At 39.1% G+C, this 72,089-nt stretch overlaps 1 long non-coding RNA gene and 1 pseudogene across 2 annotated transcripts; both read left to right on the plus strand.

The window, feature by feature from the left end:
- Positions 1-22,091: 22,091 nt before the first annotated feature.
- Positions 22,092-27,496, plus strand: LOC147449807 (uncharacterized). Its single transcript, XR_015189478.1, has 2 exons — positions 22,092-22,309; positions 27,216-27,496. It is a non-coding gene; the product is annotated as an uncharacterized LOC147449807 (long non-coding RNA).
- LOC147449808 (uncharacterized) lies at positions 22,316-27,209 on the plus strand (annotated as a pseudogene). Its single transcript, XR_015189477.1, has 2 exons — positions 22,316-22,864; positions 22,990-27,209. The product of XR_015189477.1 is annotated as an uncharacterized LOC147449808 (transcript).
- Positions 27,497-72,089: the final 44,593 nt, after the last annotated feature.

Here is a 72,089-nt window from a genome sequence, read left to right on the forward strand (position 1 = left end):
GTATACAAATCCATATGTACCTAGAATATCATGTTTATGATAACTTAGCACTAGACATTCCCTATATATCTCACAAGATAATATACATTAGACAAATATAATTATGCAAGCTATATTTTAGTTGCACAGTGTGATGTAGAACATGTTTCTGATATACACTAGATATATATAGGATGCATTTTAGAGATCTAAGAGGATAGTGCATGATAATGATTATGATACCGCATGTAATTATTACGACGATCCCAATGAACGATTGATATTAAATTTAGATGTATAGCAACGGGTATGAACATAAAACCTTGATAGGATATAAATTTATTAGAGATATACTCGAGCAATAATAACATGTGATAATAATTATGATAAGATGTTTATAATCCATGCAATTACCTACGTCAAATATAGTGCATGATAATAATGGTAAAATTGCATGTATGGTATAGTTGGATAGTGAGATAGGATATAAACAATAACCTACAATCACAGTATGTTACACCCCTTATATAAATTGATATTGTCCCTACATGTACACATTTATAGATGGATAGTTCCCCTGCATGTAAATAATTTGACATATTATCTCTACACATGTATGTACATAATATTCACAATGTCCATCCATGTAAAATGGACCTTTTGATACTATGTCCATGTCAAGATATAGACAATTAATATATGGATGCCGTACATCTTTTAGAAAAACTATATATTAAATGAAGATGTATATCAAAAGGTATCAACATAACAAAGATAAAATAACCTCACATATTATCTCCACGTAGGTATACATATTATTCAAAATGGTGATTCGTGTAAAATGGACCTTTTGATATTATGTCCATGTCAAGATATAGACTATTAATATGGATGTCCTACATATTTTTGGAAAACTATATATTAAATGAAGATGTGTATCAAGGGGTTTCAACATAACACCTTGATAGGATATAAATTAATTAGAGACATACTCGAGTGATAATAGCGTGCGATAATAATTATGATAAGATTTTTACAATCCATGCAATTACTTATAACTTCAAATATAGTGCGTGATAATAATAACAAAATTGCATGTATGGTATAGTTAGATAGTGAGATAGGATATAAACAATAACGTACAATCATAGTATGATACCTTGTGTATAGATGAACAATGTCAATGTATATATACAACTCAATATATACACATAGAATATACAAGTTCTATATAACATATTTGCTAGAGTTTGCATATATTTTATATAAAACTAAAAGAATATATAGATCAATAGGAATTGGTTATATATTTTCAATATATGCGACCTACGATATAAACAATGCAAGATAATAATTACGATGCGGCCTCTAGTCTACTTCATGAGAGCTTAGATTAGGTTATGATGATGATTGAGAGTTCAAATAGGAGGCTCAAATAGTGGAATTATGAAAAATTAAAACAATCCACACTACCACATTATTATCAATGTCTAAGAGAATGTGCATGTACGTACACGTGTCTCGAGCTACCGAGCACTCGATATATATGTATATATGTGTGGAGATATTAATGTGGGGAGCTGTAGTAAGTTAGGATATACAATATATTTAACCTTGATAACAACCATTATAATACCTCTTCTATAGATGGATAGTGTCCATGCATGTATACAACTCTATATGTAACTAGAATATCATGTTTATGATAACTTAGCACTAGACTTGCCTTATATATCTCACAAGATAATATACATTAGACAAATATAATTATGCAAGCTCTATTTTAGTTGCATGGTGTGATGTAGAACATGTTTCTGATATCCACTAGATAGGGTGTATTTTAGAGATCTAAGAGAATAGTGCATGATAATGATTATGATACCGCATGTAATTATTACGACGATCCCAATAAACAATTGATATTAAATGTAGATGTATATCAAGGGGTATGAACATAACACCTTGATAGGATATAAATTTATTAGAGATATACTCGAGCAATAATAATGTGCGATAATAATTATGATAAGATGTTTATAATCCATGCAATTACCTACGTCAAATATAGTGCATGATAATAATGGTAAAATTGCATGTATGGTATAGTTGGTGAGATAGAATATAAATAATAACCTACAATCACAGTATGTTACCTCGTGTATAGATGAACAATTTCCATGTATATATACAACTCGGTATATACGTCACATAGAATAACAAGTTATATAGAATTATCTGGTGGATTTTGCATATATTTTATATATAACTAAACGAATATATAGATCAATAGGAATTTGCTAGAAATGGACAAATTATATGTATATCAAGAGGTATTTGCTACATAATAATTACAATATATGTGAGCTACGATATAGTCTAGTTGGATAGTGGATAGTAAAGTCATTATTGCACTCAAACTTTTGTCTACTTATATCAACATAGCCTGGCATAATGCTCACACGTCTCCTCATTGCTTCCCTAGCCCGCCCAATCTGGTCAAGATCCAATATGATTTTGTGTAAACATGTAGGATAATCATTACACCCCTTATATAAATTGATAGTGTCCCTACATGTATACATTTAAGATGGATAGTGCGCCTCCTTCATGTAAATAATTTGACATATTATCTCTACACATGTATGTACATAATATTCACAATGGCCATCAAAAGGTATCAACATAACAAAGATAACATAATCTCACAAGGTATCAACATAACAAAGATAAAATAATCTCACATATTATCTCCACGTAGGTATACATATTATTCAAAATGGTGATTCGTGTAAAATGGACCTTTTGATATTATGTCCATGTCAAGATATAGACTATTAATATGGATGTCCTACATATTTTTGGAAAACTATATATTAAATGAAGATGTATATCAAGGGGTATCAACATAACACCTTGATAGGATATAAATTAATTAGAGACATACTCGAGTGATAATAATGTGCAATAATAATTATGATAAGATGTTTACAATCCATGCAATTACTTATAACTTTGAATATAGTGCGTGATAATAATAACAAAATTGCATGTATGGTATAGTTAGATAGTGAGACAGGATATAAACAATAACCTACAATCACAGTATGATACCTTGTGTATAGATGAACAATGTCAATGTATATATACAACTCAATATATACACATAGAATAACAATTTCTATAAACATATTTGCTAGAGTTTGCATATATTTTATATAAAACTAAATGAATATATAGATCAATAGGAATTTTGTTATATATTTTCAATGTATGCGACCTACGATATAAACAATGCAAGTTAATAATTTCGATGCGGCCTCTAGTCTACTTCATGATAGCCTAGATTAGGTTATGATGATGATTGAGAGTTCAAATAGGATGCTCAAATAGTGAAGTTATGAAAAATTAAAACAATCCACACTACCACATTATTATCAATGTCTAAGATATTGTGTATGTACGTCACGTGTTTGGAGCTACCGAGCACTCGATATATATGTATATATGTGTGGAGATATTAATGTGGGGAGCTGTAGTGAGTTAGGATATACATATTTAACCTTGATAACAACCATTATAATACCCCTTCTATAGATGGATAGTGTCCATGCATGTATACAACTCCATATGTACCTAGAATATCATGTTTATGATAACTTAGCACTAGACATTCCCTATATATCTCACAAGATAATATACATTTAGACAAATATAATTATGCAAGCTCTATTTTAGTTGCATGGTGTGATGTAGAACATGATTTTGATATCCACTAGATAGGGTGTATTTTAGAGATCTAAGAGGATAGTGCATGATAATGATTATGATACCGCATGTAATTATTACGACGAGCCCAATGAAAAATTGATATTAAATGTAGATGTTGACGAAGGAAATTTGGAATGGCGGCCTCTACACCAAAACAAACTCCATTGCGCCACAAGGGAAATGAGATGAGGGCACCACCTAGTCTTGGAAGCGTGGACTAGGACCGCTACGCAAAAAGAGAGAGAGAGAGAGAGAGAGAGAGAGAGAGAGAGAGAGAGAGAGAGAGAGCTATCACTATGAATGAAGCATTAACCTCAATGTGTGTACAAGGAATGGATAACTTCAAGCACTCCCAACACAAATAGCATGTAGATTACTAAACAACAACTCAAGATTTAGCCAAAATCACATCAAGCACTCTCACACACACATAAAAGATCTCTCTTAATTAACATAAGTAAGAGGAGGGGAGGTTACTAGCATAAAACAATTTGCACTCTAGAATGTGCAAAGAATAGAGTGAATGAATGAGCTTTATGGCTCATGATGAATGATACAAAGACTCAATGAGGCTGAGGGAGACTTGAAATTACAAAGGGGGGGACCTCTTTATATAGGCAAGAGAGTGATTATGAGTGAGTTTAAGATCCAAGTGCAATTTGTACAAATGAAGCTTGATTAGGGACATTCCACCAATGAAGAATCTCCTTCCAAGTGATTTGTTGACCAATTTGCAAACTAATTGGCTCCATCATCACTTGTGTTGTCTTATTCACTCCTTCCTCCATAGCTTGAGTCCAAGAGCTTCCTTATTTTAAAATGTAAAGAATCTACATAACATCAATGCATATCTAGTAATAATAGAAAGGGTTTGAATGAAAACTTATGAATTACAACAAGATCCCGGGGGATTCACCATGTAAAACTTACTGCACCACGTAAGTGCAGGGGAGGGGGGTTTTTTTACAAGTTACATAAGCGTATAAGTTAGGGGTAGGCCCCTAATAATTTATCTCCCAAGATCAAAAATAAGGGAGGGGATATCATATTTATGGGAGGGGGAAGGGGGGGGGAGGGGGGGGGGGGGGGGGAGTGAGAAAAGGAAAAAATGAGAGAGAGTATTTGTGTGTCAAAATCATGGATTCCCAAAAGAGTTTGCCCTCAACCTTGTGAGTCAATAGCTACAAAGATACATACAAGAACTAACACTGCTTTGTATCAATTGCTTATTTTGTGATTATAGTTCATTTGTTGAGGGATGAAAGCTATAAAGAGTTTGTATAGATGCAAATTTACATGGAGAACCTAACACAAGTTTATAACCATGTCTTTTGAGTAACTTAGATAGATCAGAATTGGACGAGTAGCTAGAGTATAGGCTGAATGGGCACATAGTTTGAAAGTAAAACTAAGACACTTGAAGGTACATCTAGTTATCAACAGAAGTGGTTTCTTAGTACATTGCCAATCACTATGCTACACGCTCTTTGAATAGTTTTACTCAGTTAGGCCCATGTCACATGAGGGCAGCGGACGCAGCCTCCATGGCTAGCAATGATCGGGTGCTTTTTGCATGATAAAACACCATGTCCATCAGAGAAGTCACATGAAGCGGTCGCCTTTTCAACAAAACTTGACAAGTTCTGTACGCATCTCCACTCTAATTTGTTGTTGTGTAGGATGGGAGAGGCTGGGCAGCATAGACCCCTCGGACACAAATCTTCGTAGCACGCCCATGAAATGGCTTCTAGCTCACCAGAGGGAAGCTTGTCCATCGCTCCGTGTGATAGACATTCGGGAAGGTGGAATGCAGGATTGGTCCAGCTCACTGCGGTACATGGCCGTCCGGATACGTCTGACAGAGGCCTTAGATCATGTGAGACCTAAATTTTATATGTAAGATAGGGGTATGATATTTTTTTGCATTGATTGTCGTATAAGCGTAGAAAGAGGGTCATATTTCCTAATATGAGTCGTATATAGGGGTTTTTCAAAGTTGTCCGCTCGCAGGTGGCGTCCCATTTTGTATATAGAGTGAATCCCCCGAGAACAAGATTAAGCATGATTTGAGAGGTGATTAGAAGAGGAATTTGTGATGGTTTTATGCGCTTGAGAGAGAGGAGGAAGGAAGGGAGGGTGAGGAGACTAATGGCTGATTTTTAGAGAAGGACTCAATGTGGAAAAGGAAGGGTGTGTGTGTAAAGGTAGAGGGGGTGGTCTCCACCACAGTTGAAAAAACTGGCGCTCACCATTTTAGCCATATCTTCTAGACCGTAGATGCAAAAATTATATAAAAAAAATATGATCAAAATCTCCAGCTCATAAGCTACAACTTTGATGAAGACAACTTTTCTTGGATCGGAGTGGACGTATTTTTAAAAAATTCAGCAAAATCATGTGTCTGTTTCCTTCCTTCTCCAAGTCTTCCACCTGGGTCCCATCTGTTTGAATCATCATATGGCTCCAAAGCCATGATGATATGAGCCCCTCATGACCCTTGAATCATGGGTGCATGGCTCCACAAACACATCATATCTTTTCTTTTCACATTTACATATTTTCCCTTCCCTTTACCATTAGGTTCTACCTTTCACCTCCTGTGAACTAGTCAAGGAAAAATTCCCATCAAATCATTTTTTGAATTTTTCCAAGAGGTTGTTCTCACTCTTTCTTTTATTGTAAACCTCTATAACCAAGGAAAACCAACAAAATATACAAAAAAATTGTGATAGGCTCGGATCAATGTATATCAAGGGGTATGAACATAACACCTTGATAGGATATAAATTTATTAGAGATATACTCGAGCAATAATAACGTGCGATAATAATTATGATAAGATGTTTATAATCCATGCAATTACCTACGTCAAATATAGTGCATGATAATAATGGTAAAATTGCATGTATGGTATAGTTGGATAGTGAGATAGGATATAAAACAATAACCTACAATCACAGTATGTTACCTCGTGTATAGATGAACAATGTCCATGTATATATACAACTCGGTATATACGTCACATATAATAACAAGCTATATAAAACTATCTGCTGGATTTTGCATATATTTTATATAGAAATAAAGCAATATATAGATCAATAGGAATTTGCTAGAAATGGACAAATTATATGTATATCAAGAGGTATTTGCTACATAATAATTACAATATATGTGAGCTACCATATAGTCTAGTTGGATAATGGATAGTAAAGTCATTATTGCACTCAAACTTTTGTCTACTTATATCAACATAGCCTGGCATAATGCTCACACGTCTCGTCATTGCTTCCCTAGCCCGCCCAATCTAGCCAAGATCCAATATGATTTCGTGTAAACGTGTAGGATAATTATTACACCCCTTATATAAATTGATAGTGTCCCTACATGTATACATTTATAGATGGATAGTGCCCCTGCATGTGAATAATTTGACATATTATCTCTACACATGTATGTACATAATATTCACAATGGCCATCCATGTAAAATGGACCTTTTGATACTATGTCCATGTCAAGATATAGAGAATTAATATATATGGATGTTGTACATCTTTTAGAAAAACTATATATTAAATGAAGATGTATATCAAAAGGTATCAACATAACAAAGATAAAATAATCTCACATATTATCTCCACGTAGGTATACATATTATTCAAAATGGTGATTCGTGTAAAATGGACCTTTTGATATTATGTCCATGTCAAGATATAGACTATTAATATGGATGTCCTACATATTTTTGGAAAACTATATATTAAATGAAGATGTATATCAAGGGGTATAAACATAACACCTTGATAGGATATAAATTAATTAGAGACATACTCGAGTGATAATAGCGTGCCATAATAATTATGATAAGATGTTTATAATCCATGCAATTACTTATAACTTCAAATATAGTGCGTGATAATAATAACAAAATTGCATGTATGTATAGTTAGATAGTGAGATAGGATATAAACAATAACCTACAATCACAGTATGATACCTTGTGTATAGATGAACAATGTCAGTGTATATATACAACTCGATATATGCACATACAATAACAAGTTCTATAAACATATTTGCTAGAGTTTGCATATATTTTATATAAAACTAAACGAATATATAGATCAATAGGAATTTGTTATATATTTTCAATATGTACGACCTACGATATAAAAAATGCAAGATAATAATTACGATGCAGCCTCTAGTCTACTTCATGATAGCCTATATTAGGTTATGATGATGATTGAGAGTTCAAATAGGAGGCTCAAATAGTGAAGTTATGAAAAATTAAAACAATCCACACTACCACATTATTATCAATGTCTAAGATAATGTGTATGTACGTACACATGTGTGGATCAGCTACCGAGCACTCGATATATATATGTATATGTGTGTGGAGATATCAATGTGGGGAGTTGTAGTGAGTTAGGATATACATATTTAACCTTGATAACAACCATTATAATACCCCTGCTATGGATGGATAGTGTCCATGCATGTATACAACTCCATATGTACCTAGAATATCATGTTTATGATAACTTAGCACTAGACATTCCCTATATATCTTACAAGAGAATATACATTAGACAAATATAATTATGCAATCTCTATTTTAGTTGCATGGTGTGATGTAGAACATGTTTCTAATATCCACTAGATATATATAGGGTGTATTTTAGAGATATACGAGGATAGTGCATGATAATAATTATGATGTTGTATGTAAATATTACGACGAGCCCAATGAAAAATTGATATTAAATGTAGATGTATATCAAGGGGTATGAACATAACACCTTGATAGGATATAAATTAATTAGAGATATACTCGAGCAATAATAACGTGCGATAATAATTATGATAAGATGTTTATAATCCATGCAATTACCTACGTCAAATATAGTGCATGATAATAATGGTAAAATTGCATGTATGGTATAGTTGGATAGTGTGATAAGATGTAAACAATAACCTACAATCATAGTATGTTACCTCGTGTACAGATGAACAATGTCCCTATATATATACAACTTGGTATATACAGATAGAATAACAGGTTATATTAAATTATTTGCTAGATTTTGCCTATATTTTATATAAAACTAAACAAATATATAGATCAATACGAATTTGTTATATAATTTCCATATCTGCAACCTACGATATAAACAATGCAAGATGATAATTACGATGCGGCCTCAGCTAGTCTACTTCATGAGAGCTTAGATTAGTCTATGGTGATGATTGAGAGTTCAAATAGGAGGCTCAATTAGTGGAGTTATGAAAAATTAAAACAATCCACACTACCACATTATTATCAATGTCTAAGATAATGTGTACGTATACGTGTGTGGAGATACCGAGCACTCAATATGTATGTATACATGTGTGGTCAGGGAGTTGTAGTGAGTTAGGATATACATATTTAGGATAGGATATGTATGTATACATGTGTGGTCGGGGAGTTGTAGTGAGTTAGGATATACATATTTAACCTTTATAAAAACCATTATAATACCCCTTCTATAGATAGATAGTGTCCATGCATGTATACAACTCCATATGTACATAGAATATCATGTTTTTGATAACTAAGCACTAGACTTGCCCTATATATCTCACAAGATAATATACATTAGACAAATATAATTATGCAAGCTCTATTTTAGTTGCATGGTGTGATGTAGAACATGTTTCTGATATCCACTAGATGAAGATGTATATCAAGGGGTATCAACATAACACCTTGATAGGATATAAATTAATAAGATATATACTCGAGTGATAATAACGTGCGATAATGATTATGATAAGATGTTTATAATCCATGCAATTATCTACGTCAAATATAGTGCATGATAATAATGATAAAATTGCATTTATGGTATAGTTGGATAGTGAGATAGGATATAAACAATAACCTACAATCACACTATATTACCTCGTGCATAGATGAACAATGTCCATGTATATATACAACTTGGTATATACACATAGAATAAAAGTTATATAAAATTATTTGCTGGATTTTGCATATATTTTATATAAAACTAAACGAATATATAGATCAATAGGAATTTGTTATATAAATTCAATACACACTACTACATTATTATCAATGTCTAAGATAATGTGTATGTACGTATATATGTGTGGAGATACCAAGCACTCAATATGTATTTATACATGTGTAGAGATATTAATGTGGGAAGCTATAGTGAGTTAGGATATACATTTTAACCTTAATAACAACCATTATAATACCTTCTATAGATGGATAGTGTATATGCATGTATAAAACTCCATATGTACATAGAATATCATGTTTCTGATAATTAAGCACTAGACTTGCCTTATATATCTCACAAGATAATATACATTAGACAAATATAATTATGCAAGCTCTATTTTAGTTGCATGGTGTGATGTAGAACATGTCATAATAATCAATATCTAATTCTCCTAAATGATTTTCTCATGTTAAACTGATCATTTAATATGGGGAAGTGCCAGGGGAGAAAAAGCTAGAATATTGGTTAAGCTAGCAGACCGGCCACAGTAGGGATCCAAAGGAGGGAAAATAGGGATCCAAAGGGGGGGGCATCTGCAAAAGAGCCATGTGCAACAATGGGCTAAAAAGACCCTAAGGCTCAGCCCATTAAGACTTCCAAAATGCTAAGGTTCCAAAATTCAGAGGTTGTGTCCAAAGGTCAACCTTAAGGGAATTGGATGCTTTGTGTGTGTACAAAAAATTCTTTGCAATCCCTACTTGGGAGGGGGCGAGCCTTGCATGTAGGGGATGAGAGAGAAAGCCACACACACACACAAGCTCCCTTTACACAAAGGGAATGAGGGACACATGTCAGCTCCCTAGGCCAGATGCCCACAAGGTGTACCCAATTCCTATTGGATGGCCTTGGAGGTGGACCAATGAGAATTAGGCTAGAGTAAATCTAGTTTAATTAATTTAAAAACACTTAATAAAAGAACCAATGAGAATTAAGTCCTCTAGAAGACTATTGGACAGTCTCCCAAGGGGTCCAATGAGCATTCAACAGCCCAATGGCTTGCCTGATTCCTATTGTCCATGAGGCAAAGGGGTCCAATGAGAGTTTAGTTGACTTATTAAATTACCTAAAGCTCTCACAAAAGGGGAAAGGGGGACACATGTCAGAAGGCTATCACATATGCTGCTTAATAGTCATTGGCTTGACCTGGGGAGGTCCAATGAGGGTAGAGCAAGAGCAAATAGCAAGAGGGCTCGCCCAAGAGAGAGAGATGGGGCTGATTTTTGCAAGGCATTATCACACACACACTCACACAATCTCATGTGTGAAGTAAAGAAGACTATCTCTTCCCAAGCTTTAATGGAGAGCTCATCACCTACTCCAAGCTTGTGAGATAGAAGCCTACATCGACACACTCTTGGCATGTGGATGCAAATCCAACCAAGAGTCAAGCTTCAATGCATGCTCATCTCCTCTACCAAGCTAATTACTAAGCTAAGCTATGCTAATATGAGTGATTATGTGAGGAGATGTACATCTTTCTCGTAAGGTACTCCTTCTTCCTCTCAATCTACTCTCATACCCTGCTAGCTCTCACCATCTTCGAAGGTGTGTGAGGTCTTGGGTCTGAGACCGGGGATAATTGATGTTGTGTTTGCTAAGTGTTTTGCTTAGTGCATGAAGCTTTCATCTTCATTGCACTAGCTCTAGTCTTGAAGGAACACAAAGAATTGTATTGTACAATGTCTCTCTTGATGGGAGAAACCATAATACAAAGCCTTTTGGAGGGGGGACCGGCTCTATGAAAATCCGGTCCTCAACTGTTGTCAATAGCTTAATTTCTCTCTCTTTTGAAAGTATTGTTCATGCTATCTAACTAGGTGTTATGCTTTTTGTTGCTCTCTCCACCCAAGCACTCTTGTAACTCTCATTAGGAATCTATTCTAATGAAATGCCCACTATGTTCATGCTAATTTCCGCTACACACAAGTTTTTAGGCCATTAAATGTTACATTGGTATCAAAGCACAAGGTTTCTCTTTTCTTGCTCAAGAAGGGAGGTCCTCAAGCTAGCTATAAATGGTTGGTATTATTAATTGCCTGTGAGTAAGTAGAATAGGGATTTTTTAGCCTTGCAGTGTGCCCGCCTTCGTGCAGTTAACGGGGCATCACCTTCGAGAGCTATGGTCTTAATAGTGGAGTCCTACGGGGCTTGCCTACGGCTTAACCATTGAGCTATTAGAAGCTTGACAGGAGCCGGTGCTATTTTGGTGTTGAACGACCCTCTCTTCTATTCCTTGCAATTAATGGTATTCGAGCCACGGGTACAGTAGCTTGAGTGCTTTTTCTAAAGGGGTAAAGAGGAGTAGCAACTAGGGCTTGAAGTGCCAAAGTACACCTAAAAAGTTTACACCTAAAAGTTTTTAGAATGGCTGACAATAGTAAAGAGAGTGAAATTAATGTTGATAACTTTGATTTTGCTAATGAGCAAGCTACTAATGATGCTCCGATGCTTGTTAACTATCTTGTTTCTAGGCTTCAACAAGCCATGGGCAATCCATCTCTCCAAAGTGAAGTGCAACGGTAGCTCCCGTGCTCACGGGATTCTCCAAGCTCATCACCATGATGAGAGAACACCTAGGAAGCCTCCTCGTGCATGAGACTTCCAAAAGAGGTCTCTCTCCGATTCGGGAAGAAGAAGATAATCCATACGAAGGGCTCAAGAATTTACTTCTTGATGATGCATCTCCTTCCCAAAGGAGAACTCAAGAGCCTCCACCAAAGGAATGAGAAAGAAGTGAATCTCCCGCCACCTCGATAGAGATGGCTCCACGAAGACGGCGGGCTAAATGCTCTCCATCACCACCAAAGCGGAGAAGACCATTGCACTCTTCTCCACATCATAATTCAAAGAGGGATGATAAAAAGCAAGAGAAGAAAAAGGTGAGAAAGAGGACACCCTCTTCTCCATCTTCTTCATCCCCTTCCTCTTATGAAAGTGATGGTGAAGACGCCGAAGATCAAGACAAGAAAAAGGCGAGAAAGAGGTCACCCTCTTCTCCACCTTCTTCAAATTCTTCACCTTCTGAAGAAAGTGATGGTGCAACCTTTGAACCATCAAAAAGAAGAGGCCATAGGAAATCCTATGCCGCATGGAAGAGGTCGTCCAAGTTGAAGAAATTCAAAGAGGGAGAGAAGAGCATCTCTTTCCTTACCTATGATGGTACCTTTGGTGCTACGGACAAAGTCTTGGCCTTTATCCAACAGTTCGATGCGGCGTTTGGATATGAGGGCTTCACGGAGTCCTCTAAGCTACGCCATGTAGCTATGAACTTTCAAAAGTCCACCAGGCAATGGTGGTCTAGCCTACGAGACAACGGTGAAGCTCCACGAACATGGAAAGCTTTAAGAGCTTCCATTATGAAGCAGTTTTTGGCCACCAATGCCAAAGACAAAGTACTCACCGAATGGCGAAGCTTAAATCTCTCTCCCTATGAATCCATCCACAAATATGTAGACAAGTTTTGGGACCTACAACTCAAAGCCACTGTCTTCAAAAAGTTGGATTTTGGAGAGAAAAAGCAACAATTTTGTGCGGGCTTAACCGAAGAAATGGCGGAGTATGTCAACTCCCAAAGGCCACGTACCATATCGGCGGTAATACACCATACTATGGTGGCCTCTCGAATCAATTTCCAAACACGGGCTAAAAGAAATAATAAGCCCACGGAAAACAAGGGTTCCAACGAGCCTAAGGGGAAGGACAATGTCCAAAAGTCTCCTAAGGGCAACTCCAACAAAGCTAAAGAGAAGGGAGTTTACAAAGGTAAAAACAAACTCTCTCCTGAAGAGCTTGAGCGTTATCGCAAGGATAACCGGTGTTTCAAGTACGGCGAACAAGGGCATACGTACCGCGCTTGTCCCCAAAAGAAAAACCGCCAAGATCCTCCTAGAGCTTCCTTGGTTGAAATCCAAGAGGAGGAGACTCACCAAACTCATCACAAAGGATCTCCTCTATGCCATGCTTGGGGAAAGGTAAGAGAACATGATGCTTTTATTCTCTTTGACCCTGGTTCTACTCACAATTTTATATTTATAGAGTTGGCCACCAAGCTAGGCATACAAGCTTATGAGATGGGAGATGTCCTACCCGCCACAGATAGTGCTTTCAAGGAGCAAGAAGCTTCAATCACTCCCTTAATCGGGAAATTGAGGCTTCATGTTCAAAGCTATGTGGACAAAGAGGACTTCTTTATCTCTCCTCTCAAGCATGAGGATGTAATCCTAGGGGCACCATGGTTTGACCGCCTGGCTGCCAATGTTAAATTCCTTGAAAGGAGAATCTCCTTTAAGTTTAGGGAAAAATACATGTATATAGATGCTAAGGAAATGGGTAACACTATCCCCATTGTACATACACCAGCTTTCAACAAGTCAATAAAGAGCTCTATTTTCGTGTACATGATTTTTGTTAGAGATTCTCAAAATGAACCTAATGCTTTAGCAAAAGAAAATAAAAGCAACCAAAAGGAATTAGAGTTATCCAATTTTATCAAGGGGTTTCAAGATGTTTTTATTGACGACATCCCTTGTGAGCTACCTCCTAAACGAGGTAATGATGACCATGCAATTGAACTTCTTCCACGAAGTTCACCACCTAACAAACCTCCTTATAGAGTTTCTCAAGCTCAACAAGAGGAGATTATGCGGCAAGTGCATGAGTTAGTTGAGAAGGGCATGGTTAGGCCTAGCTCATCTCCATTTTGCTCACCTGTGCTATTAGTGCAAAAGAAAGATGGCACATATCGTATGTGTGTCGACTATAGAGCACTAAATAGGATCACTATCAAGAATAGGTTTCCCATTCCACGGGTAGAAGATCTATTTGATAAGCTACAAGGATCGACCTACTTCAATAGGATTGACCTAAAAAGTGGCTATCATCAAATAAGGATAGTTGATCAAGACATTGTAAAGACCGCATTTCGCACCACATTTGGTCTTTATGAATACATTGTCATGCCTTTTGGCTTGACCAATGCACCAGCCACATTCAACCGCTTGATGGAGAAGTTGTTCAGGCCTCATCGAACCTTCACTGGAGTGTTCTTTGATGATATAATCATCTACTCTAATTCATTAGATGAACACAAGCAACACCTCCGGGTAATATTTCAAGTTTTAAGAGAGAATAAACTTTATGTTAATCGAAAGAAAAGTGAATTTTTCTTGCAAGAGATTCAGTATTTAGGTCACATTATCTCTCAAGATGGCATCCAAATGGATCCATCCAAGTTAGAGGTAATAAAAGAATGGCCTAAACCAAGGAATCTTCATGAACTAAGAAGCTTTATAGGTATGTGTGCATACTATAGACGCTTCATAGAAAAATTCTCACAAATTGCGGGACCATTACATGACCTAACAAAGAAAATCGTTAGGTATACATGGTCTGCTAAGGAGAACAATGCTTTCGAAAAGCTTAAAGAAAAGCCTATCTCTCAAGCTGTGCTTACACTACCGGATCTCTCAAAACCATTTGAGGTCCAATGTGATGCTTGTGGTGATTTCCTTGGAGCTGTTTTGCTCCAAGAAGGGCACGCCATAGGCTATGAGAGTCGAAGGCTCGACCCTGTTGAGCAAGCTCTAAGCATATATGAAAAGGAACACCTTGCAGTTCTACATGCCTTAGACTCATGGAAGCACTACTTATTGGGGACTCCTTTCATTCTGCGAACGGATCACCAAAGTCTTAAGTACTTCATGACGCAGACCAAGCTCTCCGACAAACAAATGAGGTGGGCAAATTTCCTTTCACAATTTCATTTTCATATTGCTCACATTGCTAGCAAGCATAATCAAGTAGATGATGCACTCTCAAGACGACCGAGAGTGAATGCGGTTTCCATAGCAACTCACAATGATCTATCTTCAATGATAGATGAGTATACTATTGATCTCAATTTTAGAGATGTGATTTCATCCCTTGCATTAGGGAAGAAAGAAGAACCATTTATTTTACAAGATGGTTATCTTCTCTATGGCAATAGACTATGTGTTACTAACTCACTATGTGAGAAAGTAATGTATGAATCTCATGCTCCACCTTATGCGGGGCATAGAGGGATTCAGTCTACCTTAAAGGGAATTGAAACATATTTCTATTGGCCTACCATGAAAGTGAACATACAAGAGTATGTTTCTAAATGTGTGGTATGCCAAAAGACAAAATTTGATAGAGGGAAGCAACTTGGATTGCTTCAACCCTTGCCAATCCCTAATTCACCATGGGAGAGCATATCCATGGATTTTATCTTTGGATTGCCTAAGTCTATCCATGGGAATACGGGAATATGGACGATAGTAGACAGGTTCAGTAAACAAGCTCATTTTATATCCGTCAAAAAGACTATCAAAGCCCATCAAATGGCAACCCTCTTCATTTCACAAATTTTCAAGTACCATGGCTTGCCAATGTCCATAGTGTCGGATAGAGATCCTAGAATGACCAGTAATTTCTGGAAGGGTCTCTTTGAGAATTTGGGGACAAGGCTAACCTAACCATTCTCGATCTACTAAAAGCCTATGTAACAGAAGTAGATCAAAGATCCCAATGGGAGAAGTACTTACCCTTAGTGGAGTATGCTTACAATAACACTGTACATACTTCCACAGGAAAAGCACCTTTCGAGGTAATTGAGGGGAGATCAAAAAGTCCCTTGCTACTTAAGGTACATGGGAAGATCTTTGTTGTAGATGAGTATAGCCAAGACCTACAAGAATCTTTTCAAAAGATTAAGGTTGCTATCTCTATCTCACAGCAAAGGCAAAAGGCTGCTGCTGACAAGCACAGAAGAGCCCAAGCCTTTAAAGAATGATTGGGTCTTATTAAAGTTTCCCAAGGCTCGATTAAGGCACACGACGGGCAAGAATCCTACGGGACACCAAAAGTACTATGCTAAGCTAGCAAAAAGGTACTATTGTCCCTTCCAGATTCTTAGGCCAATCAATGAGATGGCCTATCAACTCAAGTTTCCCAATCATTGGCTCATACACAATGCTTTGATCCATGTGAGCCTATTAAAGCCTTACAAAGGAGAGCCACCTCAAGAACCAACTATTGAAGACCCACCGGAGATCGAGGACCAAGAGGAGGTGCTGCAGCCCGAGTCCATTCTCCGACATGAAGACAAGGTATTAAGAGGCGGTAAGACTATCCGACGATATCTTATTAAGTTTAAGAATTATCCTTTTGAAGATGCTAGATGAATGCAAGGCATACAATTAAAGGATAACCTAAACCTTGTCAATGCTTATAATGCTTCCCAAGAGTAAGCAAATGTACAAAATGTTAAAAATGAACAAAGTTTTTTTTTTGTCTTATAAGACTCTCTTTTTCTTTATTGTGCACAAAAATGAAGTAGTATGCATGCTTAGATCAAGTTTGCGGAGACGACGTCTCCCAAACACCAAGTAGAGCTTGTCTTTCTACTATGGAAGACTGATAGGACTAATGTGCAGACATGCTTGCGGCAGCCTCAGGCTCTCAAGCGCCAAATGGACTAATCATCCATTGTGGAATGATGTCATAGGGTAACATAGGGATCCTCTACCCGCTAAGAAAAGGACTCATGAATATGCTTTATCTTCTCTACACCATAGTCGAGGACGACTATGATTTCAAGAGAGAGGTAATGTCATAATAATCAATATCTAATTCTCGTAAATGATTTTCTCATGTTAAACTGATCATTTAATATGGGGAAGTGCCAGGGGAGAAAAAGCTAGAATATTGGTTAAGCTAGCAGACCGGCCACAGTAGGGATCCAAAGGGGGGGCCATCTGCAAAAGAGCCATGTGCAACAATGGGCTAAAAAGACCCTAAGGTTCAGCCCATTAAGACTTCCAAAATGCTAAGGTTCCATAATTCAAAGGTTTTGTCCAAAGGTCAACCTTAAGGGAATTGGATGCTTTGTGTGTGTACAAAAAAGTCTTTGCAATCCCTACTTGGGAGGGGGCGAGCCTTGCATGTAGGGGATGAGAGAGAAAGCCACACACACACACAAGCTCCCTTTACACAAAGGGAATGAGGGACACATGTCAGCTCCCTAGGCCAGATGCCCACAAGGTGTACCCAATTCCTATTGGATGGCCTTGGAGGTGGACCAATGAGAATTAGGCTAGAGTAAATCTAGTTTAATTAATTTAAAAACACTTAATAAAAGAACCAATGAGAATTAAGTCCTCTAGAAGACTATTGGACAGTCTCCCAAGGGGTCCAATGAGCATTCAACAGCCCAATGGCTTGCCTGATTCCTATTGTCCATGAGGCAAAGGGGTCCAATGAGAGTTTAGTTGACTTATTAAATTACCTAAAGCTCTCACAAAAGGGGAAAGGGGGACACATGTCAGAAGGCTATCACATATGCTGCTTAATAGTCATTGGCTTGACCTGGGGAGGTCCAATGAAGGTAGAGCAAGAGCAAATAGCAAGAGGGCTCGCCCAAGAGAGAGAGGGGGCTGATTTTTGCAAGGCATTATCACACACACACTCACACAAGCTCATGTGTGAAGAAAGAGAAGACTATCTCTTCCCAAGCTTTAATGGAGAGCTCATCACCTACTCCAAGCTTGTGAGATAGAAGCCTACATCGACACACTCTTGGCATGTGGATGCAAATCCAACCAAGAGCCAAGCTTCAATGCATGCTCATCTCCTCTACCAAGCTAATTACTAAGCTAAGATATGCTAATATGAGTGATTATGTGAGGAGATGTACATCTTTCTCGTAAGATACTCCTTCTTCCTCTCAATCTACTCTCATACTCTGCTAGCTCTCACCATCTTCGAAGGTGTGTGAGGTCTTGGGTCTGAGACCGGGGATAATTGATGTTGTGTTTGCTAAGTGTTTTGCTTAGTGCATGAAGCTTTCATCTTCATTGCACTAGCTCTAGTCTTGAAGGAACACAAAGAATTGTATTGTACAATGTCTCTCTTGATGGGAGAAACCATAATACAAAGCCTTTTTGAGGGGGGGGCGGCTCCATGCAAATCCGGTCCTCAACTGTTGTCAATAGCTTAATTTCTCTCTCTTTTGAAAGTATTGTTCATGCTATCTAACTAGGTGTTATGATTTTTGTTGCTCTCTCCACCCAAGCACTCTTGTAACTCTCATTAGGAATCTATTCTAATGAAATGCCCACTATGTTCATGCTAATTTCTGCTACACACAAGTTTTTAGGCCATTAAATGTTACAGAACATGTTTCTGATATCCACTAGATAGGGTGTATTTTAGAGATATAAGAGGATAGTACATGATAATGATTATGATACCGCATGTAATTATTACGACGAGCTACAATAAATATGATAATTATGCTAATAAATATGATGAGCTCCAATAATAACTACTAGCTACAATTTAGATAATGCACACTTATAATTGCGATACATATAGTCTAGCTGGATAATGATTGAGCGTATAAGCAACAATAAGCTAGAAGAGTTGTCAATATTTCCCTTCTTTGGGTGGATAGTGTACATGTTTCTGATATCCGGACACTACATCGAGTGTAAATAAGAGATAGAAGAAGGTAGTGCATGATAATAAGGTGTGATGATAATTAGGATACCACATGTGATTATTACATTGATGTAATAATATATATGTGAGGCGATAACAATGATGGCATTGCATGTATTGTCTAGTTGGGAAATAGTGATAAAGGATATAAACACCTACCTACAATGAATATGATACCACATGTACAGATAGACAATGTCCATTACTGTATATATAAAGCTTCGTATGTACATAGAGTGTCAACTAGTTATAGATAATTAATTTATCGACTTGCCCTTCATATTTCAATACGTGGGATCTATGAATAAATAATGTATGCAAGATAATAATGATTCATGTCTAGACCTCTTAACTAGTTGGACACTCAGATATGATATATTAACATCGAGAGAGGTGATGTGCTACATTAATATTTACGAGCTACAATATAAATAATGCACCCTAATAATTATGATACATATAGTCTAGCTGGATAATGAGTTAGCATATAGCTTGTAAGCTAGAAGAGCTATGATGCCTCTTCTTTGGGTGGATAGTATCGTACATGTTTATGCTGCCCACTAGATAGGGTGTAAATTAGAGATAAGAAGATAGTGCATGATAATAAGATGGTTTCATCAATATTAATCTCTAATTACCTTCTGAAAGTATTTTTTGACTTAATTTAGCGGCTTTAGTATGGGGAAAATAATTAAATAAGAGAGAGTAATATAAATACATATGCAATCTATGAATAAATAATGCGGGATAATAATGATACATGCTTAGGCCTCTAGTCTAATTGGATACTGAGATATGATATATTAACATCGAGAGAGATGATGAGCTACAATAATAACTACGCCTAGAATATAAATAATGCACATTGATAAATACGATACATATAGTGCATGATAATAAGGTGTGATAATAATTATGACACCGCATGTAATTAAATATGAGACCCATTATATCTCGGCTAGCATTGCTTGGCCCTAGATGGTAGTGTCAGCTTATCGAAATACCCCTACGATACAAGCACCTTGTCAAGATACTACCCCTAAAATTACAAAGACACCTAAGACTCTTCTCCTTTTGTTTGTAACTCCCAGAACACCACTTATTAATATTTCTTACTTCTATTCTATCTAAATGGGCTTGATTAATGGTCTATTACATTTCTAAATGGCTACATTTCATGAGCTATAATGTTTATTAGTACTGATGCTAGTCTAAATGTATATTTTCTATTGAGCCATTGTAGTAAAGCCTTATAACATGTGCCTAGGCATCTAGTCTAGTTAGACACTGAGATATGATATATTAACATTGAGATAGTTAATAAGCTACAATGACAACTAAGAGCGATAATGCACACTAATAATTGCGATACATATTGTCTAGTTGGATAATAATTGAGCATATAAGCAACAATAAGCTAGAAGAGTTGTCAATATACCCCTTCTTTGGGTGGATAGTATACATGTTTTTGATATCCCGACACTACGTCGAGTGTAAATAAGAGACCTGACGAACACAGGTACGGCTGTTCAGAAGGCGACGGGCAAGCACAAGTAGTGTGAGAGAGGGTGAGGCACGGCGAGGAGAGAGAAACAACGTTGCGATCGGCAAGCAGAGGGCATAGTATTTCCATAGTATACTGAAAAATGCATAGTGACACTAACTAAACTCCGTCACGCTGTCAGAAATGTTACGACCAACTAAGCCTCGCGTGACCATAGCCTTGGTACGAGATGTTTTTAATCAAAGTATACTATATCCCCGCAAGTATGAACGTCTCCATAACAATTGTAATATCCTTATATGTATGCATTAACATTACCAAGAGCTCGAACTAGGAAATGAATATCTCAAGGGCTAGTGTGTACAAGTATAGATATATAGTGTGGAGATTGGAGATGAGCAGGGTTCTACGTTACCAACCGTGGCATCATGTGCAAAAGCCAAGCTTTCCAACCTAGAAAGGGTAAATTGAGACCCGTGTGAATGCACTCTAAATTGGCACATGGTTTTTTTGGTAAATTTGGAAGTGTGTGGCGTGGCAACTGGGGTCTATTGAGTCATACTCTATTGATAGTAGTGTTCGGAAAAAATGTGTCTCAGCTTCAGATCGTGCCGTTTTCAATTCCACCCCGAAATAGAGAAAAATAGTTTAAAAACCCCAAAAATAAAGCAGATTTATAAAAATTTCCTCTTGGTAAATTCAAGAAAAGGAGTTTTGTATGTGTGAAAAATTGATTTTTCCCTTGACAGCCTCAAATAGGAATTGACGGCGGGAAAAACTACCCCTGGTTGCAAATTGTCCTCCACATAGCTGGCTATTGTGGGCCACCCCACCAATTAAGGCTCACTTTCGCCAAGAGCCAGTTGCAGTGCGCACTTAATTTTTTCCCTCTGTCTCCATGTGGATGTGCTAGCTGCCACAACTACATGCAGCGGTGCGCTGCGATGATCGGGCCCACTCGCCTGAGATAGTGCAGAGGACGTTGTCCCACCCAAATGGCCAACACCTCTCTTCTCTCTCTCTCTCTCTCTCTCTCTCTCTCAGCTGCCGCACAGACCAGGTCGCCATCGTGTCTTCGCTCTCAGTACCCCAGCTAGGAGCTAGGACGCCATCACTTATTGCGCTCTCTCTCTCTCTCTCTCTCTCTCTCTCTCTCTCTCTCTCTCTCTCATCTGTCTCTCTGGTCCCAGTTCATGTGTAGGAGCTGCCAACCCCTGGAGCAGCTCTCCGTAGTCTCTCAAAGCATCTCATCTCATTTGAAGGAGCTGCCAACACCAGAATAGCAACCTGCAGGCCGCCATCAAGCCTGGTCCATCGCGAGTAAGTTGCCCAAAATATCAGTTGTGGAGGCTTCAATTCGACATCTTGAAGAAGACGTCGTGCAGTAGCGTAGCCTGCTGCAATACTCCAACTGTAGGCAGTAAGTCCCTGCGGAGTTCTCTTAAATTTACCAGGTGATTTCCATTTTTTTGCCTCTCGTTATTTCTATTGTTTGAATGAATTAGATTACTGCACTCTAGCCCTTGACTGGTTGAGGAATCATGGAGACTTGAAATCTTCTTTACGTTTTATTTCCTGCCTGCTACATTGTCGTTGGAGCCGTGGGTGCGGCCTGTGGGTAGTACTGTAACTCGCCTATCTTCTGAATAGCGCTCGCTGCTGCACCTCCCAGCACAGGGCTCGGCAGAGGCATATATGGTCCCTATAATCAACAGTCGGTTGTATAATATTTAGCGCTCTTGCAGATGTCCCTAGCAGCAACGTACCTAGCCACACAAGTACTGCTAGATGCAGCAGCTCTACTCTCTCTCTCTCTCTCTCTCTCTCTCTCTCTCTTCAAGGTCTAGCTATCATCAGTTCCTTCGGGTAAAACAGAAGCCCTTATAATATGCGTCGGGTATGTTTAACTTACTATGTTATCCATCCTCTTCGATTGAAGCCTTGAAAGTAGTATTGACAAGGCACATCTCATGAGATGAAGGCCGCTAACTGCTACAGGCCGCGTAAAGGTACGAATTATTCTCAAGACACCTTATCTTTGCAGGCTTCTCCCAGCTACAATAAATCATCTAGAATATGCCTCTGACCTCATCATGTGCATGCACCCGCTGTGGGTCTGCTTTATGTACTGCAGGTTAAGAAAGAACTTTAAGCAGAGGTAGCCGTGCAGGGCAGCTGACGTCGGTGGGAATGAGAACAGAGATAAGAAGCATATTTTTTCCAGCTTGGGCATGTGACCGGTGCTTTTGTGGGCTTAGCTCCAAATCCTTTTTATGTTCTAGATTGACAATGGGTCCTTTCATTACCCTGTTTGCTGCCTTGCAACTAGTATGATCAAAACATAAAACACTTGTTTATTAATGTAGCTTGGCAAAACAGGTACAACATCGAACAATCTGGTAGGAAGACAAGACACACTAAAATTAGTCTCTGATCAGGGCATTTGATTGTCCAATCCAAAAACAGCTAGGGTTGAGCATTCGATTCATGCAAGGACTTGAAGATGATTATATTGAGAGAGAGAGAGAGAGAGAGAGAGAGAGAGAGAGAGAGAGCAAACAACAATGTTTATACAACAATAATAACCAACTGGAAAATTTTTTATGAGATGGCGCTCTGTGGGTTTGGGTGATTATAATAGAAGGGATGGCGCTCTGTGTGATGAGATGCTCTTCAGTGTTGCTTTCTCTCGCAGTTTTTTTAAGATCGCGATTGAAATCCTCATATGAGAAACCCTGTTGGTAAACGATAGTGAGAATGGGCAAGGTGATTAATGGAGTTGCCCTAAATTAATCACCTTCGTTAGCTGAGGATTAGCTGAGACATTGACAGCTTGTAGGAGTGCGACGAGCTTGTAGGAGTGTGGGCATCCGCAGTAAGAAGATCAATGAAGATGCGTATGGAGTAGGGACCATGCTAGGCTGCTCTGAGTATGCGCTGCAGCACAAGATACCACTTTGAGAGAGAGAGAGAGAGAGAGAGAGAGAGAGAGAGAGAGATGAATGATAGGCTTAACATGCTAAACTAATGTTAAGTGCTAACAAGATATCAATCTCATGGATTGGAATTTAGCAATCTATTTCTCTAATGATTCATGGAGTCGAGTTCTCATGGGTTGGTAGTGACGTGTGATTGACGTATTTTTCAGAATGAACATAGAGCACAATCACAAGTATGCTCTCAACGAAGCTATTTGGAATACCATTATTAGGATTCAATCTGTGATGGATTCCCATCGAGCTTCCATAAAGCTTCAGGACGATGTGATGCGTATCTTATTTCAGGGCTTAGGCTCTATTTGTGAAGGTAAGGAGAAATGTCTTGCTAAGCTATTGGCAGAGAAGAGCAGTGATTGGAATGGCAGTCTTAATGATTTCAATACACCTAGTAACTTCTCTGAAATACTAAAGCTCTATAAAGACAAAGGTATGGTCATTCCTCAGGAATGGAAACTATGTCTTGGCAGCGAAAGTCATCCCCATGAACCACAAGTCTTTCCACCTAGCCAGGAAGATGCTGATAGAGACACCTCTATGTGTGTTTGCATCGATGGAATCCGATCAAGACGTTGTCAATGGGATTGTCTTATATGTTGTGAAAGATGTTCAAAGTGCAGTAGAAGCAAAAAGGAGATGATGCCATTCTTATACACATCGTTGATAGATCAATTGAGGTGGCTCTGTCAAAGTGAAGAATATTGTCATGATTTCTTAAGCATGTGGAGAGCTCGAGAACGGTGGTTGGGTAAGGAGCCTTCTCAGCCTCCTGACTTCATTCAAGAAGTTTGGGATGGAGAGAAGATGCGGATTTACCAAGACTTTTGGAATCCTGATGCCCTTTGGGAGGCTCCATGCAGTTGTGTGTCAAAATGACAAGTGCAAGATGACGTATCGTGCATTTCCTAAGTCTTTGTCAAGTAAAGAGCTTCTAAGTAGCTGGAATGAGGACACACAAGTCTACGAGTTTGCATGTACCAGGTGTAAAAAGAATATTCGGGGAGAGAGAAAGCTTATCAAAGGAGACCCAAGAAATTTTTCTCTTCTTTTGCATTGGGATGGATTTCAGGCAGCATCAACAACTATGAAGGATAGTGCGGTAGTTGAGGTTATTGTCTTGAATGGAAGAAAATGATCTACTCTTGGTTCTATTCCAGTATTGTTTCTTCCCCTATCAAACAAAGAGTTGGAGAAGAAGCATGGAGACATCTGTCTTCTTTCCTACAACCATTGCTTCTGGATCTAGAAAGCTTATTTTTAGATGGTTTCGAAGCTAACTATGCCTACAACAAAAGCCGTATTCATCAAGGGCTTCCAGATGAAACAACAAAGCTGCGAGGAATCCTATTGATGTGCATTGGGGACCATCCAGCTCAATGTAAGCTGGGACAATTCAAAGATGGCGGGAAGAGCTTTTGTCGACGTTGTAAAGCACAAGCATCACTTCAGCAAGATGCAAATGGGTCAAGATATGTGTATGATAATAACAGATTTCAAGCTAGATATCCTCCTCAAGGTCGACATGTAGAAGACATGTGGTCAGCAATCAAATGAGCCAAACCATCTTCTGCTAAAGAAGCTAAAGAAGATATACTACGGGATGCATGTTTGTCCGGGCAATCCATTATCTGGAGATTGTATCACTTATATGCATTCGACCTGTCAAAAGACTTAGTATATGATGCTATGCATGTACTATCTCTGAACATCAAAAAGTTGATCTCATCTGCTACTACACCAATGAAGCGTGACATCGACAATGCCATTAAGGAGGTTACAGCTTCCATTCCAAAGATTATTTTGCACTCAGGGCGATGTCCAAGAAATCCATCAAAGCACTTTAAAATGTTCAAGGCAGAAGAGTGTCAAAAATTTGTACAGTGGTGTCTGCCTCACATTCTAAATGTAGTGCAGGGAATCACAGATGAACAGCGTCAACTTGGGATGCTTCTTGTTGATATTGCACATTTCTTTTTCAATTTCTCTAGAAGAAAAGGATGGTCATAATTGAGAGATATCAAAACATGTCGCTCTCTATTATTATCATGGAGAATCTTGTCAGAACAGTACGAGGGTCCCAATAGCTCCCCTTTGGAGCATGTGGCAGGTATATAAGACTCTCTTAAGAATATTGTCTCAAAGAGATTTGATTAAGTGCTTGATTGTTATAATATTGACTAAGTGATGCTTGCATTACTACTGTGAATAGGTAGCGGAGAGATGCTTGACGATGTCTTACGCCATGGCTCTCATGATTGCTTTTGGTGCTTCTCTTTTGAGAGGAGCATATTAGGCTACTTGAGCATTCCAACTAACAATAAATCCAATGAGATATCCTATACGAATTTCCATAGTCGCATCTTGTTCACAAATATATGGAAGCAATTAGAGATTGAAAAGGACGGGCTATTTCTGTGAAAACAGATATCTGCAAGCTCTTCACTCTTGCTTACTTTCACCTCAAGGTTGGAACTCTAATGAATTTTCAAACCTTGAGTGTCATAATTCGCATTCTTTGTGTGCCTTTCTTGCAACCTCAGAGAAGCAAGCTCGAGAGCTATGGAGTAGTGCAATTCGGCTTGGGTACCCTTGTGCTTGTAAAGCTTTGCTTAATAGAAATGGAATAGTTATTGGACGAAAATTGAGAAAAATTCCTTTCTTATTAAGTGCCAATGAAAAAGAATGGATCAAGAGCCTATCAAGTGGAGACCCATGCTCCTATGGATATGAATATTCCAAGGTTTTTGTAGATGAAGTGAAGTACAATGTAGGAGATTATGTGGTAGTAGCTCAAGATCACGACTCAAAATTTTATGGGAGGCTATCTAAAATATTTTATGTGGAGCAAGTAGGATTTCTCATTGTGTTTGTCACAGTGGAGGCCATTGTGGAAAGCTTTGATGGTATAGATGATGTTTTTGGAATGTTCATCTTACACAAAAGTAAGATAAATCAGTGTGTGTCATTGATACTACCAGTCCACTGTATTTGTTGGAAGTTCTTTTATATTCAAGGAGCAAGAGTTGATATGGAGGTCTTGCATGAAGTTAGTGGATCTGATCGACGTCATCGTCTAGTGCTTCCAAGGGGGCTAGGATGTGTTCCTCCTTGGCGAGAGGAGGGCGACATTGTAATTGCTAAGGGACTTGAAGCTACGACAATTGAAGCTCTGGTGCAAAGTGTTATTAATGTAACTAATAAGAAGCATTGCTATACTGGAAAGATGATCATCACAAAGAAACTTTTTGGGTTGATTGGAAATTCATCTTCTCTATTCTAATACCTGGAACCAATTAAGTAAGTCTTATGAAATACTATGTAAGTGATTTATGAAAAGTTTACTAATGTATGATTTGTTCTGCAGGTATCCAAAAGCATGGACGGGCGATACGATGCATCACATATGGATTGATGGGACTTATTTCAAGTTTTCAAATTATTTTGTTGAGATTGAAAGACATAAGGATTTCAATTATATATACATGCGTCCTTTCGTTGTATAGGAATTCAAATTTCTCTTTTAAGGATTACTGATCAAAGCTTGTATTGATGACAAGCTATTTAAAAGTTAATTGGAGTTGCTTTCTATGGTGTTTTGTAATTGTCTTTTTGTGTATTACTAGTCAACTTTGAGTTGTTGTCTCTTATAGTTGTCATGTTGTCACTCTAAATTGTTTTTTTGGCAATCAACAATATGTATCAATTAAGTGAGAAATGAAGAGGTAAAATGTACTTCTAAAATAATCTTTTTGCTTGTGTTAAGAGGTTAAACATGCAATCTTCATGTGTTATGAGAGAGTGATAATCCAACATCTATTTCACAATGTTACTATGTTACTTGCATGTGGTAAGCAATGATAACAACCTTCTGAAGTGTAAACTATAGTGACTCTTAAAAAGTGTAGTCACCCATAAAGAAAGCAATCCATCAAATATAACATGTATCAAGCACGTAGTATCAATTATCAAATAAAATTACCACATGATTGTCTTTGAAAATCATACTCAACACCACCATGGAAGCCATAGTGCCATGATACCGATTATATTTCTCCTTAAATGAGCTAGTAATCTATAGCACTATAAAATCAATCTCAAGCTACCTATAAGATCTATGCGATTGGCCTTGAACTCAAGGATTTCTACTCAATAGGGAATCTGTTCATGCACATGAGGACGTGGGTTTGTGTTTTTGGAAGAGAGAGAGAGAGAGAGAGAGAGAGAGAGAGATTTGTAGCTTATTTTCTTGTTTATAGTGTAACTCTATGATTAATAACACCAAAAAAGTTAGTATCGAATTGTTTTTCACAAACTATCATGTCTAAAAGCTTAGCTCTGTGTTATTATTCTACACTATTTCTAAAATCGTACGTAGAATTTATTATTGACATGAGTCAATATTTCTACATGGAAAAAAACTCTCAAAATTTTCAATGTGGAAATGAAGATATATCCGATTCTCCATTCTATTATTTCTCTGTGGGAAAGAAACGTCCCTCAAAGTTTTCCATGTGAAAATGAAGATATTTTTTATTGATGAAAGTGAGAAAAAAAAACCATGTTAGAAAAGTTAAATTTCCACTTTGGATATTATTATCATAAGGAAAAAAATCCCCAAATGGAACATTTACAAATTATTATATGGGAATAAATAATTTCTCATAAGAAATACATGTATTTCATGATGGGAAATATAGTTCCTTTATGAAAATAATTTCTCCAGGTTAGAAACTCATTAGGGAATTTGTCATGAAGGCCATGGCAATGGGTCCATTGGGAATCAGTTGCTCGGCCGGGGAATCAAGGAGGCCTCAAAATTCTAAACCCTATGGCCCATGCAGAATCTTGTTGCACCAAATTTGTTGTTTCCTTGGCTAAACAGGATCAAGTTTGGACTGTCATGATCAAATATATGATAGAAGCAGCTAAACTTAGCTCGAAAGGTGGAAAGTGGAGAGGGGTGGAGGTTCATGACAAGTTGTTAGCCCCGATGTGGACTACCCTAAGACTGGGGGGCAGCTCAAGACAATTGGTAAGAAAATGCAATAGAGAAGCAGGAGTCTTGAATTGGGGGGGGGGAAACTAGATACTTCAATAACTCCATTTTGCATTGGTCCCCGTGGCTTTCCAAATTTGTAGATCTGCCACAAATTCCCTATTGGATAGAGACAGCCAGGAAGCTGAATAATAAGGGTTTGAATCGACTGGGGCACTTCTAGGACAGTGACAACAAGAGTTGGAAAACCATTGACCTGTTGGTTACCCAGTACCAACTGAATAGCTTGGAGGTCTTGCTGGTCCACAAAGTGAGGAAAGAGCTTGACAATATAGTGATGCCTATCTGTTTGATTGGAACGCATGGAAATGGACTGGAAGCAATCTCTTATGGAAACCCCATCCTAAAGACATTTACCATAGAATGATGCATAAGAAGAATTGGTCTAGCCCCCTTAACAAGATATGGGAAAAACATTGGCCGGAGGAAAGTTGGGAGCAAGTAATGGAGAACATCTGGAAGAGTCATAATGTTAGGTCCGCATTCAGAATGCCTCCCCCCTTCCTATTTGGAGTCATCCTTTACGACAGGGTATCGCAAAGACTATGTGTTGTGCTTGGGCAATTAAAAGTTGTGCCTATGCAGGCCTTGTAATGTAGCCCTATTATGCATACACAGTCAATGCATGGAAAAGATTTATGTTGTGCAAGCAACACATGAAGGTATTTTTATGGAAGGTAATTTGGGGTGCTCTACCGACGCGGGTGAAGATACAGGAAAGAGGGATTGGGTCAGATCGATGCTTGGGGTGCAGGTGGATAGGGTAGATCTGACCCACCTCTTCATGGATTGCCCAACTATCAAAGGCCTCGTAGGGAAAATATGCAAGTGGGTCCAAAGAACATGGAAAATTGGTTTTTACAAGACTGATCTATTCCTTGGAGGGAAGAATTCAGGTGATCCTACCATCCTCATCATCACTCCAATCGTCAGGTACTTCTTCTTACATAATGTATGGCAGACAAGGAACCGCCGTGTGTTTGAAGGAGGTCTTGAGGTGGCAAGCTTCACAGAAATTATACAAGAAAGAAAAGTGCTAATATGGACGCTCGGGTGCAAGCAACACTCGGAGGATTGGTCTAGGACTACTTGTGCCTTGTTGTCAGTAGAGGGTATGCCTGGAACGGGGGAAAATCTTGGCTATCGGTAATTAAAAGATCTCAGAAGAACCTGATAATGGACCTTAAGTATCAAGAATAAGGGGGCAGTTGGTTGGGATGGCTGCCCTAATTGCCAATGTAATTATGGTCCCTAGATTATGTCACGGCTCAACACAAGCATGACAAGACCTTGTAGTTATTTGGGTTGATTAATATAATTCACTCACAATTGTGAGTTTTGCTTTTTTTTTTTTTTTTTTTTAAGTTGTAATGTTTTAGACAAAAATTGTAAAATTAAGTTAATATTTAAAGTAGATAAACTTAAGTGAGCATGTAGGTTCAATGGAGGGGCTTGCAAGAGAAGAAGGAATAGCCATGAGCCGAGCAAGAAGAACCAAACGCCAGCTAAGGATGAGGTCCCTCCACTGCTGCAATTACCTGCATCGGTGCGCATCCATTGCTAGAGTTGCAAGCAAAGCTCTATGACAAAGGTAGACAAAGCACTAACAGAGATAAAACGCAACTGTTTCCAATTTGAGGCTTGAAATGATGTGTCATCTGCTATTTTTGAGGTTGGAATTTTGAGCTTTTGTTTTAATTTGAGGCACATTTTCAATTTGAGTAGGTTTCGTGGTTTCTGATTGAGCATTGATGCAACCTAGTCGTGGGCGGACTGGCACTACTGCAACCTATATTATTGGAGTGACCGCACACCGACGTGCTGCCCTACCTGCAAGTGTTTCATATTTGCAGTAGTAGTGCGTCTCTACAGCAAGAGTGCATCTCCACAACAGTAATTTCATCTCCGCAGTAGGTGGTGATTGTAAATCAATAGTACGTGTTTCTTCTTTTTCTTGTGAAATGTTCTTATTTTAACTTTTGTCCCAACATGTGAAATATCCCCTTGATGTGTGTGTATTTGATCTACTTAACGCATAGCTACTCACCACCTTTTGTGAAGCGATGCACCATTATGTACACACAAAGAATGTGCATTGCATTGCAACACAAGGGACCCAAATGTAACAATTTTTCCTTAGTTGTTTGTTTTAATACAATCAAATATTTTCTTGTAGAGGTGCTCAGGCCATGTGTGCAAGTTGCCCTAGTTTAGCATTGTCACTGTAAAAACCATTAAAGTTTAGCTTTGGCTTCAAAAGTGAGTGTTGTGATGCATATTGTTGAGCTAGAAAGCTAGTGCTAAGATACTTAGTGTTGTAAAGCACTTTGCTGTATAAGTTAGTGTTGTAATCTTGCCTTCTTCATGTCTGTTTAATCTTGCCTAATTTTGGTCATGCTTGTAGCTCAATTCACGACCAGGGGTTCCAATGGTAGGTAGAAATGGTACATTAGCTTCAAGAGGACATCCTCCTACCAGGTTTTGCAAAGTTTTAAATCGTTGCAATAATCCTACGATTTTTTGTTCTTTTGTAATCATGTTGGAATACATACCCATTAATTAGATTGGTCTTGAATCCTCAAACGTTTTGAGTTTTGTCCATTTTTTTCAAATCTGGTTTTCTAAAATCCTCAAGTAAGGTGTCCCATGGGGCTATGGTATATTTTGAAATAATGCTCTACATACAAGGAAAGCTCTAACCATTTTTTTTCATTCCATAAAATACTTTTAATGATCATAGTGTCATAAATGTTTATGACATCAATTGATTTATTTTTGAAGGCTACTAAATATTGTGAATTGCTCGTTGATGTTGGATTAGCCCTAGATCTTGTGGCCATGCCCGGAGAGGGAGGAGTCTTGATAGTGTCTTTTATGGTCAATCTCCTCAGCGGCTAGCATCTCATTGATCTCGTGTAAAGATTCATGGCCCATGTCCATAGATAGAATCTCCTCTTCTTGTGTTTCGAGATCCTCTACCATGTTTGTAGTTGAAACTGAGGAGACTTGGTCACTACTGTTCAAATGGCTTGTAGATAGTTCCATGGGAGATAAGAGACAAGGTTAGCGCAACCACAAAAGTGGGGGATGAGCAAAAAATATTCATGCATAGGGGAGTGGATATGCTTGAGAGCATACGTGTTTTCAGCTACTTTGATTGTCCTTCCATTCCCTTCTTTTATGATGCATCATGTTCCATAGCTATCCCAAGCCAAATCATTGTCGTCAGGCGAGCCATTGCAAGGAGGATTGCAGTAAAGCCATTCTATTTTTGCATGTTTTGTCGGGCTCCTTTGTCGGAATGTGGGCATGTGCTTAGAGCTCGGATGTGGTACATCCCCTGCATTGGCGGCTTGTGTGGGATCAGGACAGGCATGTGTTGCGCTCGACATCAATGAGCCATTAATTTCAGGATATGTGCTTCCATTACTTCATCATAGAAAGCAGAGCATAGAGGAACCCTCCACCTCCTTAGATATTGATGATGAGGGTGACATGAAATCGCGTGTGAATCCCTGTGATGACTGGTGAGGCTCACCTCTTGCTATGACATTGACATTGCTCATGCTTTTTGTCATCCTTTTGATGTGAGTGTTGGTATTTATAGATCATCAATATTGCTTCTATGTTTTGATTAGTATTTTGCCTTGATGCATTTTATTGTTAGCTGGAAGTTCCATGCATGTCCACATAGAGGAGATGGCTTGGACCATGGCGGTGAATATGCGATACAATTTTGAAATCCGTGAGGCGCATTGGAGGCAGAATGTCTACATTGACGATGAGTGTGACTTATCATAAGAATTGAGGGATTTGTAACTGAAAGAATTATACTTCCAACACATGCAGCGTAAGAAACCTTCATGATATGCCAGAATCCTCACGTAACCGCAACCCAATTCGGGCAGCCTTTCCTCTTTAGAACGAGCTATTCTTTAAAAATGGTGTCATCTTTCGTGAGATTTTCCAAGGGATGTTTTAGGTGAAGACATCTGGACAAACCCACAGTACCATAGATGAGATTGGTATAGTTTCTATGTTTTTTATGCACAACATAAATCAATTTTCCTACAAATCTCCCAACGTCTAGAAGCATTGAGCTGAAAAATATTCATATGTACTATCAATGAACACTAGTTTGTTCAAGACAAATTGCTCTATACAAAGCATGAACATCAATCTAAATAGGTGCATTGGCACCTACCTATGTAGGCGGTTGTTGCATATTGCCCTTATGGTAGATAGAGAGCCAGCTGTTGCAGATCAGGCATGACCATTGAGAGAGCCGATCTTTTCAACCCAAGGCTAAAAGAGACACATCGAGAGAGGGTGAGATTTCATCGGTGATAACTTACGAGAATCTGTCAGTGTGTGTGTGTGGGTGTGTGTGAAAGAAATCTGTTAGTGGGTGTGTGTGTGTGTGTGTGTGTGTGTGTGTGTGTGTGTGTGTGTGTGTGTGTGTGTGTGTGTGTGTGTGAAAGAAATAGAGATAGCGAGCGGAATTACAAGTAGGGAGATTAGAGAGAGAACTAATCTCATACGAAAAGGGCCAACATGTTGTCTCAGCCTGATGCGCACTCTGTGTGTGTGTGTGTGTGTGTGTGTGTGTGTGTGTGTGTGTGTGTGTGTGTGTGTGTGTGTGTGTGTGTGTGTGTGTGTGTGTATTGAGATGTATCACCTGGGCAGGAAGTAACGCATCATGAGGGGGTTGCAGATCTACTCCTCACGAGGTGGATGTACCACATGTAACGAACGCCATCATGCGTGAAGGTGGAGAGATGGGATTGCAACTCAGAGAGATAGGATTGCAATGAGAGGCAAGTAGAGTATTGCAAACTGCTATATGGAACTAGCGTGCAGGGATATTTAAGCGTTTACAGAATCTCTAAGTTAAGGAGATAATACTCCGCATTCAAGTCCCAAATTGTGAGGCAATTTTTCCTCGGATAGCATCGCTATCCCTTCATCAAAGGAGAGTTGGTTCATACCATTAGGGACTCCATCTCGACACGGGAGAATCATCTCATAAAGCATGTTACGCATGTATGGTGTACGCTTGTGTGTGTGTGTGTGTTTGATTATGTTTTGGACCTTGACTTTCAAAGCCAACTTTTAGAAAAAACCTTTTGGTCTTGCAATAGCCAGAGATTGTGAAAACCACATGGAGAGTATCCCAGTATGCACCCGATCATCCGAGGAGCTCAGATGGAAGATCAAGGTGGGTTAGTAGGGATTGTACCTCGCAAACGAGTAGATAAAAAGCTAGCTCCAATGCATGAGCATAGAAAAAGGTAAAGAGAGATAGACAAAAGGAATCGTTTTAAGCTTGAGATAAGGCAAAATCGCCTTAAGCTTGAGATAAGGCAAAATACTCTAAAAAGGAATATTGCCAAGCAGTTGAGAAAATCCTCAGCATCAGAAAATATTTTATGTGAGTGTGTAGTGGGACAAATTTTGAAGGATTTGCATGTTTAAATGTGTGTGTGTACGTGTGTGTGCGCGCACTCTCTCTTGCCACCCCTTTAAGTCATCTAGACCACACCATGTGTCATAATACATCAGCAACACTGATTCACTCACAATTTTTCCATGAAGTGGTTGGCTTTGGCATACAATAACCTCCATTGCACAACAACACCACATTGCTCCTCGACTCCCAAGTACAACCCTACAATTGGCTTAAGCAATTCCTCATCACTTACCCTACCAACTGCAACAGCCAGATTCGTTGGTCTATGCAAGTATTTGTAGATTTTCCACTCCACTTGCACCTACTAATGGGCTTCATGTGCAATGCAAGGCTAACTTGTCATGCCCATGATGCAAGGGAGTTAAACCTTGTCAATATATCAAAGCTCTCCATGGCTTGTGTTGCATCCTATGAAGAGCTTTAAGGGCTAAGCCTAAATCTTTCTCCTTTTCATCCGTGCATGTTATATATATATATATATATGTGTGTGTGTGTGTGTGTGTGTGTGTGTGTGTGTGTGTGTGTACATGTATATATATATACATATATATATATGTGTGTGTGTGTGTGTGTGTGTGTGTGTGTGTATGTGCATGTGTGTATGTATTTATATGTGTGTGTGTGTGTGTGTGTGTGTGTATATATATATATCTATATATATATATATATATGTACATATGTATATATATTTATAGAGAGAGAGAGAGCAGATGTTGCTCTCTCTCTCTCTCTCTCTCTCTCTCTCTCTCTCTCTCTCTCTCTCATGTAGTGTGAGCACTGAGCAATCGGGTCTCCCGGGGAGGTCACTAAAAAAAAATGTAGCCTATCACGTGAGTTCAACAGAAGGGTATTTAAAGTTTTTGAAACTTATAGAAATATATATATACAGAAGGACATTATTTTTTCAAATTTGAAAAAAACTTACAGATTTTAAAAGAAAAGGGTACATTATATTCCTAACAAAATTCACAGATAAGGGGTTTTACAAACATGGCTTGAACGCACGTGATATGGTAGTTTTACACATAGTGAACCCTCCAAGTCGGGTCTATAGACCAACGTAGTGACTGCATGTACTTGTCTCATGTGAATATGGTATGTGAAGAGGCAAGATTTTGCCTCTTCAAATGTGACCCACAATGGAGTTGGCTCTTAAGCTCCCCTTGTCACATGTGTAGCTTTTGCATGCAATGACTAATTCATTTGTGGGGGGAAATGAATATATTGTGTCATTATTCATAGGTGATGAAGGTGAAGGTCGTGTAGATTTTGATGTATGTGCATTGGGCATGGGTGCTATTGCATGGATTATACATCTACCTTTGCATTATTGTAGAGCCACATTTTAAATATCAAGTACACTGTAGAGGTGGCATGATGGTATTTCATTGCACAGTAGCTTATGATGTTGGTCCTTCCTTGCAGCAGCAGCACTATGTTTAATGTGTGTGTGTGTGTGTGTGTGTGTGTGTGAGAGAGAGAGAGAGAGAGAGAGAGAGAGAGAGAGAGAGACACATCCGAAACCCTTTTCTAACAAAAGCAATACTCACCTTGAAAAATTGATTGTCCCGCTACAATGGCACACTCATCTTTGTCATGTTGCGGATACTGCAGTTATCAAAGGAGCAGCCCTCGTCTACTGGATACACAGTGCGACGTGCATCCTCACCCATATTGGCCACATGTAGCTGCCCTCATCCAAGCTGGTTTGGCAGCTGTGCTATGTAGCATATTCTTTGAGTCTTTACATCTCTCCATTTCTTGTATCTGGTGATTGCCAATGTGATTCTAATTGGAGTGGCACAATTTCGCATGCATCCAAGTTTTCAACTTTACTGGATCGCTCGGACATTGTCGTACTGGTTGAGGATTTTGAGGCATCATTACTGCCTGTACGACAAGGGGATAGTTGAGGCCAGGCTAGGATTCCTATGCAGTTATGGTAGCTGTTGCTTGTGCATGTTAGACATGCACATGAACCTCCTAGTTGAATATCTCGATGACTTTTTACAGAGCATATTGATAAAGAAGTACATTTTGGCCGCCTGAGCAGGATTGATGGGGTGTGTATGTTAATGTTGATGGGATCGTTTGTGCTTGCACATTCTTGCAAACTATGGAGGAGGGGCATGGAAGACAAAGCTTCGGGCAAGGAAAAGTGAAGATCTCAGAGAAGCTTACCTCCCCTGATGCAAGCTTGAGAGAGAAGAAAGGGTGACAATGGCCCTGTAGGAAGTGGCACTTGTAGCAAATCAAGAAGCATCTTTTTTCTTATTGCCAGACCTCACCTAATAAAATTATAAGGCAATGTAGTTAAGAAACTCTCTCTATATTGTAAGCTAGCTTAGCATTAGTGCTGAATTTACTTCAGGATAGCAGAATTGCAATTCTAGAGAGAGAGAGAGAATGTATCTTCTGAAAGAATAAATGCTATTGACTCTCTCTTGACTACAGTCCTCCATGCATTGAGGCTCCAAAAGCTAACAGCTTGGAGCAGCCACTGAATGAGGCAGAATTGGAATTATTCGCTTTGAGCGAACTACCAAATGAAAAATGTCCTGGCATTTGTGGACTATCAAAGGAATTTATGCAGTCTTTTTGGTCAGAATTGAAAGTAATAGTGTGCCCATTGCTGAATGCGATTTGGATGTCTCAATGCATGGATCTTGCCCTCAAGCGTGGAATCATTAAGCTGACCCCTAAGAACACCTTCCCTAAAACTCTGGCCGATTGGAGAACCATCACCATGATGGGGATTCTTTACAAAATGCTGGCCAAATCTATTGCTATTAGAATAACACCTGAGCTGCGAAAACATATTCACCTTGCCCAAATACGTTTCATTGGTGGCAAATGATCTATTTATGATAACATACTTACAGTTCAACTGGGTATAGAGCATGCTCTAAATTCTAAGAAGGACATGGTTATCTTTCAAATTGATTTCTTCAAGGCCTTTGACACTATGCAGTGGGATTTTGTGCAAAGTGTACCACAGAAGATGGGGTTTGCCCACAGAATAAGCAACTTCATTAACTTGCTGGGGCAGCAGGCCTTTTCCAAAATTTTGATTAATGGTAGACTCTCTGAGAAGGTGACCATTGCAAGATCAATTCGGCAAGGCTGTCCTATCAATCTACTCTTTTTTGCGGTTGCAACTCACCCTCTGTATTTCTATTTAGATGCCCTAGCTGGAAATGGGCACCTGCAAACTCTTCATCTGGGTTCTAAACAAGTAATAGGTAAAGGATTTGTAGACGACACCTTTATGTTCCTCAAAGAAAACAATATCAATGTATTGAGATGTATAAAAGTATTGGACTTCTATGCTTTACCAGCTGGGTTAAACCTGAATTTAACCAAATCTGCCCTCATCGATATTTCAGCCAGGGACGTCTTTGATGCTCTCATTTGGTCTGGGAAGAGGTATCCAAAAAGCCATGTATTTAGACACTTGGGATACCCCATTGGAGTGGGTGTGTCTCAAACCCAGTTAATGGGTAGTGGAAGGTGCATGCCAAAATCGTACCTTGGTACTGTGATGAATGGCCCCTACATGTCTGATTAAGGATAGTCCAATCTATCTTCATCCCTTACATGATGTACTACTTGACTTTGTTGGACTAGACCGACAAATTGTTACAAAAATGTACAACATCCATGTCTAGGTTCTTGTGGAGGATTCAGTCTTCCGCCGCTGCCTTGATTGCCTGGGATAAATTAACCTTCCCATACACATTGGGTGGTTTGCACATTCCAAATATGAAATGCCATGCTCAGGCAAGAAGGGCTTGCCTCATAAAGCACATTTTGGATAATGATATTGATTGGTCTATATGCTTGTGGAAATTGATTGATTCAGCTGTAGTGTATTTTCATGGTGTTTGGCATATGAATGTTTGGGATAAACTGTTTTCAGCTGCTCCATTAAAAACTGGGTTTGATATCTCCAATATGTTGATAAAATCATGGAAAAAGAGCTGCTCTATTTTGCATTGGGAAGGCAGAATCAGGTACACTGGTAATTCTTTGGGGATTGAAAATGTATTTTGGAGCTTTGTGTTTAAAGTTCCTCTAGGTAAATTGATGGGAAACCTGCTATTACCCTATTCAAAAAGGGTATTGTTCAAATTAATCAAATGCTGGAATCTAACCTTGAGGTGAAGCTATTTTCTACAGCTAGAAGACAGTACAAATGTGGAGTCATGTTCAGAGGACTGTGGCACCAGCTAGGAGCACATGTATTCAGCCTACCTCTTTTTGGCTAGCCAAACTTGGAAGACAGACATAGAGATTGGACTTTGCCAGGATGTACGGCCAACTGGTGGAAATCATCTTCTGCAATTTTTTACTCATCCTCTTTAGGTTGTTGATCTCGCACTTTGTAGCTTTTATGAGTGGTGCTCTAGACAAATTCTTAGTTTCGATTGAACTGTGTGTATTTTAAAAAATGAGCCTTGGACACCTTATGTGAACTACAGTGACGCGAAAACGCTTGGGCTGGTATGCAATACTAGGGAACTTTGAACCTACCGTGAGGCTTGCTCATTTGAACTTGAGTTGAGCCCTTTCAAAACATAAAAAAAATATTATCAATGCATAAAGGTAAATGATATGCAAACGTGATGGCCAATCACGATGGGAGTTCGCTTTAATTTGAAGTTCAAACATGACGGACGTCAAATATGACGGCTGGGAGCAGGGCATGCCGTCACTGCTCCACATTTCCAGCCGTCTGATACTCCTCATCAAGGTGCCTTAGCTTCCCATGCCTCACCGAGGTGACTCAAGCTTCTCGTCAGATTTTGTATCTAGAATTCCTGCTTCCTGTTCATAGAGGGTGCGGGACTGCATGATGCAAGCTCTTCTTTCTTTTGTTCGATTCCACAAGCTATACCAGTTTGTGTACATTGCCGATTTGTGCTACTTATCGGTTAGTATTCACACTTGTGCCGCATGCTGAGAGAAGTCTATTGCATTGAGAAGCCTTGTGCATATACTCTATTTGCTTGGTAATAGCATACAAGAGAATCACACTGAGAAGCCTTGTGCATAGCCTCTGTTTGCTTGGTAATATCATACGAGAGCTTGGATCTAAAGGTTGTTCATACAAGGAGCACCAGATTTAGGGCAGTCATGAATTCTCGAGTGTGTAGTCGACATGGCGCATGCAGGCATCACAGGGAGAGAGAGTAGGCCTTTACTCCTCACGCAAGCTGGAGCTAGTTGTAACGAGCCCGTCTTCCACCAACATACTTGGACTGCAAAGCCATCCTGCACATTGGAGCCTACGGGTGTAGTTGACATGGCGGATGAGGGCATCACAGTGGGATAGGGTCTGTAGCCACTCATCCGAGCTGGAGTTGGATGTAACAAGTGTGTCTTCCACCACCTCCACTGGAAAGCCAACCTGCTGCCCCAGATGCTCGCATTCTACTACTTCCATTTCAATTACACTATACTCTATACTATACTATGACCCAATCACACTTTTTATATTTTAAGTCTTCCATTTCCATACAGTCCATTCACGCTATAGCATGTAAGAGCTTAAGACACACCAGATTGAGGACAATCACAAATGGAAGGCCTCCTTGTGAATGGATCACGCCAAGCGTGAATCATACTTGAGAAGTCTATCACATTAAGATGTTCCTCTTTGTGAATGGATCATGTTGAACTACTTGAGTGACATGAAAAAATCTACACGTCTATGGCAAGATTCTATGAGCAAACACTATAGGCGATCAAAGCACTTGGAAGGCACAATGCTAGCAAGATATTTCTAGTATAGGAAAGCTTGGCGAACTCTCTCTCTCTCTCTCTCTCTCTCTCTCTCTCTCTCTCTCTCTCTCTCTCTCTCTCTTGTATCTAGCGAGTGTAGAGGCTCAAACTTAAGTTCGAGCCTCCATGCCTTCTTCTATTCAATAAGGTTTTAGTCTCTACCCTTTTTGTATCTAGCAAGGGTGGAGGTTCGAACTTAAGTTCATTAAGTTCGAGCCTCCACGTCTTCTTTTATTTGGTAAGGGTTAGCCTCTACCATTTTTGTATGTAGCAAGGGTAGAGGCTCGAACTTAAGTTTGAGCCTCCACGCCTTCTTCTATTTGGTAGCTCTGCCTTTTTTGTACCTTGCCGTGTTAGTGTTTCCAACTTCAGTTTGAGCTTGATGTGGAGGCTCTCACTTAAGTTAGAGCATGCACACCTTTTTTGTACATGCCATGATAGAGGTTCAATATTTTTGAAAGTGCTTGTCATATAAAAAAATCCCTATTCTGGGTAGCTTGGCTTCCATGTATAAATTCATTTTTTCACCTCTAACTCGAACCAAATGCATGTTTTTTTCCATTAAAAAGGCCACTAATTTTAACAAATTGTTAACTTTGTAACTCGAAAACTTGTATCTCGAAAACTTGTTTTAAGAGGAGTTATTTTTATGGAATAACAAGAATCTAACTTGTTCTAATAGACCTCCAAGTGCCCTAAATTGAACTCATTAACAAGGATCAAACTCCTTCGAGTTGACCTCCAAGTGCCCTAAAGTTCTTGTTATGTTATGACTTTAGGAGGAGAATTCATCACATTATTTAGAGAATATTATTAAGTAATGTGCTTTTCAAATATCTAAAGTATGACAAAATGAAGGTGCCATCTAAATAAAAAAGGAATTGAATTGAGTGTGACCGTAAAGAAATGATAGATCAAACTGCAGAACAATGTTAAGTTTGCAAGTAGCATTATAAAAAATGGGACTTGAATAATTTTCAAAATTCCTAAATATGTCTTAATAGCCAATATTTTGAAGTCTTTGTACTCCATGGGGCAGGGTGGTGTTTTCTTCTTTACCTTCACAATAATCTCCCACCTTGTTTATAGCCACTCGGTCTATGTTCTTTTGTCTTGTGTGTTTTGTTTCCTTGGGATCTCTAATTCCATGTTTTTGAATGGAAATTTAAATCCATTTCTTTCAAGTTTTTTCCCTCTTCAGCCCATACACATGGACTGATCTTTAGCATTTCAACGAACGTTATCGTGCACTGGATAGGAGTAGACACTAATTCTTGTAAACTCCTCAAATCAATCATCTTAGGCATTGATTTCCACATTAATAGGGTACAAATCTACTTTTGATCCATTTGCATGCTCTCCCATATGTAATGATAGAGTCTTTAATGTGCATAGTTTGCTCTCTTCGGATTCCACAAATCCAATGTCACCATAGAGCGATTGGCACTCTACATTCTCATGCTTATGCTCTAAATTTAGCTTAGGGATTGGGATGGATTGGTAATTTTTGGTTCCCTCATTGGCGTTCCTAATGGCTTTTATAATTTTTTGGCCATGACTCCTGTAGTTCTAGGATAGGTGCTATCAAATGTGACCTATTGCCATTTTTGGTGTTTGCAACCGCTTATTCTCAAGTCGAATCTTGGGTTTGGTAACAATTTTTGGCGGGGTTTCTACTTCCACTTCCTTTTGTGGTTCTCATTCAACCTTTTTGGTCTCCAATACTGGAATGGTTTGAACAAGTTCCATCAATGCTTGGAAAATCTCTATCAATATTTTACACATTTCCCATCTTCGTTTCTCAACTTCTGGGTAGGAATAGGTCATCCATCTTTGTTCTAATAGTTTGTCAGGCTTCAATCTAGCCTCATATATTTGCAATAAGGCATCCAACAACTTCATGACTTGTCTAATAATGCCAATCCTCTTGAAAAGTGTTGGGGTTTTGTCTACTTCTACCATGGAAGCATCCTTTTCCTGGTGTTGTTTTAACTATTCTCGGGCTTGAGGGAGCTCTATTTCCATGGTTTCTTATTCGCGCTCTTGTTTGGCTTTCATCTTTTCTCTCTTGGCCTTCCAAAATTTTCCTCGTGTCCTAATGGATGACATCAGCTTCTGTTGAGTTTCTCTCATTTGGCCTCTCTTTAACACTCTTTTCATTCATGGCTTTTGAGCCTGAGCTCTTGTTACCACTTTGATAGGAGCAATTTGGTCTAAATCTAAACCACTTGAACTTGGTAGAATTCATATCATGTTCATTGGTGTCTTTCTTGATCTATTAGGATGCTTTGGGCAATAAGGAATGCGATGTGTTTTGTGACATTCTAAACAAAATAAAAATATCCTATTGTTTTCCCATTATTTGGGTAATTCCTAGCCCAATGATCATCCCCACACTCATAACATGCTTCTATCTATTGAGATTATTGTTGTGGTGGTGGTAGTGGTCTTTGCTTGGGTGGATATGCCTTCGGTTTGTAATTTGGGTTAGCTATGAACATCAAAGTGTTCTTTCCCATCAAGTAATGATCGTTTTTTGGTTGAGGCACGTATGATAGTTGGCTATTTGGCTTTGTGTGCCATGGAGAATAGGATCCCCCCCATATGGAATGGTTTTTGTAGCTACATCATAAACTTCAATAGGCTCTTCATATTATGTTAAAATTGGCACTAGAGATTGGATTTCATGTGGTTCTATAAGTTGAGTGAATATAATAGCAACTTGATTGTCATTAGGAAGTGGAGGTTGTTGTCCTAACACAAATTGTGGCTTCTCACCTCCGAACATAACATTTTTTATGTCCTACTAGATATCTCAATGGCAGTCGTTGATTTGTGGGTAGATGGTTGTTTGATTGCTCCTTAACATAATTGTGATTGTAATAACACTCATTAGTTTCATGATTTGTCCACTTTTTTTCAATTGCATGCCATTTTGAATGTCGGAGCATATTTGGTACTGCAGGTTTTGTTTGTGTGTAGCATTGGGTGATAAATTAATCATCTCCACATATATCACGTTTCTTCATTTGCAGTTGTCTAACATTCTATGCTTGTTTAAACCCCTTCAAAGGAATATATTTTTTAAGCTTTTTGTTCTTAAGATCTTCAATGAATAGTACTACTAATCTGTCTTTCTGCGGTACCTTTTTAGGTGGGCATCTCTTGAGATACTTCTTAGAGCTTAAGGAGGCTTCTTTCACCTTTTCATTGTCTTTCTATTTAAAAGCATAGATCTCCAAAACAATATTATGCTTGATACCTTGTTTTGAAAACTCTTTCACGTTAATAGATTCTCCATCATGGCAAAGGCTTATCGATTGAATGGTTGGAACCATGTCAAGGCCGTTCCTTCCAAAGTCAGTCAAAATCTTTCATATTGGGTATGGAAATCTTACAATTGCTTTGATCTTAAGACTTTCTTGAATAGAAATTCATGTGTATGAGGATCTCTATATCCACCATACCTTTTACTTATGCAATTGGAAACTTGTGATGGTCTCATCCTTTGTGGTTTAGCCATATACCAAATCATTCTAAGATCTCTCACAAAGGATTCTCTTCCAACCTTGTGTGACGATGGAGGGTATCCCTAAGGACCTTTTTATGTTTCTCTTCCTAGGTCTCTATCCATAAATTGTGGTCATCTCACCCCATTACAATGGTATGTCCTCTTATTTTTCTCATAAGGTTGAAATTATGGCTCCCATGGACAACACTTGGATGCCTGGGATCCCATTGATCCTATAGTGTGTGTCCCTGAAATTTATGTATGCTCTCTAGAATCATCGAATCCCGCTCTCATTTTGAGTTTCAAATCGGTATGGATTAATTTTAGATCTCCTTGGTGGGGCCGAATGTAGTATGTGGAGAGTGGAGTTCCCAAACAAGCTACCTTTCTAACTCATTTGGTTCAATGGTATTGTACTCCCTGAAAGACTATATATGTTGACCAGTAAGACTTGCACTCCCTGAAAGTCTATATATGTAAATATGTGAAGGTTTTTATGGTCTCTCACCTTGCTGGCATTTGGTTCCATACACCTATAAAAGCTGCATTGATCCCTATTTGTGGACAACCTATGAAGACATAACTTTTAGGAACCCTCGTGGCATCATTGGTCTTGATGAACCTAGCATTTGGTTTTTTTATTAGAGGAGGTTTCTCCTCAGATTCACCATTTATATTGGCTTTGGTACACATCACGTCCCACTTATTGGATTATGTGGATCAAATATGACTCGTCCACTCCATCATCATCAAAATACCCATTCCCATCATAGTCCACAAGCACTAGGTCCTTGAATTCACTAGGTCTATTGTGCAATAACACTCCTTTGAGTCCTTATAGATCTTGGCTCCTTGTTCATTATTATCAAGCACGTACCATAGTTGCATGAGTTTTATCCTTGGTTTGGCACTAGAGGTTCCAATGACCTTATCTTTGCTCTTAAACTCACGTGGAAAAATCTCTTAGACATGATTTGATAGGTTTTTTTAGATGGAACATCCAACAAACTTCCTTCCAAAATGGTTTCTAGCGGTTCTGTACAACCTTGTTTAACACTCTCTTTAGTGGACAGGTGCTAATTCTATCCCCTTGAATTAAATTCCTAGATCAGTCCCAATCTTAGAAACATGAAAATGCGATAATGGAAGACAAAAGAGATCCCGACCTTTTACTTGATTTCCACAATTTTGAACACCTTCTTCCTGGTCATGTAAACTCAATGGTACTCCTTGAGTCTTCAATATGAAATTCAATAGCACTCAAAGGTTCTTAAGTCCCTTGCTATTTAGACTGAGATTTTACCAGATGTGTAAGTTTGCCAATTCTAGAATTCAAAACACACTTGAGAGTGATTAACACACTTTTATTGATCCAAATTCAATTTTGAAAGCACCACTGTGTTTCTTATCACTAGGGCAACCTATGATATTGATCTTGGGTCAGTTATTATGATCCAGCTTTGGTAAAATTTTCACTTGAAACTTTTCCCAGTGGTTATCCCTTGTATATGGACACTGATGGTGAAAATCTTTTATTAGTTTGCTATCAACCATGGATCATGATCCATGTCCCCTAACAATTTCACTTGATCTTTGAGAAATGCTTACTCTCTATGTTTACGAGTCAATCCCACTGTCTTTCTCCAATTTGTGTCTCTTTTGATGCGTAAAAACTAAGTTCCTTGTTCTGCAATGCAATTTTTGGTCTACTTTCTAATTTTACCACCTTCCTTGACTTTTTGAATTTTTCTTGAAGACTAAGCCTCCTCGATGAGCCTCTTTGTGCTACCTCTATGCAAAGGACAACTCTCTAGCTAGATTTCACTCCAAGGTACATGGATCATGATCCATGGTTCACAGGAGTTGGTTTCCAAACTTTTGCCACTTGTAGAGAAGGTCAAGGGCATGTAATTTCGAGAGTTTTGCCAAGTTTGGATGTTAAAATTTTATATTCGCTGTAACATTTAATGGCCTAATAACTTATGTGTAGCGGAAATTAGCATGAACATAGTGGGCATTTCATTAGAATAGATTCCTAATGAGAATTACAAGAGTGCTTGGGTGGAGAGAGCAACAAAAAGCATAACACCTAGTTCGATAGCATCAACAATACTTTCAAAAGAGAGAGAAATTAAGCTATTGACAACAGTTGAGGACCGGATTTTCATGGAGCCGGTCCCCCCTCCAAAAGGCTTTGTATTATGGTTTCTCCCATCAAGAGAGACATTGTTCAATACAATTCTTTGTGTTCCTTCAAGACTAGCTAGTGCAATGAAGATGGAAACTTCATGCACTAAGCAAAACACTTAACAAACACAACTTGAATTATCCCCGTTCTCAGACCCAAGACCTCACACACCTTCGAAGATGGTGAGAGCTAGCAGGGTATGAGAGTAGATTGAGAGGAAGAAGGAGTATCTTACGAGAAAGATGTACATCTCCTCACATAATCACTCATATGTAGCATAGCTTAGCTTAGTAATTAGCTTGGTAGAGGATATGAGCATGCATTGAAGCTTGGATCTTGGTTGGATTTGCATCCACATGCCAAGAGAGTGTTGATGTAGGCTTCTATCTCACAAGCTTGGAGTAGGTGATGAGTTATCCATTAAAGCTTGGGAAGAGATAGTCTTCTCTTTCTTCACACATGAGCTTGTGTGAGTGTGTGTGTGATAATGCCTTGCAAAAATCAGCCCCCTCTCTCTCTTGGGCGAGCCCTCTTGCTAATTTCTCTTGTTGAAGCCTCATTGGCCCTCCCCAAGTCAAGCCAATTACAATTAAGCAGCATAAGTGATAGCCTTCTGACATGTGTCCCCCTTTCCCCTTTTGTGAGAGCTTTAGGTAATTAAATAATTAAACTAAACTCTCATTGGACCCCTTTGCCTCCTAGCCAATAGGAATCAGGCAAGCCATGGGGCTCCTGAATGCTCATTGGACCCCTTGGGAGACTGCCCAATAGTCTTCTAGAGGACTTAATTCTCATTGGTTTCTTTTATTAAATGTTTTTAAATTAATTAAACTAGATTTAATCTAGCTTAATTCTCATTGGTCCACTTCAAGGGTCATCCAATAGAAATTGGGCACACCTTGTGGGCATCTGGCCTAGGGAGCTGACATGTGTCCCTCATTCCCTTTGTGTAAGGGGAGCCTGTGTGTGTGTGTGTGGCTTTCTCTCTCATCCCCTACCTTTAGGGATCTCCCCCTCCCATGTAGGGATGTGCAAAGACTTTTAGGGCACACACAAAGCATCCAATTTTCCCTAGGGTTGACCTTTGGACACAACCTTTGAATTTTGGAACCTTAGCATTTTGGAAGTCTTAATGGGCTGAACCTTAGGGTCATTTTAGCCCATTGTTGCACATGGCTCTTTTGCAGATGGCCCCCCTTTTGGATCCCTATTTTCCCTCCTTTGGATCCCTACTGTGGCCGGTCTGCTAGCTTAACCAATATTCTAGCTTTTTCTCCCCTGGCCTTCCCCACATTAAATGATCAGTTTAATATGAGAAAATCATTTAGCAGAATTAGATATTGATTATTATGACAAAAACTATCCATTGCATGTTCCATGAGTCTGTGAATGCTACAATGCTGCTTGAGACAATATCTTTGCATCTCTTTTACTAAACCACCACAATACTGTTCCCTTTTCTCTTTTAAAGATACCTTTCTGAAAGAAGCCATCGGTATGAACGCGTCTTAATATTTGTGATTGTAAGTCCAGACGTTGTCTTGTTCTTTCATCCATAGGCATCAAAACACCTGCTTCAAAGTGGGGAGTTAGCCAGATAGAAGAGAATAGCTTCTTGAACTTTACACAGGTTCGTGGTGCTTTTCCATGCTATAAAAGTGTGGACCACTGTGTGTGAGCATTCCCTTTAAGATGGGAAGCTACTTACTAGATCTTCGAGGCTTCTATGAAATCCTCCAGGAAAGGTGGTATCGAATTGTTGTATAAAAGAAAGAGCTCGATGGGCATCAATATGACTTGAAAATGTATCGAACTTGATACTTTGACCCCCTCCCTTGCATTCCTTTTCCCCCTTTTCTGTTCAAAATAGTTATACTTAGGTTCTTGAGTCATACAAGTCCTCTTCTTGTTAATGGCGTTACTGAAGGTATAGGAACCAGAGTCATCAATAGAGGTAGTGTCAATGTGTCACGAGGCTGTGGCAACCACTAACCTTAGTTGTTGGTTTCTTTCCCTTGATTTTTATTTGATTTTTGGGACCCTCTTGTTGAAGTCACAAATGGTCGGGCATTGTGTGGCCAATGTGAAATGATCGACAGTCAAGAGTTTCGCCCGCAATCCAGAAGGGCAGGTCGCCACGAGATGGTCGAGCCAGTCGACACTAAAATCCGAGTAGTAAAAGAGTGTCTAGGCTCAGTTCAAAGTCATTTAGGCCCCTCGCTACACGTAATAAGTTGGTGGGTACTAGGAAATTAACTCAAAAGAGGCAAACTAGACACAAGGCAGTAGGAGAGCAACCTGCAGGCCACACACACTCTCCACAGCGCCCAATTTGAGGATGGGGGCTGATTTTTGACTTCACAAGTAAACACAAGCGTGTGTGAGTAGTGGGTGCAGGTGATCATAACTTTATTGGAATCTTGCCTTCTCTCTTGTCTTATGTAGTGAAATGATTCCGCTCTCGCGCACATCTCTCCCCCTTTGAATATAGAATCATAATGCCCCACTCAAGGGCTTTCCATCCGTATGTACAATTGTGTGGGTTCATGCACGTAAGCTGAGGCAAGAGCCTCTTGTCCAAGTACTGGAAATTGCTAATCCCCTACAAGTACAGGTGAATTTGGAGAGATTTCACGCGAGAAATGTTTTCCGATTCAAGGGGCAAGTATCCCTACAGGTGTAGGATTATGAGGGCTTGCTACGGATGTGACCAGCATGCCCAAAACAGTAAAATACAACTTGCTATGTATGTTTGCAAGTTTAGGGTTTTTACCTTAATTGATCCCTAATATCCCCAGAAGCTTTGGGGAAGTGATGGGATCACTATGTAGGTGATTTGGTGCATTTTCAGGGCAAAAAACAGAGAATTCAGCATGTTGCAAATTCTCGCCAGGTCTGGGAAAGTGTTCTTATGTACCGAGAAAGTCACCTTTGGCATAGGGTTTTTGTCTGTGAAGCCTCCTACTGCAGTTATGTCGCCAAAATCGGGCTAGAGTAGGCCATTTTCAGCCCAGTAAAAGTGGGACAGCTCATAGGAACTTGCAGGTTTTATCTCTAGATTTATAAGAATACAAAAATAGTGAAAGGGGTGCTAGTCTTTGGGGCCTACAGGGTGTCGTTGTCTGCTTGGTAGCACTCTAGCTGCCAAGCCATGGTTTGTGTGAAGTGTTAATTCCAGTCCAGTCACAGGTTTATTGTCACGAGGTTGTGACAACCATTTACCTTAGTTGCTGGTTTCTTTCCCTTGATTCTTATTTAATTTTTGGGACCCTCTTTTTGAAGTCACAAATGGCCGAACATTGTGTGACTAGTGTGAAATGGCTGATGGCCGAGAGTTTCACCCATAGTTGGGAAGGGCAGGTCGCCACGAGATGGTCGGCGGGCCAGTTGACACTGGAGTCCAAGCAGTAAAAGGATGTCTGGCTCTATTCAAATTCATTTAGTCCCCTTGCTACACACGTTATAAGTCGGTGGGTACTAGGAAATTAACTCAAAAGAGGCAAATTAGACACATGGCGGCTCATTTCAAAGTCACTTAGACCCCTTGCTACACGTTATAAGTCGGTGGGTACTAGGAAATTAACTCAAAAGAGGCAAACTAGACACATGGCGGCTCCATAGCAATTTTTCCACTCCAGCAAGAAGAGGGGGCGCCCAAAATGAGAGAAGAGGCTGATTTGACTTACTAAGTGACTACAGTGTGTGTGTGAGTAGCGGGTGCAGATGATAACAGCTTTAATGGAAAGCTTGCCTTCTCCCTTGCTCTATGTAGCAACCGATGATTCCTCTCTCGTTCATCTCTCTTCCCCTCTAAATACCGAAACATGATGCCCCACTTGAGGGCTTTTCATCTGTAGGTACAGTTGTGTGGGTTCATGCGCGATTGTCGAGGCAAGAGCCTCTTGTACAAGTATTGGATTAGCTACTGGCTAATCCCCCGCAGGTACAGGTAAATTCAGAGAAATTTCAAGCAAGAAGTCTCGTCTGATTCAAAGGGCAAGTATCCCTACAAGTGCGAGAGCTCAAGGGCTTGCTACGGATGTGATGACACGCAAAACAAAGCCCAAAACAGTGAATTACAGTCTACTGTGTATTTTTGCAAGTTTAGGGTTTCGACCCTAATTGATCCCTAATACTCCCAGGAGCTTCAAGGAAGTGATGGGATCATTGTACAGGTGATTTGATGCAATTTTAGGCAAAAAACAGAGAATTCAACATGCTGCAAATTCTCGCCGGGTTTGGAAAAGTGCTCGTATGCGCAAAAAAAGTCACCTTTGGCATGGGGATTTTATCTGTGAAGCCTCCCATTGTGGCTATGCTGCCAAAATCGAGCTAGAGTAGGCCATTTTCAGCCCGGTAAAAATGGGACAGCTCGTTGGAATGTGCAAGTTTTACCTCAATTTTGATAAGAATAAAGAAATGCCGAAAGGGGCGCCAGTCTTTGGGGCCTACAGGGTGTCGTTGTCTGCCTGGAAGCACTCTAGCTCCTAGGACATGCTTTGTTTGAAGTGTTATTTCCAGTCACAAGTTTATTCATGAAGTTTACCTCTGGTGTTGTAAAGTAAAGTTAAGTTTATCGAGTAAAGAATCCGGTGAAAGCTAAAGTCTACCGCATGGGCCGGTTTGAATCACTTTTTCCTTAAAGAGTTAGCCTTGGTTGGTTTGCGGCAAAGACAAAGAGCACAGGAACTTGGAATTACACTATGGCAAACAGGACAAACGACGCCAGGGAAGAGGGTTCCTCTTCACAGGACAGACAAGCTATTCCTCCCAGTGTTGGAGGGTGGCGAGAGTTCACCGTCATCCCTGTCTGTACCTTTTGTTGATTTGAATGTTGCGCAAGGTCAAGGATTTATGATTGGGAAACTAGACGAGGATGCGTTTAGGATAGAGTTGGTTGCCACTGTGAATGTCTTCTCTCGGTTGGTGCAAAATCCTAGGTGTATGGAATATCTGCAAACGCCACTAGTGTCACAGCATACAAGGCAACCGTCTCATGCAGTAGAGCCTGTTGAGGCTCAAGCCCAGGTCCCTTGTGCGTCCCAGCAAGGTAGGGAGCACTCTCATGTTGCGGAGTCACGTGGGGCTCCAAGACAAGTTCCTTGTGTCCACGAACAGGTGGTTAGGACGCCCATTCCTGTAAGGTCTCTATCACCCTTGGAGAGGGGGATTCCCATGTAAAGAAATACCTATCAAGCCATTCTAGTCATATACAAGAAGCTACTATTTTTGGTATTTTTTTCACCTCTGATGAGCTAATTATAGATATATTATTGTAAGATTTTAAAAAATAAACATTTCACCTTTTTGTCATTTTCGTCCAAAAATAGAAAGTTTTGAGGTGCTTACACCCACCTAGATGTGAATGTCTCGTCAAAATCAACCCGTCCTAAATTTCCATAAAAATAGCTGCGTGCTCCAAAAACTGCTAAATATAGCAGGTGTGTGCATCCGATACCATCATTTGTAGTCCTCAAGCTCTTCTTTTAATAGTAAGTTTCAGCATACAAGGCAACCGTCTCATGCAGTAGAGCTTGTTGAGGCTCAAGCCGAGGTTCCTTGTGCGTCCCAGCAAGGTAGAGAGCACTCTCATGTTGCGGAGTCACATGGGGCTCCAAGACAAGTTCCTTGTGTCCACGAACAGGTGGTCAGGACGCCCATTCCTGTAAGGTATCTATCACCCTTGGAGAGGGGGATTCCCATGTAAAGAAATACCTATCAAGCCATTCTAGTCATATACAAAAAGCTACTATTTTTGGTAGTTTTTTCACCTCTGATGAGCTAATTATAGATATATTATTGTAATATTTTAAAAAATAAACATTTTACTTTTTTGCCATTTTCGTCCAAAAATAGAAAGTTTTGAGGTGCTTACACCCACCTAGATGCGACTGTCTCATCAAAATCTACCCCGTCCTAAATTTCCATAAAAATAGCTGCCTGCTCCAAAAACTGCTAAATATAACAGGTGTGTGCATCCGACACCATCATTTGTAGTCCTCAAGCTCTTCTTTTAATAGCAAGTTTCAGAATTAAATTCTGATAAGCCAAGTTCACTCTAGACAATTAATTTGTCATCCTAATGTTAAATAGATTAAATCCTAAGTCTAAGGTATGCATATGTATGCATGTGCATGGGCATGTATGTGCATGTATATGTATGTGCATGTGTATGTATGTCCATGTATGCCCATAAATGACCCATATCCATGGACCCATCTCTTATAGAATAGTTGACTATGAGCATGGGGGCACTACATGAGGTGTATCACCCAAAAAAGTAAAGAGGGACACCTCTATTGACTAAGTAGGAGCTTGTGACACCTCTTCTCTTTATTTTAGCAAGAAGGGGCCAGCTAGGGAGGTATGGGGCTGATGTGGGCAAGCCTTGGCCATTAAGCAACCCCACAAGTCTATATAAGGGGCATTCACACCCAATTTTACACACCCTTGAACACACATTGGAGATAGGGAGACTCTGCTACTGTGGCTACTCATTGGTGAAGCTTCAACAAGGATTTGAGAGATCAATAACTCCAAGGCACATTTGGGTAATGTACATCTCTTAATTAATCAAGGTTATTATCAATCTCTTCTCTCAATTGGAATCCTTTCCAATTGCTACTCTATTATCAAATGTTGTACTCTTATTTATATATCCTCAATTGGAAATCAACAATCATTAGACCTATTTTATAGTAATTTCTCTACATTCCAAATTAATAAGGTCTCACTGCTCGCTTGCATAATCAATTGTGGTGATTGCATGCACAATTCTTCATCAATGTAACATAGATGCTTGCATAATCAATTGTGGTGATTGCATGCAGAATTCTTCATCAATGTAACATAGATGCTTGCATAATCAATTGAGGTGATTGCATGCACAATTCTTCATCAATGTAACATAGATACTTGTGTAATCAATTGTGGTGATTGCATGCACAATTCTTCATCAATGTAACATAGATGCTTGCATAATCAATTGAGGTGATTGTATGCACAATTCTTCATCAATGTAACATAGATTCTTGTATAATCAATTGTGGTGATTGCATGCAAAATTCTTCATCAATGTAGCCTAGATACTTCCATGAATTAACAAATCATATTCAAAATTGTTTGACTAAAATGATGGGTTGTTCTTGCAAGTAGATATGTGATTAATCATGTGATTAGTGTATGGATTACAACACATGTTTATCATAAGATTATGGCAAGATTAAGCAAAACTATGGTTTTGGTTTGATCTGTGGAATAACGTTATATGTTTCGGAATGAAAAAAATTATAATCGTTTACCCACTTCCATTGGATTCTTATACTTTAGCTCACAACTTCTCAAGTTAAGTATCTAGTAGTGGAAATGGCACCCAAGAGAATTCGCTATGGTGAATCACACGATCACAAATCCGGAACCAGTGATGATAAAGGAAAAGGAAAGGCCCCGATGAATGAGGATGTGCCACTTATCCCACGAAGTGATGTTATTTCTCATGAACGGGTAGGAAACTTTTTTTTGTTCAATGCAACATGAGTAATTAGGAAGGAGAAAACTACATAAACATTGGATCAGTCCCAATTTGAAACCACATCAATTGAACTTCTTAATTTTCTTTAAGTTGTATTAAATGGAAGGACTATTTAAGGATATACTATCTGAAGTAGGAAAGAAATGTTTTCCTAGTAGAAAAACTCTCGAACCTTCTTCATTCAAAATCCTATACCGATATAGTCAAAATGCCCTTTGATATCCTGGGAGAAGGGCTTAGCGGAGTGAACACTAAAGCAGTGCATATGGGTGCACACATCTTGCAGGTTTGTGCCGAGAATGCAAGATATTGCTTGCAGGTTTGTGCCAAGATTGCAAGTCAGTCACTACGGGTTTGTGCCCAGAATGCAGGACAATTTTGTTGTATGGGCAACTAAAGACACTGGGAGCTATAAACTCTCGCCAAGAGGAGTGAACTCTTGGGGTTGGGATATTTTAATGAAGAAGGATCGTATGTTGTTTTTCTTCTAGAAGAGATTGTCTTGGTGCCAATTTGAAGGGCTGCTTAACGAACTTGTGATGGAAACCATAAAAAGGAACTTTGTGTATGAACAATCATGTTATAGTAATTAGAAAACAAGATAAAAAGTGTGAGTGTGGGGTGGAAAGTGGGGACTGGCTCAAGTTGCCAGTCAAAGATGGGTAGTCTCGATTAGTCGAGAAACTCTCTGCTCCTCATTGATAGAAGAATTGAAACTAGAGACTCATTGTGCCAAGAGTCGAAAAGTCCCAATTGTACGTGCCTTTAAAAGTTATGGGAAAAAAGGCATTTGGGGTTTCTCTCTTTTGGAAGATGAGAATTAGGAATGTCAGAATATTGTGTTAGTTCATGCTTTCCCTGTGATACAAAGCTAGGACCCTTTTTCAATGGCTCGGACTCAAGTTACTTGGTGACATGTGTAAGGTCCTTCTCTTATCCCTTCTCTTGATGACATATCTATGCCGTCGATTTTCTGAATATGATCAAGTAAAGCACCCTAGCTACCCACGAGACGCTTTCGGTTTTAACCATGGGAACATAGATATAATCAATGCAAAGCTATCCATGAGACACTTTCGGTTTTCACCATGGGAACGTGGATATAACCAATGTATGGGATATTAGTTTTATCTCAAGAAAAAAAATTTGCATAAGAAAACAAAAAAAGAATAGGGTAAGGTGAAAAAAAAAGTAACTTGTTGAAAAAAAAATTCCACTTGTTGGAAGTAGCTTGTTGAAGAAGCCACTTATTGAAAATAGCTTGTTGAATTGAAAAAGTAGCCACTTGTTGAATTGAAAAGTAGCCACTTGTCGAATTGAAAAGTAGCCACTTGTTGGAAAGTAGCTTCATGCATAAGCCACTTGTAGAAAAGTAGCTTCATGCATAAGCCACTTGTAAGAAAATAAGCTTCTTGCATAAGTAGCTTGTTGGAGAAGCTTTGAAAAGGAAGACAACATATCAAGATATGAAAAGTAAATGATCATGATAGGTTAAGAGCATTATCAAAATAAGTTTAAAAGGAGGCCTTCCCTACTCATTAAACGCTTCGCTTCGTTTCACTTCACTTCATTTCTCTACACATTTTGAAGTGGCAAGCTTGATAGTGAGCTATGAAAGCCATAGCTAATCTTCCTTCTCCATACACATCCTACACACACTTCTCTCCTCAAGAGAAGCCATAACCATAATCCAAATTACCATTACCCTCTTCACCTTCTCTCTCTTAACCTACAAGCTTTCCATAGCTTGAATTTTCTTAATCTCTTATATTCCCATAGCCAAATTGGTGGTTTTCAAGCAAAGGGAAGCAAAAAAGATTCGGCCACGTCAATACACTTGCCGTTACTCTTCCAAAGCAAGAAGAAGACCCTACTATCTACACATTAAGGTTCCGAAATCTTAAGCCTCTTTAAGCCACTTGATTAATCCTCTCCACGGTATTAAAGGTACACCTAAATCCCTTTCTAAAAAATAATTTGTTAATCATTCATACACTATTACATGCATATTTTACGATACACTAGCAAATCCACTCTTAGGAACTTTGCCATTTTACACTACCATGCATAGAAGGGTTTTACTCTTGCATAAGCACTCAAAGGAAGTTTTGATTAGTTTCTCAAGGTTGTAAGTTGGTGCATCTCGAATATTTTGTGTGTATCACGCATAGATCACACCAAAGCAAAAACTCATTATAGAAAGCATATGCATTGTTCATTTCAAGTTTGTCTGCTTTCAAGTTTGTTTTGCAAATTCGAAGGGGGGAGTAAGGGGATGTCATGACCATGTTTCTTGAACATGAAACTCCCATCGCTTCCATGGAGATGCCCCATGGATTGCAAATAATGAAAAGGGACCAAAATGGGATTCATCGAAATCAGGGATAACTTGAAACTTACGTAGAGACAAAACCTTAGACTTCTATAAGATTCTTTGTTTTCTTAAGGTCTTGTTTGAATAGAAAATTAAAAGGAATTAGGAATTAAGGGTTTATAACTCAAGAAGCTTAATCTAAAAATTTAAACTAGGATTAAAAACTTTACCGAGAAGAATGACGTGGATAGCCCTAGCATAACATAGCGATTTAAGTGTGAACTTGTCTTCATTGTTTGGAAAAAGGCCGGCGCAGGTGTTTACCTGTGGGATACAACGGGGGATGGTCCTTTTCGGCTATAGGACTGATAACTGTTGGCCTATGTTTGAGCTAAGGGTTCATTCATTGCCCTAGAAATGGGATTGAATGGGAGTGTGTCTCGGCAGGGTGGATGTGACCCGCGGATGCGTCTGGAAATCGGGTAGGCCTGATGCCGACGAGGAAAAGAGGAAGGAAAAAGGATCCATGGAGGGATCATGATAAGGGAGGAGGATATGATTTAATTAAGGAACTCTTTAAATTGTTTGGAAAAAAGGAACCTTTGAAAGGCTAGGAACCTAAATGGGCTATTCCGCAATTGTCCTCATCAGCCGGACCTTTTCTCTTCTTCTCAGGATTATTGATTTAAAAGGAACCTAAAGTAGATTATTTTTAAAGCCTTTCCCACACAAGATAAAGAAAAATAAGAATTGGAATTTGTGTAAAGGTGCCACCTTCTCACGAGGCGGAGGAGACAGGATACCCGAGTCCTGGGACGAGGATCGGGGTATGCTTGGAGAAGTATATGTGACAGCTTGAAAGATAACTAGATAATCTTACTAACAAAAGGAAAAAGGAAGTAAAAATATTCTATAAAGAAAAAGGTGGGAACGACCAGATAAATGCACATTTGCAAGGGTATGCAACAGTTTGCATGTTGCTTTCAAATGCTTGAAATGTATTCTTGGTTCGCCATGATTGGAATATTGTTTTCTAATATCATAGTACTACCTTGTGAAGGTGCATTTATCAAATGGTTCGGTGGGTGGTGGGATTCCGGAGGGTTAATTGTTGGCCAGAAAGTTGAACCCAATTTTATGTTGTCTTAGCAATTAAGTTCAGAGCGGGGAAAAGGGATTCCGATCTACGGAGCAGAGAACAACTTGGGATCGAGGGATTCGTGTAGATTATAATACACTCACTTTAGGGAACGCATTGACGGTTGTGCTCGGTCCTAACCGGGAAAAAAGCGTCAATGACCTTGAACCAAGGGTGAATTAGAGAACTCCCACCAGTTGACCCTGGAAGGTTGAGTTCCAAGTTAGTCTGATGACTTCGATTGGTAAGTTAGATCGGTAAGCAAAGGTTCTTCGGGGTTAAGGGATCCATATGAGAGAAAGTGAATGTTATCACCCCCTTGAGTTGGCATCGAAGAGCAGGAGAAGTCCTGTCTTGGTGTCGGTCTCAAGAAAGAGGGATGTCAGAGATAACGGTGTATCCATGTGCAGATGGTACAGCCAGTGGTCCCCGGGCATGGCCCTTACAAGTGGTATCAGAGTGTGGTTTCTGTCCTTGGATAGATAAAGGTCTTAATTGAATCTTGTAGAAATGAGTGAGATAATGAGAAATAACTTCTCAAATTGCATGAAAATTTTCAGATGACGTGGACCTCTCAAGAAGAGGAAGTACTCGAAATTGTCCAAAGGCAAATGGAAGAAGCCATTATGGAACAAAAGGAGGCCATGTTAGAACACTTTGCTCACCTTCTTTTTCCTGCCAAAGGGACAACCAGAGCTCAACAAATGTGGAAGACCCAATGCAACATAACTGAAGTAACTCTTTGGGGCCATGAACACCTTCTAAATAATCTTCGCCTGGCCATAATGAGGGAGAAAGTGGGACTAGGTCCCAATCGCTATTGTATTATTAGTTCTCATTCCATAGAATATGAAAGCAAGCTTCTTCTATTAATAACCAATCTCCCTCATGATAAGATGTTTATCTACCCAATCAGTAAGTATTTGCTCGAGATGTTAAAAGCTTTTGACATAATAGAAAAAAAAAAGAATAAGAAAAAAAGATTTTGAAAGAGAGAAAAATAACAGAGAGTTTACGCTTTTGAAAGGTCTATCTTGTAAAGAATTTAACTAGTCTTTTATACATGAAAGGGTTTTATCCTCAATTGCTAAGGGAAATGATTTTTTTTGTCACAAAAAAATGCCATGTAGACTCACAAGGAGTCAAGCTACTCGGGATTTACCATCAGTTAGTGCTTCAGATCATGCACCCCTTGATTCACAAGTGCCACCAACACCCTAAGCTACACCTGTGCCACGTTCCAACCAAATGTCGCTTGCTGCAACCCTTGTAGAGGATTTTGGGCATGACAAAGATCTCAAGGCCCTTCTCAAATCTATGCAACCGCATCCATTTTTAGGAACGGGTGATGATGTGCCTACCCAACTAGAAGAAAGGATAATTCAGATGAATGACTACTTTGCTCTTGTTGGTTACAATTCAGTAGCTCAAGGAATAATGGGAAGAGCCAAGCTAAAAGGACCTACAAAAACATGGTGGAAGCTCAATTGTCAAACTCGCCAAGTAGCAGAAGTGACTCAAAGTTGGGATGAGTTAAAGCATCATCTCAAGGAACGCTATCTTCCTTTAGACTACTCCACCACTAAGATGAATGAGTTTCTTTCATGCAAGCTGGGCAATAGGTCTGTCGAAGTTTACTATGAGGAATTTGTCCGGCTTTCGTGATATGCTCCTCTCATGACAGGGGAACAGAATCTAAGTCACTTCATCCTTGGACTTGGAGGAGATTTGGCTTCCGAAGTAGAGTCTCTCCGACCTGTTTCACTTGCGGACGCTTTAATTCGGGCCAAGTCAAAACATAAGAGACTTTTTAAGGGAAGCACCACAACTAATAGGAAGTGAGAATTTCCTTCTTACCACGGTCAGCCCTATCAAGCAAATAAAGTACCTTTTATCCCAAAGCCAACTGCCCAACCCCAACCGCCACCCCACCTTGTTCGTGTGAATGAACTTCCTGTCACTCAAAGTGGAAGATAAATTCAATGCTACAAGTGCCTAGAGTTTGGTCATAAGAAGGCCGAATGTCCTAAAGGAAATGACTCCACTTATTTGGTGCCTCCTGCTAACCGTTTGAATCCACCCAATCAAGGGGGACAATTCAGAAACCTTCAAACCAGAGAAAGAAATCGAGCACAGGCAAGACCTAATCCTATGCCTCATCTTCATGGACAAAATCCAACCAACAACCCACCTAGATCATCAACTGTGAACTTCATTTCAGTAAAGGATGAGATGGAGGAGCAAGCTCACATCTATGCTGCCTTGGACCCCAGAGGCCGAAATCGACAATTCTCCATTCTTGAGACTAAGGGAGAGTATGAGGGTAAACCTCTTTCCTTTCTTATTGATTCTGGTAGCTCACATTGTAAAAATATTGCAAGTCACCTCCCAACCCACAGGTCGTAAGTTACGGGTTTCTCTAGCAACGGGATCCACCATTCTGACAAATGAACAGATGGTAGACCTATCCTTTCAACTAGAAGTTCACTCCACCCAACAAAGATTTAGAATCCTAAAGATGGGCCGATTTGAAGGAATCTTAGGGATGGATTGGCTGAGCAAAAATAAGGCCAACATCCATTGTAGTGAAGGAAGAATCTCTTTTTCAAACTCAAAGGGCGAACAAGTCTTAGTGCAAGGCAGAACAGGGAAAGCTCCCCTGAAGGTGGTCAAATCCAGTCGTTTGGTTAAGGGGTTAAAGAAAGGACTGTCAATTTTTGTTATAAGGCTCAATAAACCAGAGACCAAATCAGAAGAAACAGAGCCTGAATGGCTAAATGAATACCAAGATATTTTTCCAGAGGAATTGACAACTTTTCCACCACCTAGCGAATTAGTACACGAGATCGAGCTCATTCCTGGTGCCCAACCAATAGCAAGGACTCCCTACAAGATGTCACCTTCCGAATCCATAGAGCTGAAGAATCAGTTGACTCAGCTTTTGGAACAAGGTTTCATCAAACCGAGTGTCTCTCCCTGGGGTGCTCTTGTACTCTTCCAAAAGAAGAAAGATGGAACGTTCAGACTTTGCATAGATTTTCGAGGCCTAAATCAGTGCACTATCAAGAACAAGTATCCCTTGCCTCGCATAGATGAGCTGCTTGATCGACTCGATGGTTCCAAATTTTTCACCAAGATTGATCTCAGGTCAGGCTATTACCAAGTTGGGATAGAAAGGGAGGATATTCCGAAAACAACTTTTTTAACACAAGGTTTGGGCATTATGAGTTCATTGTCATGCCTTTTGGCCTAACTAATGCCCCTGCCACATTTAATCGTCTCATGACCGACCTCTTTAGGAAAAAGTTCGATGATTTTTTTGTAGTCTTCTTTGATGACATCCTTATATATTCAAAGACTGAGAAGATTATGAACTGCATGTACGCCATGTCTTGGAGATTCTCAGAAACGCCCAACTTACGCCAACCGTAGCAAATGCTCTTTATTTGTAGAGAAGGATGCCTATTTGGGATACATAGTTTCAAAGGATGGTCTTTCTCCCGACCCAGCTAAGGTGGAAGCTGTAGTTCAGTAGCCCATTCCCAAGACTGTTTCAAAAGTACGGGGATTTCTTGGCCTCACGGGATGGTGTAGAGTATTTATTAAAAACTATGCACTCATCGTAGGCCCTCTCACTGAAATCACTAAGAAGGAGGAACCCTTTATCTGGTCAGACAAGAGGGATAAAGCCTTCAACAAATTAAAGGAGATTTTGTCCAATGAACCTGTTCTCAAACTTCCAGATTTTCAAAAAACCTTTGAGGTGATAGTGGATGCTTACATACAAGGTATAGGTGGAATCCTACAGCAAGAAGGCCATCCCATAGCTTATGAATCATGACAGCTCAGGGTTCATGAGAAGAATTATCCCACCCATGACCTCGAACTATTGGCTGTGGTTCATGCCCTCAAAAAGTGGAGACACTATCTTCTAGGTCAGATGTTTGAGCTTGTTACTGACCACAAAAGTCTCAAGTGGATTTTCACTCAGCCAGATCTCAATATGCGACAAAGGCGATGGGTTGATTTCCTACAAGAGTTCACTTTTGAGATCAAATTTAGACCAGGCAAGGAAAATCAAGCTGCCAATGCTCTAAGCCGACGAGTAGTGGCCCTTGCCATTACACTAGTCCATTCAACTCTACCCGAAGACGTTCAAAATACCCTCCCAACTAATGAGCAATTTGGTCCGTTGATCCAAGAAATCCAAGCTCAAGTTCAGAAAAGATATCTGGAAGACTACTCTATTCAAGATGGACTCTTATTCTTCAAGAATTGATTGTGCATACCTACATGCTTAAGGATGAAAATTCTAAAGGAAGCTCATGAAACTCCCCTTGCAGCTCACCCAGGTTATCACAAAATGTTTTCTTCTCTTAAACAGAATTTCTAGTGGCCTAAGATGAAAAAGGATACCTTAGAGTATGTTAAGAAGTGTTTGGTATGCCAAAAGGTGAAGGCTGAAAGACTTAAGATTCCTGGAAAGCTACAACCATTGGATATACCTACAATGAAGTGGGAGTGCATCAGTATGGATTTTGTAACAGGGTTACCCAAGACTGCTTGAAATTTTGATTCAATTTTTGCGGTGGTGGATAAACTCACCAAAGTAGCTCACCTTGTCCCAGTCAAAACCACTGGCTCTGTAACAGATATTGCTCAAATTTTTGCAAAATAAATTATTAGATTACATGGAATACCTGCTAGGATAATGAGTAATCGTGATGCCAAGTTTACCTCTAGGTTTTGGAAGGCCATGTTCCAATCCTTAGGCACTCAATTAAACCTAAGTTCAGCCTATCATCCAGAGACAGATAGACAAACTGAGAGAGTTAATCAAGTCATAGAAGATATGTCAAGATCATATTGCAGTCAACAACCTCATCTTTGGATCAAGTTTTTACCCTTAGTGGAATTTGCTTATAATTCTTCATACCATAGAATCCTAGGAATGTCACCATTCAAAGCTCTTTATGAACAAGACTGTATCATTTCACTTAAAATGGCTGACCCAAGTCTCCCAGTACCTGCAGCAAAGAATACACTTGTAGAAATGGATCATCAAATTAAAATAATAAGGGAGAACCTTAAGAGAGCAAGTGACAGGCAAAAGAGTTATGCTGATTTACATAGATCTCCCCGGATTTTTAAGGCAGGAGATAGAGTTTTCCTTGGGGTCAAGCCAAAGAGAAGTTCACTCAAATTGGGAAAATACAGGAAGTTAGCATATAGATATTGTTGACCCTTTGAGATTTTCAGAAGGATAGGGGACCAATCTTACGAACTCGCTTTACCCCCTCACTTGCATGTGCACAATTTTTTTCATGTTAGCTTGCTAAAAAGATATGTTGCATATCCCCTTCACATCCTAAATGACGAAGATACTATTCTTATCACACAGGAAGAATTCCAGATGGAGCCAGAACAAATTTTAGACATGAAGGAGTGGAAGCTGCGACATCGAACAATTCGGGAGGTTTTAGTCTAGTGGAAGGGCTATCCCATTGAAGATGCCTCTTGGAAAGATTGGGAACACCTTACTTCTCAGTTTTCTCATCTTTTTGATCAGGATTCTCCTCTTTTTTGTACTCAAACTAAACCATGTTAGCCCATGTAACTACAAAATCCAAGTTCAATTTTAGCGAACTTTTGTAATTGACCTTTTGCTAATTAATAACGAGATTAGCGTTTTCCTTTACATCTTGTGATTTGGATCTGTGTATACAAAATCAATAAATAGATTTAGCTAAGTTTGAAATTCTCTTAGGGACTTCTATCAAATACAAGATATAAGAACTCAGAACCAATTTCATTATATCCCTCAAGAAAAATCAGAGAAAGAAGGACTTAAGACAGGCACCAAGATCTTAGAACATGATGAACTTGTTAAGGGATATAACAAAGATACATTTTCTAGAGGTCAATAAGCCCATCCATTACATGATCACAAAAGCAACTATCACAAGCAGGGCACATAGTAGGCCTCTCATCAATAGAAAGATTCGCTCTGAAATTATTGCACTAATCTCTCTAGTATGAGGTGTGAAGTTAAAGGGCCCTCTAAGTGGTAAACCAAAGTGAGGGTAAAGATATATCTTTTGATGAGGAAGGAATTGATCAAGCAAAAAGACTCGTTCTGAAAAAACTCGATTGGCATTGACCTCATCACGTAGTAATACCGAGGACCCAAACCCATAGCTTCAGTAACCATAGCCAAACGGACATTATTACGAAAGTAATCCCAATCCCAAAGGGTCACCCTTTTTATTTTGAAATTTCCGCCATGTGGTTTGAGCTCCTGAAGTTCCCAAGTGAGGAAATAGCAGGCGCCCATATCGCTCTACAAAATCTCTCCTCATAGATTCACTTGTTTGTTGTAGATGAGGAATGGCTACAAATAAAACTAGCTCTTGCCACCGATCCATGATGTAAGATAATGAGTAAAGAGACAAACCTAAGGAATTGTGAAAAGGGATGGAAAGAAGAGTGAAAGACAAAGGGAATAATACTGGAAGAAATGAAAATATAGTGCACCGTATATAGACTAGCCAGCCAAGGAAGAGAAAATTAGCGTTACCCAGAAGTTGAAAGTGTAACGTGCGAATGAAGATTTCCCAGCTTCCTTATTTATTTTGAGCTGAGGACAGCTCTTTCTTTTTGTTGGGGAGTTTGTAAGGTCCTTCTCTTAGCCCTTCTCTTGATGACATATCTATGCCATCGACTTTTCGAATATGATCAAGTAAAGCACCCTAGCTACCAACGAGACGCTTTCGGTTTTAACCATGGGAACATGGATATAATCAATGCAAAGCTATCCATGAGACACTTTCGGTTTTCACCATGGGAATGTGGATATAACCAATGCATGGGATATTAGTTTTATCTCAAGAAAAAAAAAATTGCATAAGAAAACAAAGAAAGAATAGGGTAAGTTGAAAAACTTAAAATCCACTTGTTGAAAAAAAAAATCCACTTGTTGGAAGTAGCTTGTTGAAGAAGCCACTTATTGAAAATAGCTTGTTGAATTGAAAAAGTAGCCACTTGTTAAATTGAAAAGTAGCCACTTGTTGGAAAGTAGCTTTATGCATAAGCCACTTGTAGAAAAGTAGCTTCATGTATAAGCCATTTGTAGGAAAAGAAGCTTCTTGCATAAGTAGCTTGTTGGAGAAGTTTTAAAAAGAAAGACAACATATCAAGATATGAAAAGTAAGTTATCACGATAAGTTAAGAGCATTATCGAAATAAGTTTAAAAGGAGGCCTTCCCTACTCATTAAACGCTTCGTCTCATTTCACTTCACTTCATTTCTCTACACATTTTGAAGTTGCAAGCTTGATAGTGAGCTATGAAAGCCATAGCTAATCCTTCTTCTACATACACATCCTACACACACTTCTCTCCTCAGGAGAAGCCATAACCATAATCCAAATTACCATTATTCTCTTCACCTTCTCTCTCTTAACCTACTAGGTTTCCATAGCTTGAATTTTCTTAATCTCTTTTATTCCCATAGCCAAATTGGAAATTTTCAAGCAAAGGGAAGCAGAAAAGATTCGGCCACGTCAATACACTTGCCGTTACTCTTCAAAGCAAGGAGCAGACCCTACTATCTACACATTAAGGTTCTGAAACCTTAAGCCTCTTTAAGCCACTTGATTAATCCTCTCCACGGTATTAAAAGTACGCCTAAATCCCTTTCTAAAGAAGAATTTGTTAATCATTCATACACTATTACATGCATATTTTACAATACACTAGCAAATCCACTCTTAGGAACTTTGTCATTTTACACTACCATGCATAGAAGGGTTTTACTCTTGCATAAGCACTCAAAGAAAGTTTTGATTAGTTGCCCAAGGTTGTAAGTTGGTGCATCTCGAATGTTTTGTGTGTATCACGCATAGATCACACCAAAGAAAAAACTCATTATAGAAAGCATATGCATTGTTCATTTCAAGTTTGTATGCTTTCAAGTTTGTTTTGCAAATTCGAAGGGGGGAGTAAGGGGATAGCTTCACGGATGTCGTGACCGTGTTGCTTGAACATAAAACTCCCATCTCTTCCATGGAGATGCCCCATGGATTTCAAATGATGAAAGGGTGAAAGCATGTTAACCTGTCATGCTTTTTTATGTCCCGAACAATGCTAACCAGCACAATTTTGACATATGCTAACTAGTACAATAACTTAAGCTACATCTCCAAGATCTATGACATATGATATATCAATAGAAAGCACTTGAAACAAGGAATCCAAATGTACAACCTCCGACAAATTTTGATACTATTTGTAAAAAATTTACCGGACGCCCAAGTTTTTGAAGATGTGCTAACTTGAAACTGCTAACTAGCACAAAAAGCACGACAAGTTAACATGCTTTCACCCGAAAAGGGACCAAAAGGGATTCATCGAAGTCGGGGATAACTTGAAACTTATGTAGAGATAAAACCTTAAACTTCCATGAGATTCGTTGTTTTCTTAAGGTCTTGTTTGAATAGAAAATTAAAAGGAATTAGGAATTAAGGTTTTATAACTCAAGGAGTTTAATCTAAAAATTTAAACTAGGATTAAAAACTTTACCGAGAAAAATGACGCGGATAGCCCTGGCATAACATAGCAATTTAAGTGTGAACTTGTCTTCATTGTTTGGAAAACTCATTGTTTGGAAAAAGGTCAGTGCAGGTGTTTACATGTGGGATACAATGGGGATGGTCCTTTTCGGCTAGGGCTGATAACCGTTGGTCTATATAATCACGTCAATTTTGGACCAATTAATAAAATATAAACTTTGTGCTTTCACTATTGTGATAAAAAATGCAAATAAATAGCAAGCTTATAATTTACAATCCCCAAAGTTTGCATCTTTTTTTTAAAAAGGTGACTAACAAGATTACTTCTACTTTTGAAACAAAGCTTCATAAACAAAACTAAAAACTAAAATTAACTTTTAATGCAAGACATATTTAAACTTGCACAAAAACTATAGCTTTTCTAAAAGTTAAGAGAAACCATTACAATAAACATAGGCAATCTATTTGCCAATTCTTCACAACAAAAAAATTCAAAACCTGGTCTTAAACTAAATTAAGCCCAAATATCTATGGATTGATTGGAAACTCTTATTCTTCCTCTTTGTCCTCCTCATCCTCTTCATAATTAGTTGGAGGAGAATCATCTTCACCACCATCACCATGACCGCCATTTCCTGTATCCACCACATTTGGCTCCTCATAAGGTTCCAGATCAACAAATTGCATTCCTTCGTCTGGTCCAAAGGGAGGTTGTGGTTCGCCAAATGCATCCACAACCCTTGGATGTGTTGCCATGTTTTTCATACCAACTTATTGAAATTCATCTGGCAACTCCTTGAGTGCAGTAACATGTTGTTGGATGAATCTTACTTGTAAAGGATCCATCTCAACGGCAACAACATTTTGTCCTTTCTTCAAAGCACTCACTGTAGTTGTCCCTATATCAACAAATATACAAAACTTGACATACCTTTATCAAAAAAATATCATCAATGTATAAATTTTAAAATTCAGTAGTACATGTTCTTGCAAAAAGATCTAAGATCCATTCTCCTTTTATTGAGAGAAGATCAATAAAATCCATCATCAACAATTGTGGCTTTTGATACGGATTCATGATCTCACTAGAATCACCAGAAAGATCTCAAAGTTTTTTGCACACCCTTGGTCTATAAAAAATATTTGTGCGATTTGGTTTTGTAGCAAAATTGAAGCTACCTCTACAACTAAGACCAGAGGGAGAAAAAAATACCACCGTAGTAAACTCGGTAGAAAAGGATAACCTATCCAATTTGATATCCTTTTATGTTAGGTTTTCTCCCGTCAAAAAGACAAAACTACATCATCATGCAAAAAAAAGAATACTAAAAAAAAAATGAATCATCTAGCTTACCAAATGCATAATTGATGGGTCATAGAGTTATCTGCAAAATCCTTTTCAGCAACAGAAATTTTATCATGAGCATGAAAGAATACTAACACCCAAGATTCAGCGATTGTAACTTAAGCTTCTATGAAATTAAGCACTAAGACCATATGTAACATCATCATTTATAGAATGAGGTGCTTTGAAGCCATAAGGAGCATCTGCAATTCCAAGAGTGCAGTGGCGTTTGGGAACAAAGCTCTCCATATTCTCAACTTTGCCTTCAAACATAGAGTATTGGACAAGCAATGTAGTAACATCATCCGAAATAAATGTACAAATGTCATGAGTGCTAACAATGTTTTGAGCATCCCCAAGTCTTCTTCTCTCAGCTCTAGCTTGTCCTAGATGTTGTTCAAATTCTTGAGGAATGCTTTTAATTGGAGCTCTTGAAGTACGATTCTATAAAAGATAAAAAATAATAAAAAACAAAATAAAACACTATCATGTATTCTGAAATACTTTCAACATATTACATCGTTGTTTAAAGAGATGAGAACACGATGTTTGTATTCTAGAATACAAATATGTGAACACAAGATAATTGTTTCAAACTTAAACCAGAATAAATTAGTTGTATTTCAAAATGCAAAATACTTAATTTTAAAAAGAAAAATATAACGCTCCAATGCAAAGTGGTGACTTGTAGTTGGATGATGAGTTTGCACATCGGTCCAATCCTTACAATTAAGCTTTTCAATCATGATACATTGCATATAAATAAATGTCTTTTGTTTAGAGAAAAGAAAAAATAAATAAAACAAATAACAAAAAAACAATGTAACAAAAGAATTTTCCTAAAACTTACTTTTCAAACTCTTTAGACATCTCATCAAGAGACAATGCACCTCCTTTGACTCGAGCAAGAATTGGATTGAATGATATGGTTTTCTCAAATTCCTTGCAGCGAACGTCAGGGATTAATCTTCATCTCTTCGGGAATGGGTTTTAAGGCTTCTTCACTACCACCTTTTGCTCTTTGTGCTGTAGTAGGACGCTTCATTCTTTGGCCCTTAATTTTTTCTTCTTTCCACAGCTTCAAAATATCTTCTTGATGCTCCCAAAGGTCACCATCATGAAAAGACAATTGAAAAAGTTATCATATCCTCGGATGTTATGCTTAGCACCCCTCTCACCCTTCTTCAACTTCTTTGTTGCAAGTCCTACTTGTTCACAGAGTCTGACTTTGAAAGCTTCATCTTCCTTTTTACCTTGACTTAGTTGATTGACCCACTCATTGTGAAATAACGTATCTTCTAAAGAAATGACATGGAAAGTTGTATTTTTGAATCCACATTATGATCCCATGCCAATGTTTTAGCATCCTCATCAGAAAGACCTACGTAAACCCATGCTAAAACTATCCTGTAGCTCTCAACAAATGGATAGGATGTGCACAAGATTGCGTTTCAGACGACATTTTGTCTGTATGAGTTCTTGGTGATGTTGTTCAGTCTTACAAATGCTCCTTCTACGTTCAATAGGATGATGGATCGGATTTTTCGCCCACATCAAAAGTTTGTTGGCACATTCTTTGATGACATGATACTCTACTCAAAGAATGAAGAGGAGCATAGGTGTCACTTGACCATTGTCTTTGAAGAGCTCATTAATCTTAAGAAAAGTGAGTTCTTCTTGGAAGATATTCACTCTCTTGGCCACATAGTGTTAAAGGATGGTGTCCAAATGGATCTTGCCAAGGTATCACGACATGGCCAGATTTGAAGACTGTGCATGATGTCTATAGCTTCTTGGGCTTATGCTCTTACTATAGAAGGTTTATTAGGAACTTTGTCGAGATTGCTTCACCCCTACATGCTTTGCAAAAGAAAGAGGCCACCTTCAAGTGGACACAAAAAGAGATTTCAACTTTTAATCTCTTAAAGGAAAAGATGACTTCGGATCCAGTTATTGTGTCACCAGACCTCATGAAGTCATTTATGGTCCAGTGTGACGTGTGTGGCAATAGTATTGGGGTAGTGTTAATGCAAGATGGTTGGGTAGTAGCTTATGAGAGCAGAATCTTGCAAGGGCCTAAAAAGACTATGCAAATCTATGAGAAAGAGCTATTATGAAAATCTATGAGAAAGAGCTACTGGCTGTGATTCATGCGCTCTCTAGCTAGAAGCACTACCTGTTAGGTGCTGGTTATGTTGTCCAGGCAGATTATCAGACCTTGTGATACTTCTTGACATAGTCAAAGTTAACTGAAAAGCATATGCGATGGGACACTCTTTCTATGTTCCATTTTCAAATCTTGCATGTGGAAGGCAAGAAGAATGTTGTGGCTAATGGGTTATCCAAAAAGCCACAAATTTCGGTTATGTTAATTCCTTATCATCTTGAGCTTGATGACATGAAGGAACAATATGCTACTGAGATGAATATTTTGCAACGATCTTTAAGTAGTTGCAAGATGGGCAACGCCATGAGCACTACCTCCTGAAGGATGGTTTTCTGATGATGCATGGCAGATTATGTGTCACTATGCCATTGCGACATAAAGTTATGGTAGAAATCCATGTCCCACCATATGCCGGGCATTGTGGTATAGATACGACAGTAAAAGTGGTCGAGACATTCTTTTATTGGCCTACTTTGAGGAGAGATGTGGATGCCTTTGTGCAATGCTGATTTGCCAAAATGTTAAGTTTGACAGGCAAAAGGCACCAGGGTTATTGCAACCACTACCTATTTTAGATAAGCCTTGCTATGGATTTTATCGTTGATCTTCCAAGAATGTCGACAGGGAAATGATGGTATATCGACCATTATTTGCAGGTACAGCAAGCATGCCCGTTTTATTCCTATCAAGAAGAAGATAAAATCTGATCCGATGGGACAATTGTTTATGTACACTGGGTTCAAGTACCATGGTATGCCACAGTCTATTGTCAGTGATCATGATCCTCGTATGACGAGCCTGTTTTGGAGAGGCTTGTTTGAAAACATGGGCACCACACTTAAGTTTTCATCCTGATTTCATCCATAAACTAACGGGCAATCAAAAGAGGCTAATTCTAATGTCTTAGATTTACTGAAATGTTATGTGTCAGATAATAAGGGAAAGTGGGAACAATATTACCCATGCTTGAGTATGCATACAACAATACGGTGCATTCATCAACAGGCAAGGCACCTTTTGAGATTGTTAAGGGTGGCAAAAAGGTTCCTCCCATTTTGCACACAAAGGATAAAATTTTTGAAGTAGTTTGTTATGTTGAGAATATGGATGAAATGTATAAGAAGATCAAGCTTGCCTTGGAGAAGTCTCAAGCAAAGAAGAAAAGGGTTGCTGATCATCACCGTCGTGAATTCTTGTTTTCACCTAGTGATTCGGTACTTTTACAGTTTAAAAAGGTAATTTTAAAGAAGATGAAGGGCAAGGAAAGGTTTTCCTTGAAGCTCATCATGCATTACTATGAGCCTTTTCAAGTACTTGAGAAGATCAATGATGTTGCTTATAGGCTGAAATTGCCTGACACTTGGGAGATTCATAATGGGTTTCATGTGAGTCTTCTAAGGCCCTTTGTGGGTGATGTGCCAGAAGATATTCCAAATGAAGATCTGTCAAAATTTGAGGAACTTAATGAGATCTTTGAGATCGTAGATGAAATGACAAAAGTATGAAGGTCTCATTAATTCATTTCTATCTAGGTTTCATGACCTTTCCTGCGGATACATGTGATGATAAAAGAGTGCTAATCACACTAAATCATTTATAGCATGTATATCTGGCATGCAATCCAGGATGTTTTTGATTTTAAAAGGGGGGTATGTCACAAGGCTGTGGAAACCACTAACCTTAGTTGTTGGTCTCTTTCCCCTGATTTTTATTTGATTTTTGGGACCCTCTTGTTGAAGTCACAAATGGCCAGACATTGTGTGGCCAATGTGAAACGGCTGATGATCGAGAGTTTCACCCGCAGTCGGGAAGGGCACGTCGCCACAAGATGGTCGGGCCATTTGGCACTAAAATCCGAGCAGTAAAAGAGTGTCTAGGCTCAGTTCAAAGTCATTTAGGTCCCTCGCTACATGTTATGTCGGTGGGTACTAGGAAATTAACTCAAAAGAGGCAAACTGGACACATGGCAGTATGAGAGAAACCTGTAGGCCATACACACTCTCCAAAAGGCTCATCCCAAGAGGGGACACCCAATTTGAGGCTAGGGGCTGATTTTTGACTTCACAAGTGACCACAAGCGTGTGTGAGTAGTGGTACAGGTGATCACAGAGCTAACGGAAAGCTTACCTTCTCCCTTGTCTTATGTAGCATGATAATTCCTCTCTTGCGCGCCTCTTTCTCCCTTTGAATACAAAATCATAATGCCCCGCTTGAGGGCTTTCCATCTGTATGTACAATTGTGTGGGTTCATATGTGTATGCCGACGCAAGAGCCTCTTGTCCAGGTACTGGATTAGCTAATTGCTAATACCCTACAAGTACAGGTGAACTCGGAGAGATTTCACGCAAGAAATGTTGTTTGATTCAAGGGGCAAGTAGCCCTACAGGTGCGGGAGTACGAGGGCTTGCTATGGATGTGAACGCCCAGCACGCCCAAAACAGTAAAATACAGCCTGTTGCATGAGGAGAAAGTTGGACTCACTTTTGGGCCTTTCAGTTCTAGAGAGAGAGTGGCACTCGACCAATGAGGAAGAGGCTAACGTTACGTTGAAAATCGACATTTTGGAGCCAAGCTTTTTTAGAAAAAAGGGAGAAAATATTATTTTTGTTCATCAAATTGCACAGTTTCACGCTTTCAAGGCATAAATGCCATAAGTTGTACTAAATCTGTACCGAGAATTTCAGAACTTTCATTGAAGACTCTATCTAGTATCTATGTTCCCGCCCAAATATGACTTTGAGTAGCTCTACTTCCCTCTCAAAACTTCTTCCCTTTTTCATATTTGCGCTAACCTTTCTGTGTATTCTAGTGCACACCATGCCTACTTCTCGAAGGCCTAGCACTACCATTGACTCTGTTAGCATTTTTAGCAGTTATACTAAAAATGATCAAGCATGGATACCATCTCAAATAACTATCGGAAGTTGGGTCCTACTGCAAACTAGGATGAGGAAGAGGAGGCAACGCAATGATTTTGAGGAGGCTTTCAAGGGACAAGTTAAAGAGTTTAAAGTGTGTGCACAAAGCAAGCGGGTGAAAGAGGTCCTCATACAACATGCTTTCCAGCATGCAGACTTAAGGCTGCAAACATCTCCTCCAAGTTTTCCAAGGCATCGACCCAACTGTAAGTTATTTTGAGCATCTCACTTAGTGCATAATTATATT

The sequence above is a fragment of the Adiantum capillus-veneris genome, chromosome 10 (assembly GCF_014529385.1).
Source record: "Adiantum capillus-veneris isolate H3 chromosome 10, ASM1452938v2, whole genome shotgun sequence".
Lineage (NCBI taxonomy): Eukaryota > Viridiplantae > Streptophyta > Polypodiopsida > Polypodiales > Pteridaceae > Adiantum > Adiantum capillus-veneris.